This window comes from Triticum urartu, chromosome 2A (genome assembly GCF_056163025.1).
Source record: "Triticum urartu cultivar PI428250 chromosome 2A, HENAU_Tu73, whole genome shotgun sequence".
NCBI classification, from domain to species: domain Eukaryota; kingdom Viridiplantae; phylum Streptophyta; class Magnoliopsida; order Poales; family Poaceae; genus Triticum; species Triticum urartu.
Genome location: NC_141874.1, coordinates 57,334,146 through 57,399,627, shown reverse-complemented (window position 1 = coordinate 57,399,627; position 65,482 = coordinate 57,334,146). Strand labels below are relative to the sequence as shown.

Sequence of the window (65,482 nt, the reverse complement as noted above, 5' to 3'; positions counted from 1 at the left end):
AAAACAATGAAATGTCAGCACACACATGAACACCTGCACCTGTGTCGACCCATCAATCGGTGGGCGGCCAAACTGAAAATACAGCAAATAAATTACCGTACCCAGATGCACCACCCTCATTGTTGCTCACAATCATATTGACAGACTTGGAGTCCTGCCCTTGCTTCTTATACTTGTTTGGGCACTTGTTGGCCCAACGTTCAATTGAACCACAAGTAAAGCAGCCCTCATCCTTCTTGTTCTTCTTGAAGGTCTTCTTACCCTTCTTCTTAAAGTCGGCACTCTGTTGGACACCATTCTTTCTCTTGAGCTTGTGGGAATTGGAGTTCTTCTGATGCACCATGTTGGCCACAGAAATTCCTTCGACCCCTTTTCCGTGCGAGTCCTTTGCCCTTGAATTCTGCTCAACACTCAGATGGCCAATGACATCCTCCACAGAGAATTCACGCCTCTGATGTTTCAGAGTGGTGGCAAAGTTCCTCCAGGAATTGGGAAGCTTAGCGATTATGCAGCCCGCGACAAACTTGCCCGGTAACTCGCACTTAAGAAGCTCAAACTCCTTAACAATACATATTATCTCATGAGCCTGCTCCAATATAGGACGGTTTTCAACCATCTTGTAATCATGGAACTGCTCTATAATATACATCTCGCTCCCTGCATCGGCAGCCCCGAACTTAGATTCGAGCGCCTCCCACAAGTCCTTGGCAGACCGCACATGCAAATATGTGTCAACCAGCTTATCTCCAATCACGCTCAGAACTGCCCCGAGGAACACGACAGTGGCCTCCTTAAACGCCTTCTCCTGATCAGGAGCGATCGTTCCTGTGGGAGTCACACCGGCGACCCAAAACACGTTCATGGTAGTGAGCCATAAGGTGGTTTTAGTCTGCCAACGCTTAAAGTACGTCCCCATAAACGACGACGGTTTCAGTGCAGCAGCAAAACCAGAATTCGAAAAACTCCTACACATATTAGGTTTTTGGATTGATAAGAAAATAGGCAGTTTTCTGATTAAATTAATCCATGAATAAATCATGAGCATGACATTGACAGCATTGATAACACACTGGTTATGATCTAACAGAGCATGTACTACGCATATAGTAGAAACATCTACGCATATCGCTAGTACTGCTACAACAGAAAGAAACATGAGAGGGATAAACGATGTATACCCTCCAATCGGCCATGCGGCGGCGGTGGCGGCAGCAGTAGCCGCGGCATCCTCGGCGGCCTTCTTGTCGGCCTTGGCCTTCTCAGCGGCGGCACGGTCGGCGTCGGTCGACATGGTGATGACGAAGGTGATGTGGACGTAGATGAACAGAAGCGAGCAGTCGCGTAGTCGCTACCCAAAAACCTAATCGCTCCTCTCCCGTACAGGATCCGGAGAGGCGGTGTTTCGGAGGCCTGCTCTCCCGTCAACCGTGTACGCGGTGAACGGGACGGAGTCGCCGGCGGCAGCAGCAGCAGAGGAGCGACGCGGGCGTGGAGGCGGAGATGCGTTCTGTTTCGTGGCGGTTAGGGTTGGCAGCGCCCCACATATATATGTGCGGCTGCGCGTGGAGAAACGTGGGGTGAACCCACGTCCAAGTCGTTAGCCCACGATCCGACGTCTTAGATCGTGGCCCCACCTGTCAAAGACTCTCTGTTCCAGACCGGCAAAAAGAAGCGCATAGGAGTGAGCTCGGCTCGGCTCAATCCCGCGGCGCGGCGTGGCGAGGCGAGCGGAGGAGGAGGAGTGCGCGAGGGCCTCATCTCTTCTCAAGCTCCAATAGCATGAGGAAGAGAATCCCTTATAAACCACTCCAAATCTCCTTCCACTTTCGAGGTGAGACTAAACTTCCCACCACCTTGTCATGCCACCTACATGGGCCCTTAGAGATCAAATATGAAATTGTCATATGGGCTCTAGGCCCATCTCATATTTCAACAGTCTCCTACCGCCAAAACCCTGACGATAGGCTGTTAGACCCTACCGTCATGGACTCTGGCGATAGCAAAAGGGTCAGATCTCGATTTTTTTTCAACTTAGGGTTAGATCTCGAATAGGTTTTGAAAAAGGGTCAAAACACGAAATTTTGCCACGTCTATGAGCCGTCGTCGCCCCCGTCATGATCGCCCACATGGGCAGGTATATCGCCGACGTTGACCAGCATCTTATCTATACCAATATAAAAAGACTCAAATGGGTAGATCCAAACCATCTCGACCCTCAAACCATGTTATCTAGTGGTTCAAATCGCTCCAATGTTGAGCACCAAACACGTTTAACGCTCTAATTACCCACCACTGCCATTGGTTATAAACACGTTTTGACTCAACGCTATCCCTTGAAATCTGCCATGTAATTAATATCCTACCATTCCCGCGAAAAAGTAATTGATATCTTACTAAATACCAACATGCAAAAGATATATTTTACCTAATATAACGTGCAACTAATATTCTATCTAATATAAACATGCATTGCACGTACATTATTACTAGTTATCTAAAATAAAACAGTGACACGAACGACAGTTTTTTTTTACGTATGACACCGACGACAGTTATTGCATGCTATATATACTCCTACGTTGACTTATATAACTTACGGACACCCGGTCGGTTTCATTGATTGCACGGAACGGGCCATCTGGTGTATGTACTCCGTCTTGCTGGCTCGGCATGAACAGACCGACCGACGCACGGACTGACGACGCGCATGGCCGCCCTAGCTAGCAAGCTGGGTAGGCACAGTAGCTTTGCTGCTAGTGTGCGTGCCGGTTCTGACGGAAGAGGCCGTGCATGTTCCCCCGCATACGTGGCGGGCTGTAGCTGTGCCCAGTGCCCTCGTCCCTTTGCCGCCTATCGCAGCGTCCTATCCGTAACTGCGTCCACCGTTACGTTAGCGTGCGTGCACCAAACGGCCTATTTAACCTACGATCCCTTTTGTTTGTCAATGCCACGTACCCCTGTTTCGAGAATTTGGAACCGGCCACGTAGTGCTATCTTTGGACAAATACGTACGTAGTGGAGTGGTAAACTAGCGATGACTACGTGCGTTCCATGTCGTGCAGGGTTTATATTAGAGTAATTACTGTTCATGCTGCACACCGAGTCGTGAAGAATACTTCGATCGACCAGGGTAGCATAGCATGCATATGCATGCAGCTCAGGGCAGGGCACAGCACATTCAGCCCCCAGAAAATTTATGTCCACTATAAAGTTTCCACCGGCGGCGGCCGGCGACCACCGCGCTGCTGGCCACCCCGCCTCACCGGCACACACGTACACGACTGGAAGTTCAGTCTAATCAATTTGCAGAGCGCCATGCACAGGCGTGGAACAATGCGATTCGTCAAACCGTGCGCTGCTCCCTACGAGGCACGGCACAAGCGGCAACGATGAGCTGACAAGCGTCGTTGGCCGCCGGACGGGGGCGGTCCGTCCAGCAAATGCGACCTGCTTCGAGAAGCCTGATCTGACTAGCTAGCTGGGCGATGGAGAGAATAACCGGCTAAAGTTGCATGCACGCACGCGTGTGCATGCATGATTCGGTGAGTGCAAAGGAAAAGTCGTTCCTGGCCGCACTAGCACCGCTCGTCTGGCACGCGCTCGGCGGGACGCTACTGGTTCTTTCCGCGCGCTGGGCGGCCAGCCGTCGTGGTTTACCCCCGGCAGGCCCGGAGCACCAGACGAAGCATCGGCCGGTTGCGTCCACGCGCGTACGTTCCCAGCGAAGCAACTTGTTGCGGCACGTAGGATGCGGGCCTCATCTATGCTGCCTCCTATTTCTTCAACCTCTGCTTTTCAGCGTGCCCGCGGCTATTCGGCTTCTTCCCTGTCCCCTCTCTGCTGATCCTCGTTGCTCCCCGGCGCGCCCGCGGCTATTCCGCTTCTCCCCCTTCCCCCCTCTTTGCTGATCCCCGCACGTGTTGCTGGTGCGGTCATGGCGGAGACCATGAACGACGACGAGGAAGGCACAGCGGCATACTTTCGTCTATGTCCTCGTTTCCTTCCCTGCAGTCAAGTGCTGCGACCGGCTAGACCTGGAGCTGCAACCACACTCGATTTTTTGCTGGAACCGGTGACCGCGGCAAAGTGTCGGGTCAAGGCGGCAATTTTGACTGGTGGACCGGGGGTGCTGCAACCGCGACCTGTTTTGCTGGAACCGACTGGGAGGCTTGCTGGAACCAGCACCTAAAAATGCTACTACTAGAGTTCGTCCTACTGGACCAGCGACACCTTTGTTACAACCACATCCTATTTTTGCTATCACCGGTGACTTTTTTTTTGCTACATGCATGCACATCGGCGTTGGTTGACGGGGGCGATGCCTTTTGTTTTGCTACAACCATCTAAGAGTTTTGCTGGAACCGGTGTACAAATTTGCTGAAACGAGCTTTTTCTTTTATTTGACGGTGACCATGGTGACCATGGCGACCACGGAGGTTGAGCTGATTTGCTGCAACCGGCAAACAAAAAGCTACCACCGTTGAGCTGATTTGCTACGATAGGGAACGATGGAGTGCTCAGTGTACACCCGTGCAGGGAGCTTCAATGGTGAGGACGACGGGACGATGCACCTGAATGCTGCAACCACATGTTGGCAAGCTGCAACCACTATCGGGCCGAGGTACACATCTGGGTGTGTGTGTGTGTGTGTGGGGGGGGGGGTGGCAAATTAGCGATGGAGATGGACTGTCGGTAGCGACAGGGAGACGGATGGCGGGGGCAGCGGCGCTCGGGGTGAGCCGGCAAGCTAGGCGGCGCCCTCTCCTACAGCCCCACACAAATCCGGTGCACGTCAGGGAATGGGGTAGCGCTCTGTGGATGATTGGGGGTGGGGTGGTAGTGTTGACCAAGAGGAGAAAGCGCCAGATCTGAAAGTTTTGGCGGGTGCGCCGGCGCAGAGTACTGGCCTTTACCCCCATGGTATGGGCCCTTCCACATTTTTCTTATTTCTTGCGGGTTTTCATTCATAGTAGAACTTATTTTTAATCGCTGCAGGTGTTTTCGGAACATCTACACAACCTTAAAGCATGGAAAACACTACCCTTCAACCGGCGGATGCAAGCATAGCGTCCGCTGCTTCCTTAGCCGTCGGATCAATCTTGATCGACCACTCATGCTGGCCACAAGTCAGTCCCGCAACCAGTTTTTCCCTCTGATAAGTGTCTTGTTCCAATAGATTTCTGCAACACAGGACTAGTTTCTGAAAGAAAAAATGATTTGCTGGTGAAGATTTTGTTCCTGCAATAAGGGTCTTGTTTCAAAAGGTTTCTGTAATAGACGTCTTGTTTCAGAAAAAATAAAAATGGTTCGAAGGTGAAGGTTCTTTTTCCGCAACAGGGGTCTTGTTTCAAAAGGTTTTTGCGATAGACATCTTGTTTCAGAAAGATTAAAAAGGGTATGGCGGTGAAGGTTTTTGTTTCCGAGGGTCTTGTTTTAGAAACATAGTCCGAGTTGCAGAAAGCGTTGAAGGAGCGCCCGACATTAGAGAGTGAGTGATTAGACTTTGCAACATGACGCATGTTTTAGAAACATAGCTCCAGTTGCAGAAAATGCTAAAGGAACACCCGACGTGAGAGGTCGTCACCGTCGTGCTGGAGTGAAGCTGGTAGCTGCTCACGAGGCTGAGGCGGAGGAGCAGCAGCAACTCCGGTGAGCAGCGGCGCTCCATGGCAGAGACACTCAGTCCACGGTGGCGCGGTAGCTACGCTCTAGCCTAGGTGTGTGGTGTGCTGTGTCAGCGGACCTTTGGAACAAGGTGCTTGTTGCAAACCCCCTAAACATAACAACATAGATGTTACAAAGGCCCTTGACTGGCTAGGGTGGTAGATCAAATGGCTATTTCGGACGGCATTTGACAGTTACTGAGCCGACCGATCTAAATGATTTATCATCGGGGAGACGCATAGCACTGCCAGGTTGAGAAGTTGTAGTGGGCGATGTGGGTATGTTCTTGTAGCTAGTGGAGGCTGAGAATATAGTTGGCAATAAATCGCCGTTCCTGGTTTTCTTGTGGTTTGACCATTTTCGCGGATTTAATATAAACTGCTATGGGTGGAAACGAGTGTCCGATTTTGATTGGAGGATGTTTTTTCTCCTTGTTTGATTTTGCGGAAATAAAACTAATAGCAGTGTGATCGATTGGTCGAATGGTCTCACGATTTTGTAAAATGTGGAATTGATATATGTTGGTCTTGTCTCGGGTTGGTGTTGTCGTAAAATTTGGAATTGGATTGTATTATATTTTCGGTCAATGTCAGGAACAGATGATTGGATTGGTTGAATGATGTGTGCTGTAAACAAAAGTAAAAAATGGAATCAAAAAACAAACAAAAACTTGAAAAAACAGAAAAGAAAAGGAGGCAGTGTACTACCGCAAATTGGGCCGGCCCATATGCTCGCGCGCAAGCTTCTCGACTCGCTGAACGCGAGATATAGACGCTCCCCACGTGGAATCCCGGCCTCCAACTTCCTCTTCCCCTTCTCACACCTGTGCGCCGTCAGGTTGGCCAACTGACACCACCTTACATGGCCGCCGGTCAGCTCAGGCGAGCTGCAAGCATCGTCGGAGCTTCCCGCCGCCATTGAGGGTTTACCCGAAAATTTGGGTCGGGTAATTGGGGCAATAAAAGGAGCGAAGTTCGGGTTTGTCTGGCTGTGAAGTCAGGTTCACTACCAATGATTTACATGCGGTCGGAGAGTTCCAGCCAGCCAAAGTCTCCCTGTTGTAGATGAATAGCCCGCCAGATTGCAGAAACGGTGAGCATGGGATGATTGAGTTGACGAGGTATCCAAATAAAATCAGGTAGGTTTAAAAAGACAGGTATCAACAACATGATAACCAAACAAAGCTAACGGGTCTAGGTGGACGGTGAATTGCTGATTTCACTGGTCTGCCGACGTTAATCAGAAGAAATCATCCACAAAACAGGCAGGCATCATGATGTAGGAACAACCGAACATCAGCAAAGGCTTAAGGTCCATAGCTCCATAGACAAATTAAATTATTCAAATGTTTTAAAGCATCATCCATGATATGATAACATACGGTGGTAGCGGGTATGCGGACATGGCTGCACAACATCGAGATGCAAAAACATGCACTTTGTTGACATTCCAGGACATCAACCATGACATTCCACCTAGTCGTGATGTGCAAGAGGTGAAAATGACTTCATGTCATGGTAGAGCCAAGGGAGTCTTCACTGGCATTAGAGGCATCAAAGGAGCGACGCCGTTGTCGGCTTACACATTTCACTTGATGGCACTGAGGAATACATAAGCAGAATGCGTAAGTCGTATTAATCTAAAATAAATAAAACTAAAATCATGTTATTTATTTAATGCACAGAGTGGTTTCATCAAGAGAAGATAGTGCAACAGATGGAAACGATTCCACACCCTAGAAAAATGTTGGAAACATTTTTACTTTAATCTTTTTTGTTCTGATCCAATCATCCAACAGCAAATCTAACGCAATACTGCATATGAATTCCGAAACTCAAGCACCCAACAACTTAGTGTCACATCAACTAGTTAAAGTAAACAAGCTCGGCTCAGAAAGGTCAAAAGTTCAATATATCACACAAAGATCGAGCCACTCACCCAAAGAAACCAAGATTCCCATCATCAGCCCCCATATAATATTTTCACAAATAAAATTTTAAAATCATCAGCTAGTATCATGACCACAGCTAGGTTTGCACTCAACTTTACTGCACTGGCTAATTTGCAATTGCTAGGTTGTATTCTCCAAATTCAAGATATATTTTCCCTTTTGGGAGAAAGGCTGACACAAAACTTCGATAAGTTCTGCTTATAAGTTGAATGAAACTTTGGGAGTCTTAAAAGATGTTTATTAGCTCACGCAACGGTTTCACTTGCTTATTTGGCACATTAATGCCTGGTTCTTTTGTCGGCTTCTAAAATAAGCTGACCCCTCACGAATGAGGATTTGTGGCTCTGAGGTGGCTGCCCCCTCCCCCCCTGATATCATCAGCATTGGTTACTATAGGCAGATCTTCACATTAATTGTTATAAATCATCTTTATGCTCACATGGCGGCTGAATTGTTAGATACGCGGTGAGATGGGGCCATTAATAAATGTTAGTTGTACATTTAGTACAGTCTCCTTTTCGAAAAAAAACATTTAGTACAGTCTAGGACAGGACATTTATTTCGTGTCGCTCGATTTCAGTTGAGACCACTCCTCGTATCACTTTATGTCCGCATAGAGATTCTCTTCTTCCCCCCAAAATATCCTGTTCATCTTCTCCTTCGAAGCACAACCAGATGGATCCAGACAAGAGAAGTGAAGTTGCTGTGTAGTCGGGCTAATGAGAGACACTGCTGCGTATCAGAATAGGTATTTGTTTTCGAACTAATCTCTACTGGTATTTGTTTTCGAACTCATCGTGTCAGTTTAGATTTGGACAGACTTGGTAATAATCTCTCCATGATTTGAACGAAGCAGTAATCTTCAAGACTGCGATTTGTTCAGATAAATTGTTCCTATGGACAGATCTATTGTTGTTGGGTCTTTGGAGAGGACTCCTCTGCGTACTGTGCATGAGGAAGAAGATGTGCTGCATGAAGATGGTGATGCGGTATCGTCTAACAACAGCACTAGATTAGATTTAGAAAACCATGATATCAATTCGGACGCTCATGGCACTAGGAGGCCAATCTCATGGATGTAGAAAGAGAGAAAAACGGTTGGGCGCGAAGGTAATAATACTTGTTCCAATTATTAATAAATCATTTGTTGTTGCTGTATTTCTAGTGGCATATTAACAAGATTGTTGTAACTAGTAAAAGCTAGGAATTACATAAAGCTATCATGTTGTTTAATGTGTAAGACCAAACTTTAACACGCAAAGGCATGGAGCAAAGCTGGATGAAAGGCCAGCGAGTGCTGAACGGATCACTGCCTTAGAGAGTGCTTTTCGTGGATTTGCTGAAAGGAAAACTGAAGCTGTTGTGGCTCCTGCAATTGAACTTACATAGTTACATTTCATTCAACTTTGTAAGCTTATAAATTTCTACAATCTGTACTCCTGGGAGTGTGGTTTGGTATCAGGTATGGTAAGAGCAGGAACAATGCATATAAGCTTCCAAAATTGAATGAAATGTAAGTCCAATTGCAGGAGCAACAATATTAAGGGTGCAAAATCCTTGCTCCTCCCTCTCCTCGCCGCCGCTCCGGCGTGCTGGCGGGCAAAGCCCGGCCAGCTCGGGCGGCGGCGGGGCCATCTAGGTTGGGCGGCGGCGGCGGCTGGCGATGGGGGCGCAGCCTGCAGGTGGCGGCGTGGAGTGACTGGTGCGGGCTGGGGGCGTGCTCTACTCCCGGTGGTGGCAGCTTTGGGTGCGGCCCAGATCTGCCGCAGCGGCGGCTCGAGTGGCCTGGGCCCTTGTGGTGGCGGGGCTCAGGCTCGCCGCAGGTGGTGGCTTGCTCCGATGCACCCCCCCCTCTGCTGCGGCGCTCCCTGGTGGTGGCGGGCCTGCCGGCCCTTGGCAGTTCTGGCGATGGTAGGTGTCGCGGGCTGTGCTCGGCGTGGATGTCGGCTGCCTGGCGTGGTGGTGGCTCATGGCGATGGTCGGGATCGTCCCATGGCGGCGGCTGGACTTCTTCGACGTTGGCCCGTCGATGAGCGACCTGTGTAGGCCTTCGACCCCTCTTCTCGGTGCCCGGGCGCAATCTTCGTCGGAGGGCTGGCCCACTCCCAGCTATGGTCCATCGCTCGTCTCGTGCCCAGTGTTGCAGGACCGATCTCTTCTCGTGCCCGGCAGCAGGACCAAGCTCGTCTCGCGCCTGGCGGCAGGACCGAGCTCGTCTCGCACACGGTGCCGCAGGACGAGTCGGTGGAGGCCAGACGCTGGGGGGCGCTCAGTCTTTTTGGTTGGGGTAGCGACGGGTCTCGGGTGAGGTGGTGTTTAGGCCTTGGATGCCGGGGCGGCGGCCCTGGTGGTGGTTGCGCGGTGCTCATGGGCAGAGCCCGTGGCTCGGTGCTACCGGTGACTATGGCCGTGGAGGCAGTGTAGTTGTCGGGTGGCAGTGAGGGTTGGACGGGCTGAAAACCCGCTCTTTCTTCGGACGGACCGGCGGCGACGAAGCTCGTTCCCTTCCTAAAGGCGTCGTCGCGGCTCTCATTGCCCGTCGTGTTGCTCCAGGGGAAACTCTGACCCTCGGGTCGGGCAGTGGCGGCGTTCTGGTGTCGTTTCCTTCCTGAAGGCGCCGCCTTGGAGCTTACGGTTCGTCGTGTGTGGCTTCATCTCTTCGCGGTAACATGTTCACAGCGGCATGGTTTTTGAGTCGCTGTATAGTCGCCGACTAATCGCCAAGTCATTTTCCAAAAAACAGGGCAACTCGCGACTATACAGCGACTTTCGTCGACTATACGCCGAGCCGCAGGGCTCGTGGCGACTCGCCAAGTCGCGACTTAAAAACCTTGCATGGCGGAGGACCCCGGTGGCTATTGTAGTGCTAGGGAAGGTGTTGTTGGGTTCAGCATCTATGTATCCTGCCTTGGGTGTGTAAGTGTGTTGTGGTGGCGTGCGTTTGTACCGAGTTGCTGTGGATCGTGGCTTTATATATAAAGCGGGGCGGAAGGCTTTTTCAGTAAATCAATGCAGGAATTCCTATGCAACTGCGTTGTGAGTACATTTTGTCTCACATTTCTCCTCGTTTCAATATATATTTTTTCTAATGACGGAGTTGTATATATTGTTTCAATATTTTGAGACAATTTCCTTTTTCATTTTATCAGGGTAAGCCAATTAAACAAAACACATCATCTATTCATACAGAGTGCCCTTCAATGATTTAGACTACTAAGAATGGATGATAACGGTTGGTTTGTATGTTAAGAGGAAGGAGATGGAGTGACTTGAAATGAGGAGGAGCAGCACGGTGTAGTTAAATACATGGGTGTGGGGCTTGCAGGTGGCAGATGGTGCAGAGAGTGGTGTCCCTGGAATTCGGGCACGTTGTGTTCAACATTCATTTATGGGAGTGGACTGGAAAGGAAAACAACACAACTCAATTTTGGAGAGCACTTATGATTTGAGACGAGAAAACTTGGGAGCATAATTCAGTGGGAAAAGCAAGTTGGATGCAAGTTGTAGTTAAAACAAAAGTTGGTTGCAAGATTGCAGAGAACAAAACATAATGGAGAACAAAATGTAGGTAAGATGTGAAATAAGCTGAAGATTACCAGGTGGCGATGATAACATTTAGCAGGATTAATGTATGTCCAAAATCCTAGGCACATGACAGTTAGCAGACAGGATGACAGGAGTATTAATTTGAGCACATGGGAGCATGGATAACTGTCCAGAGAAGTTGGGCGCACAAATTTGAATGAAATTTCACTTTTTCTAACAAGAACATAACATGTGAGCTGGCAGATAAGATAACAATCCAGTGAAAAACATAGGAACATCAAATATCACAATCAACAAGCACATATATATTTAATGCACAGATCAGTACTTCGGTGCTACCTTGAACGCTAACCTCACATCAGATTAACAGTTAACTATGTATTAAGCCGAGAAGATCTGGGTGAGAGCTCAAGATGGGGAGCGGAAGAGGAGAGTGAACATGAAAGAGAAGTGCAGGGTGGGTGGGGTGGGCTGACCAGAGCTAGGTGAGTTAATCGCGAACAGAAGCTTCTCTGCACAGAACAGCTTCTATCCCAGTGGTGGGACCGACGCTGCAAAAAGGACATGCATATATGTGGTGATATATTTGCTACAATTAAGTGATACGGAGAACTATACACAGCACGTCGTACTATACATTTCGAATCTAAATGCAGGTGCATGGTGAAGATGTAGGGGGGTGCAGCACCTAGGATCCCCTATGCAATTCCCGACACCTCACAAGCTTATTTTATAAGCCGCCCCCAATACTCACTGAAGCCGCTGAACAAATTAATCCTTACGTCGCAACGAATATGGGGAATGGTTTCTAAATAATCTAGGAAGGGGGCAGCTTATGCCATAAGCCGCCAAAAGAACTAAGCCTCAGTACAGGATGCAGTGTGCAAATAATATCCCTGTTGATAATGTTGCGAGTTGTTAACAGGGGAGGAACTTGAATATGGTCTGTGAAGTACAAATAATGATTAATTAATTATCCAATTCAGTTCCGTTAAATATAAAACCTCACAAACAGATGCAAGAACATAAAGTTCAACCGACATTTTCTTCCTAACATCAGGTGTCATATACAGCAAGAAAGGAAACACGGTGACCCAAATCTATCACACATTATTTGGAATCATGATATCAAATGTTAATGTTCAATCATTTCTAACATTTTAGAGTTAAATATGTGAGTCAAGAAGAACTAGGATACAAGAACAGCACCATATTACCTAATCGAGTTGAAGTTGAAGACGGCATGGGCTGCCCAGTTTGTGTCAAACTGGATGGCTGCTGCACGCTATAACCATTGTTAAGGAAATCGTTAACTGGTAGCTGCTCGGTCAGCTGGTGAGTAGGGGATTAATAGGCTAATCGGCAAGTTAATCGGACATTTAATTAATTAATCGAACGATTTATCTGGTAATCAGCTACTCGGGACCCTATGAATAGGGATTAATCGACAAGTTAACTGGTTAATCGGATGAATTCTTGAACAGGGGCTATAACCATATTCACTCCAACCCCCATTGCAGCCACTCTCATTCCACATGTTTAGCTGGGGTTGCTGTAGAAGGGTTAACATATATCTTATTGAGGAGATGGCAAAATGGACACATCTCTAATAGTAGCAAGATGATTAGAGGATGACTACCACACTGTTTGGAACAGTATCCCTCGATGAAAGATGATCATGCAGCACATCATTCTGAGCAGACTCAGCTGCAGCTTCCTCATTACACGGCCTAAAGCAAATTAAGAGGCAAAATGTCAAGTGCCATGTGATAAAATAAGTGAAGAACTGGTTTAACAAATCTTTTTTACTTGAGTGTATGAAGGTCAACAGAAGCAGAGCAAAAGATAAACATGCCTTGAACTTGGAGCGGTATTCAGATATTTTGAGAATGCACAGGAAATGACATCAAAAGAAGTGGATCTCCCGCCACAAGATGGTTCGATGACTTCCTGCTTCCTTCCAATTTTAAAACGAACAACCGGAATGGGACCAAGAGAAATGGATCTCCCACAGCCATATGCTTTGATGGATTCCAGCTTCATTTTTCAAATATCAACACCAACAAGTAATGCATCATTATCCCGAGACTCCGCCTTAGACACGAGATAGACAACATCACCGCCGTAAAAACCAAAGGTCCGGAAGCTTGTACACTTCAGTTTTCCCAATGTCCATTTCTTGTCTGTATCATTCCATAGATGAGATTGCAGCACAGAGGGTTCAGGTGGGGAGGCTGATATTTCGTCAACATGAAGAATGTGACTACTTTCCCAATAGTCCCAATCAATGCTCCTAAACATTGTCCGGATCTTCCAGCCAGCAGGTACAGGCTGCACAGGTTTGTCATCTGTAACGTCGTCCATATCATCAAGACTGAGGAGCTCTGCATCATCGATGGTATCTGCAACATCAAAAATCATGGCCGTCTTCAAATTGTTCTTTCTGACAACGGGGAACCATCTGAGACGGTGTTCGATCTCGATGAAGTTGATGTAACCATCGGTGAAGCCAATGACGTCCCGCACTTGCCGTGCTTGGCTTTTCCGGTGCAGGTCGAATTCGGCCTTGGGCAGCGGGATGAAACGGGTTACAGGCTCCTTTTAAAGCAAATTGCAGACGACAATGCCGCGCCAGAGGTCGACCCATCCTACCGTGCTCCTTCCGAGCAAGATCACCTTGTCAGTTAGGATTGGCAGCTCCAGTGGCAGGACATCCGGGTGGGTCTGCAGCTGCACGTGCTTGGTGCTCCACTCGTTTGTCTCCGACAAGAAGATGTGCAGGTTGTAGCGCCTGTTTAGTTGTCACGTTACGTTTGTATCCATGTGATGTATATTTGGTCATTGTTGTAACTAGTAGTCCTAGTCTTCAGGAGGTTTCCTAGTCTAGCGCCACCTCCTGTGATCGTGCCCTGCATGTAGGGCTGCTTCCTTGTATATGTAACTGGTCTGCCGATGGCATTGCAACACGAGATCCATATTCCAGTTTGGTATCAGAGCGATGGTTACTCCTCCCTCCTCTCCGCGTGAGGCTGACGCTGATCAAGCCGCTGCTGCCGCAGCGCAGGCCGCCGCCGATGCCGCAGCCGCCGCCGCTGCCACTCTCCCCGCCGTTGATCTGCGCCCCCGCGCTCCGGCCACCATCGACGCCTCCGGCTCCGTCGGCCTTCCTCTTTCCACCCTCCCACCCAACACTGTGAGCCTGCCTTCCTCCTCCAACCCCACACCACCCCTTCCTACCAGCGTCGCGGGCGTCATCGACTTCAAGCTCGCCCTCGACGGGGCCAACTTTGCCCGCTGGCGCAACTACATCACCCTTCTGCTCAAGCGCTACCACGCGGAGGACCACGTCCGATCCGGCTCGGCCGGTCGTCTGGCCGATCCCGACTAGCGCGACGACGACAACACTATCGTTCTCTGCTTCTTCTCCACCATTGAGGGGGACCTTCTCGACGTTGTCGCGCCGGCTGGCTCCACTGCCTTCACTATCTGGTCTCGGCTCCATGAATACTTTCTGGACAACGAGGCCGAGCAGGCCATGCACCTCGGCCAGGAGTTCCGCGTGACCACCCGCGGCGATCTCAGCGTCAATGACTACTGCCGCCGTCTTCAGGGTCTCGCCGCCGCACTCGCCGACGTCCGGGAGCCGGTCACTGACCGCACCCTGACTCTGCAGATGCTCGACGGCCTCGGTCCCAAGTTCGCGATGCAGGCCGCCATCATCCAATCCACCGTGCCCCTTCCGACGTTCAACCAGGCGCGCTCTCGGCTCGTCCTCGCCGAGCTCTCCATCGACAAGCGCGCGCGGGCCGAGGAGGCCCAGGTCCTTGCCGTTCAGCATGAGGACCGCGGTGAGCGCGACGGTGCTTGTGGCGGCGGTGGCGACCGTGGTGACCATGGCGGCAACCGCAGCCCCAACGGCGGCGGCGGGCGCGGCGGCCAACTTGGCGTCGGCCGTAACCAGCATGGCGGTCGAGGGCGTGGGCGCGGCCGCGGGCGCGGCGATGCTCCCGCCGGACGCGGCGCCGGCGCCTAGCCGTGGCTTGGGTACTTCGCGCCGATGGGGCTGCCCTTCCCTCCGCCGCGCTCGCCTTGGATCCCTCCGAACTCTGCCAGTGTCCTCGGGCCCCGTCCTGGCGTTCCGCATCAGGCGTACCCGCTGCTATTGAGCCATGCGTCGGCGCCGCCAGCGCCCTCTGGTCCCTCCGCCTATGGTGCTGCTCCCCCCGGCTGGGATGCGGCCTCCATGTACCACGCCGCCCCCAGCTACGGCTCCGCCTTCCCCGCCCACGCCGAATGGATCATGGATACCGGCGCCGCCTCCCATGTCACTGGGGACCCAGGTACCTTGACCTCTTGTCATTCCCTTTCAGCTCCTTATACTCGTCACCTCATTGTTGGCAATGGCTCTCGCCTTCCTGTTCTTGCGATCGGTAACACACACCTCCCTCCCAAGCCTTTTTATTTGCGTCATATATTACTGTCTCCTAACATTGTTAGAAATCTCATATCTGTTCGTAAGTTCACCCGTGATAATTTATGCTCGGTGGAATTTGACCCCCTTGGTTTCTCCGTGAAGGACCTAGCCACCAAGGTGCTGCTCCTGAGGGTCAACAGTGACGGCGATCTCTATCCCTTCTCCGCAAATAAAGGCGCTACCACCTCCACCGCCCTCACTATCTCCGTATCTGATTTATGGCATAGGCGGCTTGGGCACCCTAGCTCCTCCTCATTTTCTCGTTTTTCCTTAGATTTCCTTTCTGCCTGTAATAAGGATGATCGCTCCCCGCACTTGTGTGATGCATGTCAGTTAGGCAAACATACTCGGAAGCCTTTTCCCGCATCTACATCTTATACTTGTGCACCGTTTCATTTAATTCATTGTGATTTATGGACATCTCCCATTGTTAGTCATTCGGGCTACAAGTACTATCTCGTGATTGTGGATGATTACACGCATTACTCATGGACTTTTCCTCTACGTGTGAAAGATCGTGGATGTCGCCTAGAGGGGGGGGGTGAATAGGCGCTTTAAAAATAATTACGGTTTAGGCTTGAACAAATGCGGAATAAACCTAGTGGTTAATTTGTCAAGCACAAAACCTACAACAACTAGGCTCACCTATGTGCACCAACAACTTATGCTAAGCAAGATAAACTACTAGGTGATAGCAAGATATATGACAAGAAACAATATGGCTATCACAAGGTAAAGCACATAAGTAAAGAGCTCGGGTAAAAGATAACCGAGGCACGCGGAGACGATGATGTATCCCGAAGTTCACACCCTTGCGGATGCTAATCTCCGTTTGGAGCGGTGTGGAGGCACAATTGTTGGGTAACGTAGCAATAATTCAAAATTTTCTACGAACCACCAAGATCAATCTATGGAGTCATCTAGCAACGAGGGAGGAGTGGATCTACATACCCTTGTAGATCGCGCGCGGAAGCGTTCAAGAGAACGGGGTTGATGGAGTCGTACTCGTCGTGATCCAAATCACCGATGATCCTAGCGCCGAACGGACGGCACCTCCGCGTTCAACACACGTACGGAGCAGCGACGTCTCCTCCTTCTTGATCCAGCAAGGGGGGAGGAGAGGTTGATGGAGATCCAGTAGCACGACGGCATGGTGGTGGAAGTAGCGGGATTCCAACAGGGCTTCGCCAAGCGCTGCGGGAGGAGGGAGATGTGTCATGGGAGGGAGAGGGAGGCGCCAGGGCTTAGGTGTTGCTGCCCTCCCTTCCCCCCACTATATATAGGGCCAATGGAGAGGGGGGGGGCGCAGCCTTGGCCCTTCCTCCAAGGAAGGGTGCGGCCAGGGAGGAGTCCATCCTCCCCAAGGCACCTCGGAGGTGCCTTCCCCCTTTAGGACTCTTCCTTTCCCTTATCTCTTGGCGCATGGGCCTCTTGGGGCTGGTGCCCTTGGCCCATACAGGCCAAGGCGCACCCCCTACAGCCCATGTGGCCCCCCGGGGTAGGTGACCCCACCCGGTGGACACCCGGGACCCTTCCGGTGGTCCCGGTACAATACCGGTGACCCCGTAACTTGTCCCGATAGCCGAAATAGCACTTCCTATATATAATTCTTTACCTCCGGACCATTCCGGAACTCATCGTGACGTCCGGGATCTCATCCGGGACTCCGAACAACTTTTGGGTTACCGCATACTAATATCTCTATAACCCTAGCGTCACCGAACCTTAAGTGTGTAGACCCTACGGGTTCGGGAGACATGCAGACATGACCGAGATGACTCTCCGGTCAATAACCATCAGCGGGATCTAGATACCCATGTTGGCTCCCACATGTTCCACGATGATCTCATCGGATGAACCACGATGTCGAGGATTCGATCAATCCCGTATGCAATGCCCTTTGTCTATCGGTACGATACTTGCCCGAGATTCGATCGTTGGTATCCCGATACCTTGTTCAATCTCGTTACCGGCAAGTCTCTTTACTCGTTCCGTAACACATCATCCCGTGATCAACTCCTTGATCACATTGTGCACATTATGATGATGTCCTACCGAGTGGGCCTAGAGATACCTCTCCGTTTACACGGAGTGACAAATCCCAGTCTCGATTCATGCCAACCCAACAGACACTTTCAGAGATACCTGTAGTGTACCTTTATAGCCACCCAGTTACGTTGTGACGTTTGGCACACCCAAAGCACTCCTACGGTATCCGGGAGTTGCACAATCTCATGGTCTAAGGAAATGATACTTGACATTAGAAAAGCTTTAGCATACGAACTACATGATCTTGTGCTAGGCTTAGGATTGGGTCTTGTCCATCACATCATTCTCCTAATGATGTGATCCCGTTATCAACAACATCCAATGTCCATGGTCAGGAAACCGTGACCATCTATTGATCAACGAGCTAGTCAACTAGAGGCTTACTAGGGACATGGTGTTGTCTATGTATCCACACATGTATCTGAGTTTCCTATCAATACAATTCTAGCATGGATAATAAACGATTATCATGATCAAGGAAATATAATAATAACCAATTTATTATTGCCTCTAGGGCATATTTCCAACAACAATGCTCCCCAAGAATTTTGATCTATCCTTATAGATCTTGATGCTCAATGTTCAAGTAGCTTAATCCAGGCTTTCCATTGAAAAATACTTTCCAAATAACCCTATATGCTTTCCAGAAATTCTACGTCATTTCTGATCAACAATATGTCAACATATATTTATCAGAAATTCTATAGTGCTCCCACTCACTTCTTTGGAAATACAAGTTTCTCATAAACTTTGTATAAACCCAAAATCTTTGATCATCTCATCAAAGCGTACATTCCAACTCCGAGATGCTTACTCCAGTCCTTAGAAGGATTGCTGGAGCTTTGCATACTTATTAGCATCTTTCAGGATTGACAAAACCTTCCGGTTGTATCACATACAACCTTTCCTCAAGAAAATCGTCGAGGAAACAATGTTTTGACATCCTATCTGCAAGATTTCATAAATAATGCAGTAATCGCTAATATAATTCCAACAGACTTTTAGCATCGCTACGTGTGAGAAAGTCTCATCGTAGTCAACTCCTTGAACTTGTCGGGAAACATCTTAACGACAAGTCGAGCTTTCTCAATGGTGACACTTACTATCATTGTCTGTCTTCCTTTTAAAATCCATATGTACCTAACAGCCTTACGACCATCAAGTAGCTCTTCCAAAGTCTACACTTTGTTTTCATACATGGATCCTCTCTCGGATTATATGGCCTCGAGCCATTTTGGAATCCAGGCCCACCATCGCTTCTCCATAGCTCGTAGGTTCATTGTTGTCTAGCAACATGACTTCCAAGACAGGATTACGTACCACTCTGAAGTAGTACGCATCCTTGTCATCCCACGAGGTTTGGTAGTGACTTGATCTGAAGTTTCATGATCACTATCATAAGCTTCCACTTCAATTGGTGTAGGTGCCATAGGAACAACTTCCTGTGCCCTGCCACACACTAGTTGAAGAGACGGTTCAATAACCTCATCAAGTCTCCACCACCCTCCCACTCAATTCTTTCGAGAGAAACTTTTCCTCGAGAAAGGACCCGATTCGAGAAACAATCCCTTATTGCTTTCGGATCTGAGACAGGAGGTATACCCAACTGTTTTGGGTGTCCTATGAAGATGCATTTATCCGCTTTGGGTTCAAGCTTATCAGCCTGAAACTTTTTCACATAAGCGTCGCAGCCCCAAACTTTTAAGAAATGACAGCTTAGGTTTCTCTAAACCATAGTTCATACGGTGTCATCTCATCAGAATTACGTGGTGCCCTATTTAAAGTGAATGTGGTTGTCTCTAATGCCTAACCCATAAACCATCGTGGTAATTCGATAAGAGACATCATGATATGCATCATATCCAATAGGGTGCAGTTATGATGTTCGGACACACCATCACACTATGGTGTTCCAGGCTGTATTAGTTTTGAAACAATTTCCACAATGTGTTAATTCTATGCCAAACTCGTAATTCAGATATTCATCTCTATGATCATATCACAGATATTTCATCCTTTTGTCACGACGATCTTTCAACTTCACCCTAAAATTACTTGAACCTTTCAATAATTCAGACTCGTGATTCATCAAGTAAATATACTCAACATCTACTCAAATCATCTGTGAAGTAAGAACATAACGATATCCATTACACGCCTCAGCAGTCATTGGACTGCACACATCAAAATGTATTACTTCCAACAATTTGCTTTCTAGTTCCATTTTACTGAAAACGAGGCTTTCAGTCATCTTGCCCATGTGGTATGATTTGCATGTCTCAAGTGATTCAAAATAAAGTGAGTCAAAATGGTCCATTTGCGTGGAGTTTCTTCATGCATATACACCAATAGACATGGTTCGCATGTCTCAAACTTTTCAAAAATGAGTGAGTCCAAAGATCCATCGACATGGAGCTTCTTCATGCATTTTATACCGATATGACTTAAGTGGCAGTGCCACAAGTAGGTGGTACTATCAGTACTATCTTTTGGCATGAACATGTGTATCACTACGATCGAGATTCAATAAACCATTCATTTTAGGTGCAAGACCATTGAAGGTATTATTCAAATAAACAGAGTAACTATTATTCTCTTTAAATGAATAACCGCATTGCGTTAGACATAACCCAATCATGTCTATGCTCAACGCAAACACCAAATAACAATTATTTAGGTTTAACACCAATCTCGATGGTAGAGGGAGCGTGCGATGCTTGATCATATCAACATTGGAAACACTTCCAACACATATCGTCAGCTCACCTTTAGCTAGTCTCCGTTTATTCCGTAGCTTTTATTTCGAGTTACTAACACTTAGCAACCGAACCGGTATCTAATACCCTGGTGCTACTAGGAGTACTAGTAAAGTACACATCAACACAATTTATATCCAATATACTTCTATCGACCTTGCCAGCCTTCTCATCTACCAAGTATCTAGGGTAATTCTGCTCAAGTGGCTATTCCCCTTATTACAGAAGCACTTAGTCTCGGGTTTGGGTTCAACCTTGGGTTTCTTCACTAGAGCAGCAGCTGAATTACCGTTTCATGAAGTATCCCTTCGTGCCCTTGCCCTTCTTGAAACTAGTGGTTTCACCAACCATCAACAATTGATGCTCCTTGATTTCTACTTTTGTGGTGTCAAACATCGCGAATATCTCAAGGATCATCATATATGTCCCTGATATATTATAGTTCATCACGAAGCTCTAGCAGCTTGGTGGTAATGACTTCGGAGAACTACCACTATTTCATTCGGAAGATCATCTCCCACTTGATTTAAGCGATTATTGTACTCAGACAATCTGAGCACAAGCTCAACAATTGAGCTTTTCTCCCTTAGTTTGCAGGCTAAGAAAATCGTCGGAGGTCTTATACCTCTTCACGTGGGCACGAGCCTGAAATCCCAATTTCAGCCCTCGAAACATCTCATATGTTTCGCGACGTTTCAAAACGGTCTTCGGTGCCTCAACTCTAAACCGTTTAATTGAACTATCATGTAGTTATCAAAATGTGTATGTCAGATGTTCGCAACATCCACAGACAACGTTCGAGGTTCAGCACACCGAGCGGTGCATTAAGGACATAAGCCTTCTATGAAGCAATGAGGACAATGCTCAGTTTACGGACCTAGTCCGCATAATTGCTACTATCAACTTTCAACTAAATTTTCTCTAGGAACATAACTAAACAGTAGAACTGAAGCGCGAGCTACGACATAATTTGCGAAGACCTTTTGACTATGTTCAGGATAATTAAGTTCATCTTATGAACTCCCACTCAGATAGACATCCCTCCAGTCATCTAAGTGATTACATGATCCGAGTCAACTAGGCCGTGTCCGATCATCACGTGAGACGGACTAGTCAACATCGGTGAACATCTTCATGTTGATCGTATCTACCATACGACTCATGCTCGACCTTTCGGTCTCTTGTGTTCCGAGGCCATGTCTGTACATGCTAGGCTCGTCAAGTTAACCTAAGTGTTTTGCATGTGTTCCGAGGCCATGTCTGTACATGCTAGGCTCGTCAACACCCGTTGTATTCGAAGGTAAGAATCTATCACACCCGATCATCACGTGGTGCTTCGAAACGACGAACTTTCGCAACGGTGCACAGTTAGGGGGAACACCTTCTTGAAATTTTAGTGAGGGATCATCTTATTTACTACCGTCGTTCTAAGCAAATAAGATGCAAAAACATGATAAACATCACATGCAATCAAATAGTGACATGATATGGCCAATATCATATTGCTCCTTTTGATCTCCATCTTCGGGGCTCCATGATCATTATCGTCACCGGCATGACACCATGATCTCCATCATCATGATCTCCATCATCGTGTCTTCATGAAGTTGTCTCGCCAACTATTATTTCTACTACTACAGCTAACGGTTAGCAATAAAGTAAAGTAATTACATGGCGTTGTTCAATGACACGCAGGTCATATAATAAATAAAGACAACTCCTATGGCTCCTGCCGGTTGTCATACTCATCGACATGCAAGTCGTGATTCCTATTACAAGAACATGATCAATCTCATACATCACATATCATTCATCACATTCTTCTTGGCCATATCACATCACATAGCATACCCTGCAAAAACAAGTTAGACGTCCTCTAATTGTTATTTGCATGTTTTACGTGGCTGCTATGGGTTTCTAGCAAGAACGTTTCTTACCTACGCAAAGACCACAACGTGATATGCCAATTGCTATTTACCCTTCATAAGGACCCTTTTCATCGAATCCGATCCGACTAAAGTGGGAGAGACAGACACCCGCTAGCCACCTTATGCAACTAGTGCATGTCAGTCGGTGGAACCAGTCTCACGTAAGAGTACGTGTAAGGTCGGTCCGGGCCGCTTCATCCCACAATGCCACCGAATCAAGATTGGACTAGTAACGGTAAGCATATTGAACAAAATCAACGCCCACAACTACTTTGTGTTCTACTCGTGCATAGTAACTACGCATAGACCTAGCTCATGATGCCACTGTTGGGTAACGTAGCAATAATTCAAAATTTTCTACGAACCACCAAGATCAATCTATGGAGTCATCTAGCAACGAGGGAGGAGTGGATCTACATACCCTTGTAGATCGCACGCGGAAGCGTTCAAGAGAACGGGGTTGATGGAGTCGTACTCGTCGTGATCCAAATCACCGATGATCCTAGCGCCGAACGGACGGCACCTCCGCATTCAACACACGTACGGAGCAGCGACGTCTCCTCCTTCTTGATCCAGCAAGGGGGAGGAGAGGTTGATGAAGATCCAGCAGCACGACGGCGTGGTGGTGGAAGTAGCGGGATTCCAACAGGGCTTCGCCAAGCGCTGCGGGAGGAGGGAGATGTGTCATGGGAGGGAGAGGGAGGCGCCAGGGCTTAGGTGTTGCCGCCCTCCCTTCCCCCCACTATATATAGGGCCAAGGGAGAGGGGGGGGGGGCAGCCTTGGCCCTTCCTCCAAGGAAGGGTGCGGCCAGGGAGGAGTCCATCCTCCCCAAGGCACCTCGGAGGTGCCTTCCCCCTTTAGGACTCTTCCTTTCCCTTATCTCTTGGCGCATGGGCCTCTTGGGGCTGGTGCCCTTGGCCCATACAGGCCAAGGCGCACCCCCTACAGCCCATGTGGCCCCACGGGGTAGGTGGCCCCACCCGGTGGACCCCCGGGACCCTTCCGGTGGTCCCGGTACAATACCGGTGACCCCGTAACTTGTCCCGATAGCCGAAATAGCACCTCCTATATATAATTCTTTACCTTCGGACCATTCCGGAACTCCTCATGACGTCCGGGATCTCATCCGGGACTCCGAACAACTTTCGGGTTACTGCATACTAATATCTCTATAACCCTAGCGTCACCGAACCTTAAGTGTGTAGACCCTACGGGTTCGGGAGACATGCAGACATGACCGAGATGACTCTCCGGTCAATAACCATCAGCGGGATCTGGATACCATGTTGGCTCCCACATGTTCCACGATGATCTCATCGGATGAACCACAATGTCGAGGATTCGATCAATCCCGTATGCAATTCCCTTTGTCTATCGGGACGATACTTGCCCGAGATTCGATCGTTGGTATCCCGATACCTTGTTCAATCTCGTTACCGGCAAGTCTCTTTACTCGTTCCGTAACACATCATCCCGTGATCAACTCCTTGATCACATTGTGCACATTATGATGATGTCCTACCGAGTGGGCCCAGAGATACCTCTCCGTTTACACGGAGTGACAAATCCCAGTCTCGATTCGTGCCAACCCAATAGACACTTTCAGAGATACCTGTAGTGTACCTTTATAGCCACCCAGTTACGTTGTGATGTTTGGCACACCCAAAGCACTCCTATGGTATCCGGGAGTTGCACAATCTCATGGTCTAAGGAAATGATACTTGACATTAGAAAAGCTTTAGCATACGAACTACATGACCTTGTGCTAGGCTTAGGATTGGGTCTTGTCCATCACATCATTCTCCTAATGATGTGATCCCGTTATCAACGACATCCAATGTCCATGGTCAGGAAACCGTGACCATCTATTGATCAATGAGCTAGTCAACTAGAGGCTTACTAGGGACATGGTGTTGTCTATGTATCCACACATGTATCTGAGTTTCCTATCAATACAATTCTAGCATGGATAATAAACGATTATCATGAACAAGGAAATATAATAATAACCAATTTATTATTGCCTCTAGGGCATATTTCCAACAACAATGCTCCCCAAGAAGCCACTAGGGCCACCGTAATCTCCTCACGCCCTCGCACAATGCAAGATGCCGTGATTTCACTAAGGGACCCTTGAGGGCGGTCACCGAACCCGTACAAATGGCAACCCTTAGGGGCGGTCACCGAACCCGTACACTTTGGCAACCCTTGGGGGTGGTCACCGGTACCCGTCAAATTGCTCGGGGCGATCTCCACAACCTAATTGCAGACCCCGACGCTTGCCTGGAGCTTTACACCACAATGATTGAGCTCCGAACACCACCAACCGTCTAGGGTGCCAAGGCACCCAAGAGGAACAAGCTCTAGGGTGCCCAAACACCCAAGAGTAATACGCTTCTCAAACTTCACTTCCACGTATCACCGTGGAGAACTCAAACTGATGCACCAAATGCAATGGTAAGGGCACACAGAGTGCCCAAGTCCTTCTCTCCCAATCCCACCAAAGCAACTAATGCTAGGGAAGAAAATGAGAGGAAAAACGAAAGAAGAACACGAAGAACTCCAAGATCTAGATCCAAGGGGTTCCCCTCACTTAGAGGAGAAAGTGATTGGTGGAAACGTGGATCTAGATCTCCTCTCTTTTTTCCCTCGAGAACTAGCAAGAATCATTGGAGGCATTGAGAGTTAGCAAGCTCGAAGAAGGTCAACAATGGGGGAAGAACACGAGCTAAAAAGGATTAGGTTCATTGGGGAAGAAGACCCCCTTTTATAGGTGGGGAAAAATCCAACCGTTATGCTCACAGCCCGCACAGAGCGGTACTACCGCTCCAAGGAGCGGTACTACCGCTAGGGCGGAAGTACCCCTTTGAAAAACAACAGCGAGGAGGCAAAAGGCCAGAAGAACCGCCGGAGCGGTACTACCGCTCGTCCTCACGGTACTACCGCAAATGGTAGCAGTACTACTGCTTGCGAGCGGTACTAAAAAAATACATCCGGGCCTACCACCGCAAGACTTGGGACGAGTTTTTGGTCCGGAGCGGTACTACCGCTGTAGGAGCCGCGGTAGTACTGCTTTGGAGCGGTAGTAAAAAATTACATCCGCTCCAATTCGCGGTAGTACCGCTGCAGCCTTCTCAGAACACCAAAACTGCCACAACTTTTGCAAACGGACTCCGAATTCGATGAAACCAAGTTTGTTGGAAAGCTAACAACAAGGGCTAACACAATCTTGAAAGAACTATCAATAAGAAGCAAATTAGAAAAGGCCCATAATAAAATGGTGAGGACCCTTCCTCGAATAAGACCGGTAAAACCTACAACACCGAAAACATCATAGAAGACGCATGCGAACTCCGTTTTCGATGAAACCAAGTTTGTTGGAAAGCTAGCGACAAGGGCTAACAAAATCTTGAAAGAAATAACAATAAGAAGAAAATTAGAAAAGGCCCATAAGAAAATGGTGAGTACCCTTCCTCGGATAAGACCGGTAAAACCTACAACACCGAAAACATCATAGAAGACGCATGCGAACTCCGTTTTCGATGAACTCAAGCTTGTCATCAAGATGACCATAAGCTCTAAGACTCACAAAGAGAACCAAACAAGAACCAAGAAACATGATGCAAGGATGCAATGGTTTGAGCTCTCGACGAACGATACGATCAAGCTACTCACTTGAGAGCCCCCCTTGATAGTACGGCTATCGATCCTATAACCCGGTCTCCCAACTACCACCATGAGACCGGTAAAATAGAAAACCTATCAAGGGCAAACCTTTGCCTTGCACATGATCCACTTGAGTTAGATGAAGACGATCTTGTCCTCCTCAAGATGGACCACCTTTCTTGATTGCGTTGGGTCGATGAAGACTAGATGATTGCTCCCCCATACTCCACTATGGGTGAGCCACTCTTCGGCACATCTTCACAAGTCCATTGACACCACAATGGATGGCAGCTTCAAGCACTTGATCTCTTCGTGATTCTCCACTTGAAATTGCACACGGCAATCTTGATGACGATCACCACTTGATGTCATCCTTCCCATGGGTTGTATGATATCATCCTCTTGACGCAAGCCCATGGACACGTACCTAACCCCATATAGACTCTCACATAGACCATGGGTTAGTACACAAAGTGCAATGGACAATGCTTACCATACCATGGGATCACTTGATCCGTCTCGGTACATCATCTACACCTTGTGAGTTGATCAACTTGATTCACTCTTGACTTAGTCTTGATCAACCTTGAATCTTTCCAACTCTCTTCGTTTGGATGATGTCTTGAAGGTAAACATGAATGATCACACAATCTTCTTCTTCAAGACATGCTTGCAATAAGCTCAACTCTCAAATGACCAATCTTTGGATAATTCCTTGAATAGCACCTTGGTCGACACAAACTCTCCTTGAAACCAACACATGTACTCCAAGAAAAGCCTATGGACAAAACCTTCAAATATAACTCAAGGAAACCATTAGTCCATAAAGATTGTCATCAATTACGAAAACCAAACATGGGGGCACCGCATGTTCTTTCAATCTCCCCCATTTTGGTAATTGATGACAATCACTTTCACGAGAGTTTATACAAGGAATTATGCATCACCAAGCAATGCAACAACCAATAATGCATGTGTATGAGATGCAAATGCTTAGGAACAAAACCAAAGCAAGGAGAAAACTCTGAAGACTTCTCCACAAAACTCTCTGAAACTTCTCCCCCATTGGCATCGATTGCCAAAATGGGCGAAAATCATAGAAGGCCAATATAAATTGTGTTCCTCCATAAATTGTGTATTTCTCAACAAGAGAGTGGAATGCAATACACATATCCAACGGTAATACTTGGAGGAAGACCAACTATATTGAGGCACCAAAATTGCTAAAGGAATGATATGCCACAAGGACGTAACAAAGAGAGAAACAAGGAATCAAGCAATCAAAAGATACCAATTGAAGCAAGCTATCAAAAGATACCAATTGAACCAACTAGGCCAAAGATCCTACGAGCTACATGAATAAAGGATATTATGATAAGAGCAAAGGAGTGTTCTAGAGAAACTAGAGAAGCTCCCCATGATTTGTGCACACATAAGAATTTTTGTATTTGGATACAAAGTGCACAAAATAGGATCATAGCTCCCCCAAAATCAATAGAAACTTACAACAAGTGCAAGTGAGCATATAGGAAACTAAGCCTAGTACATGTAACAAACACATGGTTGAGCAATAAGTGAAAAAGGCAACTTAAGAATGGGCTCAACCAAAATGATGTGTGTGAGTCAAGGCAATGCACTTGAGAAGACTAATGTACGGATGAGCATTAAGCATCAATAAAGTCTTGAAAAAATGAGGCAACACAGTGCAAGGCCTATCATTCCCACATACAACTAGCAAATGGGTTCACAAGCTAACTAATAAGCATATAAAGAACCTATGCTTGTGACAACCCGTGGCGAAGATAGAAGATGAAAGCCTCATCAAGACGAGGGATACCAATTAAGATGGAAAAATCCTCGTAGAGATAAGCATGAGGAAAATAATCTTCACCACACAAGAGTGCATCAAGATGCAACGAGATACGATACGCACTCAAGGCAAAAGCTTTCATGGAGCCACCAAAGAAATAACATAAGAAAGGCAAGGTGGGCGTGAAAGAAAGGATATCATCTAGAGATGTAATTTCTCTCAAGTGTATAAGGTTCTAGGTAGACGAAATCATGATGATATATATCTACAAAGAAGGATGTACACCCGAAATAGTTACAACATGAAGGAACAAGATATCCAAACGGAAGTCATACATATACCAATAAGATATTTGCTTGAGAGCATAGCACAAGGCTAGATATGGTCTTATTGCATATAAATGAATTCCAACCACACGAACATCAAAGACATCACAACTAGCAACAAGACATCATTGTTGGGATGCTTTGAGAAAGGAAACAAGTATCAAAAGAGAGAATGGATAACATGCCATGATACAACCTACGAAAGGTTGATGCAAGAAATGTGTGCATGAAGTAGATGATGATACTTGTTACCGAGATACCATTGGATGGATGTAGTAGATGCCAATTAAAGGTAGATAGTAGTTCATTAATCATCCTAGCATGACTCCAATAAGCACATGGTGACACCACCTTCCTTGTGAGTGAGCCGAGCATCCAATGCATCTCCACTTGTTCCTAGAACAGCAACACAAACAAAATGGTACCCAAACTCATTGGACCAAAGAGTTAGAGAACCAACAACACATAGGACAAACTCCACATAAATATGTGCATATAGATATGAAAATGAATTTCATGCACATCTCATCCAATTTGAGACTTGGTGGAGTTCCCCCTATATATTGGGTCAAAGAAAGAAAACATGCCAAAGAAACTACAAGAAGTAAATATGCATGCTCAAGACTTTCAAGAACCGAGACCAAAAGACAAAGAAATACCAAGCGAAGAAAAGATACCAAATGAATAAATCATCACTTGGAGGATATCCATAAAAGGTACATCAAGGAATGAGATATCCATTGATACACTCAAAAAGAAAGATGTCAAACTCCCAAAAGAGAGGATGGTTCCAAACAAACCGAGCTCTCTACAAAGTTTCACGATGGCACAAGGTACCCCAAAGAAATGACTTGCCTTTCACCGACACACATTTGATAAGGATCACAAGATGAGTGTTTTAGAGAAAATAGGATAGCTCCCCCAAGACTAGTGCATTATAGAGAAATTGCATTTGAATACAAAATGCACAAGGTGGGATCACCACTTTCACTATATCTAGAAAACACTAGACAAGATCAAGAAATAAACAAGATCCACAAGTGGTATGGAAGACAAAGGGAGTTGACACAAACTAGGCAAGAGATAAAGCAAATAAAAGCAAAGGCCAATGTAAAGATGATCAATAATTTCTACCACACATACGTGAGTACCAATTGTCAAAAGACAAGAAGTATTTGGAAATAATTCCCGGTGGTAGATAACAAGGATATACGACATCATCTTCACACCAAACAAAAATAAAATTGTAACTTGTAGAGCTAACATGCCACCTAGGAACAAGATAATTTACAATATCAACTCTAGGTGACAATATCTCAAATGTACACATTTTCTAGGCTAGTAATATATACATAGCATATTACTCCCCCATAATGTGATACCAATTAAGGATAAACAAGAGGCAATTAAAGGATCCAACAAGAGATAATTAATGGACTATTTAGAATTTGAATTTCTCATGAGAAGACATACCACATAGCGACTAGATAAGCTTGCAATATAAATTCTAAGTGGTATTCCCCATGTACCCACCTTTATAGGATTGTGAAGTGCACAAAGCACATCACTCCCCCATAATGGGATATTCCATTAATCTCTCACAAGAGCCAACTAAGAAATAAACAAGATGCAAAAGGCTCAACGCATGACACACACGTACATGATGTGCAAACCAACACACACATACTTGATTGCTCAAGATAATCAAGTTGGAAGCACAACATATACAAACACATGCAAGGAACAAAGCCAAACATGCAAAGGGGCAAGTAACTTTCAATGTAAACAATTTAAGCACGAGTTACCGCAAAGAGGAACATTGGATATAAGATAGAAACTTGATAATCCAAATGACTTGGCTTGAGACAATAAGAATGATGAAGTCCCCTTAATTCTTCATAATGTAGCCAAGTCTCCAATGACCTCCAACATCACCTATTGATCAAGTTTGAGCTTGTTGGTCCCCAACAAAGTTGGGTCCTAAGAGGTTAGTCACAATAGGCTTGGCTACCCAAATGGTTCTTTGCTTCAAATCACTTTGAGTACCAACAAACTTGGCAACCACATTGCCAACCTTATCCTTCCCAAAAGAATAGACATCATCAATAATAATTGGGTTGGATAAGTTACCACTAGTGCATGAAGAAGCGAGGTGACCTTTCTCGCGACATAGGTAGCAACGTCTACTCTTCACTTTCTTCTCACTTGATTTCTCAACTTGAGAAGCATAAGCTTGAGTCTTCCTGGGAAGAGGCTTTTCTTCAACTTGAGGTTGAGAATGAGAGTGAACTTGTGGCCGCTTCCCTTGTTGCTTGTCACTAATGGGCTTCTTCTTCAATGGGCAAGATCTAACATGATGCCCTTCTACTTTGCACTTGAAGCAAACAATCTTGGCCGAATTCTTGACTTGTTCTTGGCCCTTCTTTTTGTTCACCTTGGACTTCTTATTCTTGTTGGAGTTGAATCCAAGTCCACCTTTGTTATTGGGGGATTTTTGCACAGTCAAGATATTGTTGAGTGTGAATTTCCCTTCATGACTCTTTTCCAAGTCTTTCTTCAAAGAAGTGACTTGGGCCTTGAGCTCTTTGATTTCCTCTACATGGTTAGTCTCAACACAAGTACTAGAGGAAGTATAAGCTTCATCGTTAGAGCAACAAGGCAAGGAAAGCAATTCATCACAAGATGTACCAACATTATGCATGGATGAATCGCGAGGACTAGCACAAGGCAATATAGCATTTTGAATAAAAGTAGTGCTAGTATCCACATGAGGCTCACTAGATGTTACCTTAGCAAGCATGGCCTCATGAGCTAACTTTAGCACATTATGGGATACTAGAAGATCATCATGAGAGCTTGTGAGCTTTACATGATTTTCTTCCAACGTCCCATAATTGCTAGATAGCAACTCAAGTTGAGCCCTTAGCTCAACATTCTCCTTCAAAATGGATGCTTCACAAGAGATAGAGTTAGTACCACAAGCATCATCATTAACAACAAGAGGAGAGGACACCTTGGAAAGCTCTTTTGAATACGGAGCTTTAAGTTGAGCATGAGACTCGGTGAGTTTGATGAGCTCACTCTTAATGACCCTTGAGCCATTTTCGAGGTGCTCAAAGTCCCCAAGGAGTTTAGTATGTGAAACTTCAAGCTCCTCATTTTTAATTTCAAAATCATTGGCCACCTCAAGAGCTCTATCACGAGATTCCCTCACTCTAGATAATTCTAGAGCAAAAGTCTCCTCAAGAGATTCCTTGGTGGTTTGTTCAAGTTCGAGAGCTTGGGAGAGGTCCGTGATCTCATTAGCGTAATCACGCTCATGACCTTCCATTTTATCAATGGTGACCTCATGCTCCTCAAGACAAGATTCCAACTCATCAATATATTTCTTGCCCTCAATGGCAATGGACATGATTTCCATGAAGTTGGAACGAGCAATTTTATTTTTATTAAGAGCTTTAAAAACCATTTCCCCCTTAATTTTTAAGGAGGCAACATTATCATTCTCTTCATCATTATCCTTATCATCATTAGCATCAACATCATCATCAAGAGACATATTGGGTTTCAAAGTAGGAGATACCTTTGAAGCCTTAGCCATAAGGCAAAAAGCAATAGATGATGATGTAGGATCCCTTGAAGCACCACTTAAAACCACATCTTGTTCCATTGAGTGTTGGGTTTCCTCTACATTGTTAGCACCACAACTCGAGGAAATACAAGCATTTTTATCATAGCAACAAGATATAGCAAGCATATCATCATGAGATTTAGTCAAACAATTTCTACAAGATATGCACGGACTATCAACACAAGCATGTGAAACATGTATGGTGCTCGAAGTGTTAAAGTCCAAAGAAGAAGCATTGCAATAAGATAGTGATGAAGGATCATCCACAATAAGCATACTATCATCATTGCAATGACCAACACTACTCACCATATCATTACCTTGTGGCAAACCACATGTAGGTGAAGTAGAAGAAGTTGAGAAGACTATACGGCCGGATGTGGAGGGAGAACAATCATCCCCACAAAACTTGGACACGCCATATTTATCTTGAAGCTTTGTCCACAACTCATGAGCATCCCGGAACGGCATGAGTTGAAATATAACTACATTGCTCAAAGCATCGAAAAGCACATTAGAAGCTTGAGCATTGAGATAAGAGTTTTTCTCATCCTCTAAAGATAATCTTAGGGGATCCTTTGGAGGAGAAAAACCCATATCTACAATTCGCTCTAAATTTGGGTCCATGACCCTAAAGAGATTAAGCATGCGAATTACCCAAACATCAAAATTTGTGCCATCGAAACTAAGAGTGTCAGAGAATCCTAATCCCCTAGTCGACATCTTTACTCTCTAGGCGGTAAAGCCTAATAAAGAGAGACGAGGCTCTGATACCAATTGAAAGATCGTGGATGTCACTTAGAGGGGGGGTGAATAGGCGCTTTAAAAATAATTACGGTTTAGGCTTGAACAAATGCGGAATAAACCTAGCGGTTAATTTGTCAAGCACAAAACCTACAACAACTAGGCTCACCTATGTGCACCAACAACTTATGCTAAGCAAGATAAACTACCAGGTGATAGCAAGATATATGACAAGAAACAATATGGCTATCACAAGGTAAAGCGCATAAGTAAAGAGCTCGGGTAAGAGATAACCGAGGCACGCGGAGACGATGATGTATCCCGAAGTTCACACCCTTGCGGATGCTAATCTCCGTTTGGAGCGGTGTGGAGGCACAATGCTCCCCAAGAAGCCACTAGGGCCACCGTAATCTCCTCACGCCCTTGCACAATGCAAGATGCCGTGATTTCACTAAGGGACGCTTGAGGGCGGTCACCGAACCCGTACAAATGGCAACCCTTGGGGGCGGTCACCGAACCCGTACACTTTGGCAACCCTTGGGGGCGGTCACCGGCACCCATCAAATTGCTCGGGGCGATCTCCACAACCTAATTGCAGACCCCGACGCTTGCCTGGAGCTTTACACCACAATGATTGAGCTCCGAACACCACCAACCGTCTAGGCCGCCAAGGCACCCAAGAGGAACAAGCTCTAGGGTGCCCAAACACCCAAGAGTAATACGCTTCTCAAACTTCACTTCCCCGTATCACCATGGAGAACTCAAACCGATGCACCAAATGCAATGTCAAGGGCACACGGAGTGCCCAAGTCCTTCTCTCCCAATCCCACCAAAGCAACTAATGCTAGGGAATAAAATGAGAGGAAGAACGAAAGAAGAACACGAAGAACTCCAAGATCTAGATCCAAGGGGTTCCCCTCACTTAGAGGAGAAAGTGATTGGTGGAAACGTGGATCTAGATCTCCTCTCTCTTTTCCCCCGAGAACTAGCAAGAATCATTGGAGGCATTGAGAGTTAGCAAGATCGAAGAAGGTCAACAATGGGGGAAGAACACGAGCTAAAAAGGATTAGGTTCATTGGGGAAGAAGACCCCCTTTTATAGGTGGGGAAAAATCCAACCGTTATGTTCACACCCCGCACAGAGCGGTACTACCGCTAGGGCGGAAGTACCCCTTTGAAAAACAACAGCGAGGAGGCAAAAGGCCAGAAGAACCGCCGGAGCGGTACTACCGCTCGTCCTCACGGTACTACCGCTCGACCTCACGGTACTACCGCAAATGGTAGCAGTACTAAAAAAATACATCCGGGCCTACCACCGCAAGACTTGGGACGAGTTTTTGGTCCGGAGCGGTACTACCGCTGTAGGAGCCGCGGTAGTACTGCTCTGGAGCGGTAGTAAAAAATTACATCCGCTCCAATTCGCGGTAGTACCGCTGCAGCCTTTTCAGAACACCAAGACTGCCACAACTTTTGCAAACGGACTCCGAATTCGATGAAACCAAGTTTGTTGGAAAGCTAGCGACAAGGGCTAACACAATCTTGAAAGAAGTATCAATAAGAAGCAAATTAGAAAAGGCCCATAAGAAAATGGGTGAGGACCCTTCCTCGGATAACACCGGTAAAACCTACAACACCGAAAACATCATAGAAGACCCATGCGAACTCCGGTTTCGATGAAACCAAGTTTGTTGGAAAGCTAGCGACAAGGGCTAACACAATCTTGAAAGAAATAACAATAAGAAGCAAATTAGAAAAGGCCCATAAGAAAATGGTGAGTACCCTTCCTCGGATAAGACCGGTAAAACCTACAACACCGAAGACATCATAGAAGACGGATGCGAACTCCGTTTCCGATGAACTCAAGCTTGTCATCAAGATGACCATAAGCTCTAAGACTCACAAAGAGAACCAAAAAAGAACCAAGAAACATGATGCAAGGATGCAATGGTTTGAGCTCTCGACGAACGATACGATCAAGCTACTCACTTGAGAGCCCCCCTTGATAGTACGGCTATCGATCCTATAACCCGGTCTCCCAACTACCACCATGAGACCGGTAAAATAGAAAACCTATCAAGGGCAAACCTTTGCCTTGCACATGATCCACTTGAGTTAGATGAAGACGATCTTGTCCTCCTCAAGATGGACCACCTTTCTTGATTGCGTTGGGTCGATGAAGACTAGATGATTGCTCCCCCATACTCCACTATGGGTGAGCCACTCTTCGGCACATCTTCACAAGTCCATTGACACCACAATGGATGGCAGCTTCAAGCACTTGATCTCTTCGTGATTCTCCACTTGAAATTGCACACGGCAATCTTGATGACGATCACCACTTGATGTCATCCTTCCCATGGGTTGTATGATATCATCCTCTTGACGCAAGCCCATGGACACGTACCTAACCCCATATAGACTCTCACATAGACCATGGGTTAGTACACAAAGTGCAATGGACAATGCTTACCATACCATGGGATCACTTGATCCGTCTCGGTACATCATCTACACCTTGTGAGTTGATCAACTTGATTCACTCTTGACTTAGTCTTGATCAACCTTGAATCTTTCCAACTCTCTTCGTTTGGATGATGTCTTGAAGGTAAACATGAATGATCACACAATCTTCTTCTTCAAGACATGCTTGCAATAAGCTCAACTCTCAAATGACCAATCTTTGGATAATTCCTTGAATAGCACCTTGGTCGACACAAACTCTCCTTGAAACCAACACATGTACTCCAAGAAAAGCCTATGGACAAAACCTTCAAATATAACTCAAGGAAACCATTAGTCCATAAAGATTGTCATCAATTACCAAAACCAAACATGGGGGCACCGCATGTTCTTTCAATCTCCCCCATTTTGGTAATTGATGACAATCACTTTCACGAGAGTTTATACAAGGAATTATGCATCACCAAGCAATGCAACAACCAATAATGCATGTGTATGAGATGCAAATGCTTAGGAACAAAACCAAAGCAAGGAGAAAACTCTGAAGACTTCTCCACAAAACTCTCTGAAACTTCTCCCCCATTGGCATCGATTGCCAAAATGGGCGAAAATCATAGAAGGCCAATATAAATTGTGTTCCTCCATAAATTGTGTATTTCTCAACAAGAGAGTGGAATGCAATACACATATCCAACGGTAATACTTGGAGGAAGACCAACTATATTGAGGCACCAAAATTGCTAAAGGAATGATATGCCACAAGGACGTAACAAAGAGAGAAACAAGGAATCAAGCAATCAAAAGATACCAATTGAAGCAAGCTATCAAAAGATACCAATTGAACCAACTAGGCCAAAGATCCTACGAGCTACATGAATAAAGGATATTATGATAAGAGCAAAGGAGTGTTCTAGAGAAACTAGAGAAGCTCCCCATGATTTGTGCACACATAAGAATTTTTGTATTTGGATACAAAGTGCACAAAATAGGATCATAGCTCCCCCAAAATCAATAGAAACTTACAACAAGTGCAAGTGAGCATATAGGAAACTAAGCCTAGTACATGTAACAAACACATGGTTGAGCAATAAGTGAAAAAGGCAACTTAAGAATGGGCTCAACCAAAATGATGTGTGTGAGTCAAGGCAATGCACTTGAGAAGACTAATGTACGGATGAGCATTAAGCATCAATAAAGTCTTGAAAAAATGAGGCAACACAGTGCAAGGCCTATCATTCCCACATACAACTAGCAAATGGGTTCACAAGCTAACTAATAAGCATATAAAGAACCTATGCTTGTGACAACCCGTGGCGAAGATAGAAGATGAAAGCCTCATCAAGACGAGGGATACCAATTAAGATGGAAAAATCCTCGTAGAGATAAGCATGAGGAAAATAATCTTCACCACACAAGAGTGCATCAAGATGCAACGAGATACGATACGCACTCAAGGCAAAAGCTTTCATGGAGCCACCAAAGAAATAACATAAGAAAGGCAAGGTGGGCGTGAAAGAAAGGATATCATCTAGAGATGTAATTTCTCTCAAGTGTATAAGGTTCTAGGTAGACGAAATCATGATGATATATATCTACAAAGAAGGATGTACACCCGAAATAGTTACAACATGAAGGAACAAGATATCCAAACGGAAGTCATACATATACCAATAAGATATTTGCTTGAGAGCATAGCACAAGGCTAGATATGGTCTTATTGCATATAAATGAATTCCAACCACACGAACATCAAAGACATCACAACTAGCAACAAGACATCATTGTTGGGATGCTTTGAGAAAGGAAACAAGTATCAAAAGAGAGAATGGATAACATGCCATGATACAACCTACGAAAGGTTGATGCAAGAAATGTGTGCATGAAGTAGATGATGATACTTGTTACCGAGATACCATTGGATGGATGTAGTAGATGCCAATTAAAGGTAGATAGTAGTTCATTAATCATCCTAGCATGACTCCAATAAGCACATGGTGACACCACCTTCCTTGTGAGTGAGCCGAGCATCCAATGCATCTCCACTTGTTCCTAGAACAGCAACACAAACAAAATGGTACCCAAACTCATTGGACCAAAGAGTTAGAGAACCAACAACACATAGGACAAACTCCACATAAATATGTGCATATAGATATGAAAATGAATTTCATGCACATCTCATCCAATTTGAGACTTGGTGGATTTCCCCCTATATATTGGGTCAAAGAAAGAAAACATGCCAAAGAAACTACAAGAAGTAAATATGCATGCTCAAGACTTTCAAGAACCGAGACCAAAAGACAAAGAAATACCAAGCGAAGAAAAGATACCAAATGAATAAATCATCACTTGGAGGATATCCATAAAAGATACATCAAGGAATGAGATATCCATTGATACACTCAAAAAGAAAGATGTCAAACTCCCAAAAGAGAGGATGGTTCCAAACAAACCGAGCTCTCTACAAAGTTTCACGATGGCACAAGGTACCCCAAAGAAATGACTTGCCTTTCACCGACACACATTTGATAAGGATCACAAGATGAGTGTTTTAGAGAAAATAGGATAGCTCCCCCAAGACTAGTGCATTATAGAGAAATTGCATTTGAATACAAAATGCACAAGGTGGGATCACCACTTTCACTATATCTAGAAAACACTAGACAAGATCAAGAAATAAACAAGATCCACAAGTGGTATGGAAGACAAAGGGAGTTGACACAAACTAGGCAAGAGATAAAGCAAATAAAAGCAAAGGCCAATGTAAAGATGATCAATAATTTCTACCACACATACGTGAGTACCAATTGTCAAAAGACAAGAAGTATTTGGAAATAATTCCCGGTGGTAGATAACAAGGATATACGACATCATCTTCACACCAAACAAAAATAAAATTGTAACTTGTAGAGCTAACATGCCACCTAGGAACAAGATAATTTACAATATCAACTCTAGGTGACAATATCTCAAATGTACACATTTTCTAGGCTAGTAATATATACATAGCATATTACTCCCCCATAATGTGATACCAATTAAGGATAAACAAGAGGCAATTAAAGGATCCAACAAGAGATAATTAATGGACTATTTAGAATTTGAATTTCTCATGAGAAGACATACCACATAGCGACTAGATAAGCTTGCAATATAAATTCTAAGTGGTATTCCCCATGTACCCACCTTTATAGGATTGTGAAGTGCACAAAGCACATCACTCCCCCATAATGGGATATTCCATTAATCTCTCACAAGAGCCAACTAAGAAATAAACAAGATGCAAAAGGCTCAACGCATGACACACACGTACATGATGTGCAAACCAACACACACATACTTGATTGCTCAAGATAATCAAGTTGGAAGCACAACATATACAAACACATGCAAGGAACAAAGCCAAACATGCAAAGGGGCAAGTAACTTTCAATGTAAACAATTTAAGCACGAGTTACCGCAAAGAGGAACATTGGATATAAGATAGAAACTTGATAATCCAAATGACTTGGCTTGAGACAATAAGAATGATGAAGTCCCCTTAATTCTTCATAATGTAGCCAAGTCTCCAATGACCTCCAACATCACCTATTGATCAAGTTTGAGCTTGTTGGTCCCCAACAAAGTTGGGTCCTAAGAGGTTAGTCACAATAGGCTTGGCTACCCAAATGGTTCTTTGCTTCAAATCACTTTGAGTACCAAGAAACTTGGCAACCACATTGCCAACCTTATCCTTCCCAAAAGAATAGACATCATCAATAATAATTGGGTTGGATAAGTTACCACTAGTGCATGAAGAAGCGAGGTGACCTTTCTCGCGACATAGGTAGCAACGTCTACTCTTCACTTTCTTCTCACTTGATTTCTCAACTTGAGAAGCATAAGCTTGAGTCTTCCTGGGAAGAGGCTTTTCTTCAACTTGAGGTTGAGAATGAGAGTGAACTTGTGGCCGCTTCCCTTGTTGCTTGTCACTAATGGGCTTCTTCTTCAATGGGCAAGATCTAACATGATGCCCTTCTACTTTGCACTTGAAGCAAACAATCTTGGCCGAATTCTTGACTTGTTCTTGGCCCTTCTTTTTGTTCACCTTGGACTTCTTATTCTTGTTGGAGTTGAATCCAAGTCCACCTTTGTTATTGGGGGATTTTTGCACAGTCAAGATATTGTTGAGTGTGAATTTCCCTTCATGACTCTTTTCCAAGTCTTTCTTCAAAGAAGTGACTTGGGCCTTGAGCTCTTTGATTTCCTCTACATGGTTAGTCTCAACACAAGTACTAGAGGAAGTATAAGCTTCATCGTTAGAGCAACAAGGCAAGGAAAGCAATTCATCACAAGATGTACCAACATTATGCATGGATGAATCGCGAGGACTAGCACAAGGCAATATAGCATTTTGAATAAAAGTAGTGCTAGTATCCACATGAGGCTCACTAGATGTTACCTTAGCAAGCATGGCCTCATGAGCTAACTTTAGCACATTATGGGATACTAGAAGATCATCATGAGAGCTTGTGAGCTTTACATGATTTTCTTCCAACGTCCCATAATTGCTAGATAGCAACTCAAGTTGAGCCCTTAGCTCAACATTCTCCTTCAAAATGGATGCTTCACAAGAGATAGAGTTAGTACCACAAGCATCATCATTAACAACAAGAGGAGAGGACACCTTGGAAAGCTCTTTTGAATACGGAGCTTTAAGTTGAGCATGAGACTCGGTGAGTTTGATGAGCTCACTCTTAATGACCCTTGAGCCATTTTCGAGGTGCTCAAAGTCCCCAAGGAGTTTAGTATGTGAAACTTCAAGCTCCTCATTTTTAATTTCAAAATCATTGGCCACCTCAAGAGCTCTATCACGAGATTCCCTCACTCTAGATAATTCTAGAGCAAAAGTCTCCTCAAGAGATTCCTTGGTGGTTTGTTCAAGTTCGAGAGCTTGGGAGAGGTCCGTGATCTCATTAGCGTAATCACGCTCATGACCTTCCATTTTATCAATGGTGACCTCATGCTCCTCAAGACAAGATTCCAACTCATCAATATATTTCTTGCCCTCAATGGCAATGGACATGATTTCCATGAAGTTGGAACGAGCAATTTTATTTTTATTAAGAGCTTTAAAAACCATTTCCCCCTTAATTTTTAAGGAGGCAACATTATCATTCTCTTCATCATTATCCTTATCATCATTAGCATCAACATCATCATCAAGAGACATATTGGGTTTCAAAGTAGGAGATACCTTTGAAGCCTTAGCCATAAGGCAAAAAGCAATAGATGATGATGTAGGATCCCTTGAAGCACCACTTAAAACCACATCTTGTTCCATTGAGTGTTGGGTTTCCTCTACATTGTTAGCACCACAACTCGAGGAAATACAAGCATTTTTATCATAGCAACAAGATATAGCAAGCATATCATCATGAGATTTAGTCAAACAATTTCTACAAGATATGCACGGACTATCAACACAAGCATGTGAAACATGTATGGTGCTCGAAGTGTTAAAGTCCAAAGAAGAAGCATTGCAATAAGATAGTGATGAAGGATCATCCACAATAAGCATACTATCATCATTGCAATGACCAACACTACTCACCATATCATTACCTTGTGGCAAACCACATGTAGGTGAAGTAGAAGAAGTTGAGAAGACTATACGGCCGGATGTGGAGGGAGAACAATCATCCCCACAAAACTTGGACACGCCATATTTATCTTGAAGCTTTGTCCACAACTCATGAGCATCCCGGAACGGCATGAGTTGAAATATAACTACATTGCTCAAAGCATCGAAAAGCACATTAGAAGCTTGAGCATTGAGATAAGAGTTTTTCTCATCCTCTAAAGATAATCTTAGGGGATCCTTTGGAGGAGAAAAACCCATATCTACAATTCGCTCTAAATTTGGGTCCATGACCCTAAAGAGATTAAGCATGCGAATTACCCAAACATCAAAATTTGTGCCATCGAAACTAAGAGTGTCAGAGAATCCTAATCCCCTAGTCGACATCTTTACTCTCTAGGCGGTAAAGCCTAATAAAGAGAGACGAGGCTCTGATACCAATTGAAAGATCGTGGATGTCGCTTAGAGGGGGGGTGAATAGGCGCTTTAAAAATAATTACGGTTTAGGCTTGAACAAATGCGGAATAAACCTAGCGGTTAATTTGTCAAGCACAAAACCTACAACAACTAGGCTCACCTATGTGCACCAACAACTTATGCTAAGCAAGATAAACTACCAGGTGATAGCAAGATATATGACAAGAAACAATATGGCTATCACAAGGTAAAGCGCATAAGTAAAGAGCTCGGGTAAGAGATAACCGAGGCACGCGGAGACGATGATGTATCCCGAAGTTCACACCCTTGCGGATGCTAATCTCCGTTTGGAGCGGTGTGGAGGCACAATGCTCCCCAAGAAGCCACTAGGGCCACCGTAATCTCCTCACGCCCTCGCACAATGCAAGATGCCGTGATTTCACTAAGGGACGCTTGAGGGCGGTCACCGAACCCGTACAAATGGCAACCCTTGGGGGCGGTCACCGAACCCGTACACTTTGGCAACCCTTGGGGGCGGTCACCGGCACCCATCAAATTGCTCGGGGCGATCTCCACAACCTAATTGCAGACCCCGACGCTTGCCTGGAGCTTTACACCACAATGATTGAGCTCCGAACACCACCAACCGTCTAGGCCGCCAAGGCACCCAAGAGGAACAAGCTCTAGGGTGCCCAAACACCCAAGAGTAATACGCTTCTCAAACTTCACTTCCCCGTATCACCATGGAGAACTCAAACCGATGCACCAAATGCAATGTCAAGGGCACACGGAGTGCCCAAGTCCTTCTCTCCCAATCCCACCAAAGCAACTAATGCTAGGGAATAAAATGAGAGGAAGAACGAAAGAAGAACACGAAGAACTCCAAGATCTAGATCCAAGGGGTTCCCCTCACTTAGAGGAGAAAGTGATTGGTGGAAACGTGGATCTAGATCTCCTCTCTCTTTTCCCCCGAGAACTAGCAAGAATCATTGGAGGCATTGAGAGTTAGCAAGATCGAAGAAGGTCAACAATGGGGGAAGAACACGAGCTAAAAAGGATTAGGTTCATTGGGGAAGAAGACCCCCTTTTATAGGTGGGGAAAAATCCAACCGTTATGTTCACACCCCGCACAGAGCGGTACTACCGCTAGGGCGGAAGTACCCCTTTGAAAAACAACAGCGAGGAGGCAAAAGGCCAGAAGAACCGCCGGAGCGGTACTACCGCTCGTCCTCACGGTACTACCGCTCGACCTCACGGTACTACCGCAAATGGTAGCAGTACTAAAAAAATACATCCGGGCCTACCACCGCAAGACTTGGGACGAGTTTTTGGTCCGGAGCGGTACTACCGCTGTAGGAGCCGCGGTAGTACTGCTCTGGAGCGGTAGTAAAAAATTACATCCGCTCCAATTCGCGGTAGTACCGCTGCAGCCTTTTCAGAACACCAAGACTGCCACAACTTTTGCAAACGGACTCCGAATTCGATGAAACCAAGTTTGTTGGAAAGCTAGCGACAAGGGCTAACACAATCTTGAAAGAAGTATCAATAAGAAGCAAATTAGAAAAGGCCCATAAGAAAATGGGTGAGGACCCTTCCTCGGATAACACCGGTAAAACCTACAACACCGAAAACATCATAGAAGACCCATGCGAACTCCGGTTTCGATGAAACCAAGTTTGTTGGAAAGCTAGCGACAAGGGCTAACACAATCTTGAAAGAAATAACAATAAGAAGCAAATTAGAAAAGGCCCATAAGAAAATGGTGAGTACCCTTCCTCGGATAAGACCGGTAAAACCTACAACACCGAAGACATCATAGAAGACGGATGCGAACTCCGTTTCCGATGAACTCAAGCTTGTCATCAAGATGACCATAAGCTCTAAGACTCACAAAGAGAACCAAAAAAGAACCAAGAAACATGATGCAAGGATGCAATGGTTTGAGCTCTCGACGAACGATACGATCAAGCTACTCACTTGAGAGCCCCCCTTGATAGTACGGCTATCGATCCTATAACCCGGTCTCCCAACTACCACCTTGAGACCGGTAAAATAGAAAACCTATCAAGGGCAAACCTTTGCCTTGCACATGATCCACTTGAGTTAGATGAAGACGATCTTGTCCTCCTCAAGATGGACCACCTTTCTTGATTGCGTTGGGTCGATGAAGACTAGATGATTGCTCCCCCATACTCCACTATGGGTGAGCCACTCTTCGGCACATCTTCACAAGTCCATTGACACCACAATGGATGGCAGCTTCAAGCACTTGATCTCTTCGTGATTCTCCACTTGAAATTGCACACGGCAATCTTGATGACGATCACCACTTGATGTCATCCTTCCCATGGGTTGTATGATATCATCCTCTTGACGCAAGCCCATGGACACGTACCTAACCCCACATAGACTCTCACATAGACCATGGGTTAGTACACAAAGTGCAATGGACAATGCTTACCATACCATGGGATCACTTGATCCGTCTCGGTACATCATCTACACCTTGTGAGTTGATCAACTTGATTCACTCTTGACTTAGTCTTGATCAACCTTGAATCTTTCCAACTCTCTTCGTTTGGATGATGTCTTGAAGGTAAACATGAATGATCACACAATCTTCTTCTTCAAGACATGCTTGCAATAAGCTCAACTCTCAAATGACCAATCTTTGGATAATTCCTTGAATAGCACCTTGGTCGACACAAACTCTCCTTGAAACCAACACATGTACTCCAAGAAAAGCCTATGGACAAAACCTTCAAATATAACTCAAGGAGACCATTAGTCCATAAAGATTGTCATCAATTACCAAAACCAAACATGGGGGCACCGCATGTTCTTTCAATCTCCCCCATTTTGGTAATTGATGACAATCACTTTCACGAGAGTTTATACAAGGAATTATGCATCACCAAGCAATGCAACAACCAATAATGCATGTGTATGAGATGCAAATGCTTAGGAACAAAACCAAAGCAAGGAGAAAACTCTGAAGACTTCTCCACAAAACTCTCTGAAACTTCTCCCCCATTGGCATCGATTGCCAAAATGGGCGAAAATCATAGAAGGCCAATATAAATTGTGTTCCTCCATAAATTGTGTATTTCTCAACAAGAGAGTGGAATGCAATACACATATCCAACGGTAATACTTGGAGGAAGACCAACTATATTGAGGCACCAAAATTGCTAAAGGAATGATATGCCACAAGGACGTAACAAAGAGAGAAACAAGGAATCAAGCAATCAAAAGATACCAATTGAAGCAAGCTATCAAAAGATACCAATTGAACCAACTAGGCCAAAGATCCTACGAGCTACATGAATAAAGGATATTATGATAAGAGCAAAGGAGTGTTCTAGAGAAACTAGAGAAGCTCCCCATGATTTGTGCACACATAAGAATTTTTGTATTTGGATACAAAGTGCACAAAATAGGATCATAGCTCCCCCAAAATCAATAGAAACTTACAACAAGTGCAAGTGAGCATATAGGAAACTAAGCCTAGTACATGTAACAAACACATGGTTGAGCAATAAGTGAAAAAGGCAACTTAAGAATGGGCTCAACCAAAATGATGTGTGTGAGTCAAGGCAATGCACTTGAGAAGACTAATGTACGGATGAGCATTAAGCATCAATAAAGTCTTGAAAAAATGAGGCAACACAGTGCAAGGCCTATCATTCCCACATACAACTAGCAAATGGGTTCACAAGCTAACTAATAAGCATATAAAGAACCTATGCTTGTGACAACCCGTGGCGAAGATAGAAGATGAAAGCCTCATCAAGACGAGGGATACCAATTAAGATGGAAAAATCCTCGTAGAGATAAGCATGAGGAAAATAATCTTCACCACACAAGAGTGCATCAAGATGCAACGAGATACGATACGCACTCAAGGCAAAAGCTTTCATGGAGCCACCAAAGAAATAACATAAGAAAGGCAAGGTGGGCGTGAAAGAAAGGATATCATCTAGAGATGTAATTTCTCTCAAGTGTATAAGGTTCTAGGTAGACGAAATCATGATGATATATATCTACAAAGAAGGATGTACACCCGAAATAGTTACAACATGAAGGAACAAGATATCCAAACGGAAGTCATACATATACCAATAAGATATTTGCTTGAGAGCATAGCACAAGGCTAGATATGGTCTTATTGCATATAAATGAATTCCAACCACACGAACATCAAAGACATCACAACTAGCAACAAGACATCATTGTTGGGATGCTTTGAGAAAGGAAACAAGTATCAAAAGAGAGAATGGATAACATGCCATGATACAACCTACGAAAGGTTGATGCAAGAAATGTGTGCATGAAGTAGATGATGATACTTGTTACCGAGATACCATTGGATGGATGTAGTAGATGCCAATTAAAGGTAGATAGTAGTTCATTAATCATCCTAGCATGACTCCAATAAGCACATGGTGACACCACCTTCCTTGTGAGTGAGCCGAGCATCCAATGCATCTCCACTTGTTCCTAGAACAGCAACACAAACAAAATGGTACCCAAACTCATTGGACCAAAGAGTTAGAGAACCAACAACACATAGGACAAACTCCACATAAATATGTGCATATAGATATGAAAATGAATTTCATGCACATCTCATCCAATTTGAGACTTGGTGGAGTTCCCCCTATATATTGGGTCAAAGAAAGAAAACATGCCAAAGAAACTACAAGAAGTAAATATGCATGCTCAAGACTTTCAAGAACCGAGACCAAAAGACAAAGAAATACCAAGCGAAGAAAAGATACCAAATGAATAAATCATCACTTGGAGGATATCCATAAAAGATACATCAAGGAATGAGATATCCATTGATACACTCAAAAAGAAAGATGTCAAACTCCCAAAAGAGAGGATGGTTCCAAACAAACCGAGCTCTCTACAAAGTTTCACGATGGCACAAGGTACCCCAAAGAAATGACTTGCCTTTCACCGACACACATTTGATAAGGATCACAAGATGAGTGTTTTAGAGAAAATAGGATAGCTCCCCCAAGACTAGTGCATTATAGAGAAATTGCATTTGAATACAAAATGCACAAGGTGGGATCACCACTTTCACTATATCTAGAAAACACTAGACAAGATCAAGAAATAAACAAGATCCACAAGTGGTATGGAAGACAAAGGGAGTTGACACAAACTAGGCAAGAGATAAAGCAAATAAAAGCAAAGGCCAATGTAAAGATGATCAATAATTTCTACCACACATACGTGAGTACCAATTGTCAAAAGACAAGAAGTATTTGGAAATAATTCCCGGTGGTAGATAACAAGGATATACGACATCATCTTCACACCAAACAAAAATAAAATTGTAACTTGTAGAGCTAACATGCCACCTAGGAACAAGATAATTTACAATATCAACTCTAGGTGACAATATCTCAAATGTACACATTTTCTAGGCTAGTAATATATACATAGCATATTACTCCCCCATAATGTGATACCAATTAAGGATAAACAAGAGGCAATTAAAGGATCCAACAAGAGATAATTAATGGACTATTTAGAATTTGAATTTCTCATGAGAAGACATACCACATAGCGACTAGATAAGCTTGCAATATAAATTCTAAGTGGTATTCCCCATGTACCCACCTTTATAGGATTGTGAAGTGCACAAAGCACATCACTCCCCCATAATGGGATATTCCATTAATCTCTCACAAGAGCCAACTAAGAAATAAACAAGATGCAAAAGGCTCAACGCATGACACACACGTACATGATGTGCAAACCAACACACACATACTTGATTGCTCAAGATAATCAAGTTGGAAGCACAACATATACAAACACATGCAAGGAACAAAGCCAAACATGCAAAGGGGCAAGTAACTTTCAATGTAAACAATTTAAGCACGAGTTACCGCAAAGAGGAACATTGGATATAAGATAGAAACTTGATAATCCAAATGACTTGGCTTGAGACAATAAGAATGATGAAGTCCCCTTAATTCTTCATAATGTAGCCAAGTCTCCAATGACCTCCAACATCACCTATTGATCAAGTTTGAGCTTGTTGGTCCCCAACAAAGTTGGGTCCTAAGAGGTTAGTCACAATAGGCTTGGCTACCCAAATGGTTCTTTGCTTCAAATCACTTTGAGTACCAAGAAACTTGGCAACCACATTGCCAACCTTATCCTTCCCAAAAGAATAGACATCATCAATAATAATTGGGTTGGATAAGTTACCACTAGTGCATGAAGAAGCGAGGTGACCTTTCTCGCGACATAGGTAGCAACGTCTACTCTTCACTTTCTTCTCACTTGATTTCTCAACTTGAGAAGCATAAGCTTGAGTCTTCCTGGGAAGAGGCTTTTCTTCAACTTGAGGTTGAGAATGAGAGTGAACTTGTGGCCGCTTCCCTTGTTGCTTGTCACTAATGGGCTTCTTCTTCAATGGGCAAGATCTAACATGATGCCCTTCTACTTTGCACTTGAAGCAAACAATCTTGGCCGAATTCTTGACTTGTTCTTGGCCCTTCTTTTTGTTCACCTTGGACTTCTTATTCTTGTTGGAGTTGAATCCAAGTCCACCTTTGTTATTGGGGGATTTTTGCACAGTCAAGATATTGTTGAGTGTGAATTTCCCTTCATGACTCTTTTCCAAGTCTTTCTTCAAAGAAGTGACTTGGGCCTTGAGCTCTTTGATTTCCTCTACATGGTTAGTCTCAACACAAGTACTAGAGGAAGTATAAGCTTCATCGTTAGAGCAACAAGGCAAGGAAAGCAATTCATCACAAGATGTACCAACATTATGCATGGATGAATCGCGAGGACTAGCACAAGGCAATATAGCATTTTGAATAAAAGTAGTGCTAGTATCCACATGAGGCTCACTAGATGTTACCTTAGCAAGCATGGCCTCATGAGCTAACTTTAGCACATTATGGGATACTAGAAGATCATCATGAGAGCTTGTGAGCTTTACATGATTTTCTTCCAACGTCCCATAATTGCTAGATAGCAACTCAAGTTGAGCCCTTAGCTCAACATTCTCCTTCAAAATGGATGCTTCACAAGAGATAGAGTTAGTACCACAAGCATCATCATTAACAACAAGAGGAGAGGACACCTTGGAAAGCTCTTTTGAATACGGAGCTTTAAGTTGAGCATGAGACTCGGTGAGTTTGATGAGCTCACTCTTAATGACCCTTGAGCCATTTTCGAGGTGCTCAAAGTCCCCAAGGAGTTTAGTATGTGAAACTTCAAGCTCCTCATTTTTAATTTCAAAATCATTGGCCACCTCAAGAGCTCTATCACGAGATTCCCTCACTCTAGATAATTCTAGAGCAAAAGTCTCCTCAAGAGATTCCTTGGTGGTTTGTTCAAGTTCGAGAGCTTGGGAGAGGTCCGTGATCTCATTAGCGTAATCACGCTCATGACCTTCCATTTTATCAATGGTGACCTCATGCTCCTCAAGACAAGATTCCAACTCATCAATATATTTCTTGCCCTCAATGGCAATGGACATGATTTCCATGAAGTTGGAACGAGCAATTTTATTTTTATTAAGAGCTTTAAAAACCATTTCCCCCTTAATTTTTAAGGAGGCAACATTATCATTCTCTTCATCATTATCCTTATCATCATTAGCATCAACATCATCATCAAGAGACATATTGGGTTTCAAAGTAGGAGATACCTTTGAAGCCTTAGCCATAAGGCAAAAAGCAATAGATGATGATGTAGGATCCCTTGAAGCACCACTTAAAACCACATCTTGTTCCATTGAGTGTTGGGTTTCCTCTACATTGTTAGCACCACAACTCGAGGAAATACAAGCATTTTTATCATAGCAACAAGATATAGCAAGCATATCATCATGAGATTTAGTCAAACAATTTCTACAAGATATGCACGGACTATCAACACAAGCATGTGAAACATGTATGGTGCTCGAAGTGTTAAAGTCCAAAGAAGAAGCATTGCAATAAGATAGTGATGAAGGATCATCCACAATAAGCATACTATCATCATTGCAATGACCAACACTACTCACCATATCATTACCTTGTGGCAAACCACATGTAGGTGAAGTAGAAGAAGTTGAGAAGACTATACGGCCGGATGTGGAGGGAGAACAATCATCCCCACAAAACTTGGACACGCCATATTTATCTTGAAGCTTTGTCCACAACTCATGAGCATCCCGGAACGGCATGAGTTGAAATATAACTACATTGCTCAAAGCATCGAAAAGCACATTAGAAGCTTGAGCATTGAGATAAGAGTTTTTCTCATCCTCTAAAGATAATCTTAGGGGATCCTTTGGAGGAGAAAAACCCATATCTACAATTCGCTCTAAATTTGGGTCCATGACCCTAAAGAGATTAAGCATGCGAATTACCCAAACATCAAAATTTGTGCCATCGAAACTAAGAGTGTCAGAGAATCCTAATCCCCTAGTCGACATCTTTACTCTCTAGGCGGTAAAGCCTAATAAAGAGAGACGAGGCTCTGATACCAATTGAAAGATCGTGGATGTCGCTTAGAGGGGGGGTGAATAGGCGCTTTAAAAATAATTACGGTTTAGGCTTGAACAAATGCGGAATAAACCTAGCGGTTAATTTGTCAAGCACAAAACCTACAACAACTAGGCTCACCTATGTGCACCAACAACTTATGCTAAGCAAGATAAACTACCAGGTGATAGCAAGATATATGACAAGAAACAATATGGCTATCACAAGGTAAAGCGCATAAGTAAAGAGCTCGGGTAAGAGATAACCGAGGCACGCGGAGACGATGATGTATCCCGAAGTTCACACCCTTGCGGATGCTAATCTCCGTTTGGAGCGGTGTGGAGGCACAATGCTCCCCAAGAAGCCACTAGGGCCACCGTAATCTCCTCACGCCCTCGCACAATGCAAGATGCCGTGATTTCACTAAGGGACGCTTGAGGGCGGTCACCGAACCCGTACAAATGGCAACCCTTGGGGGCGGTCACCGAACCCGTACACTTTGGCAACCCTTGGGGGCGGTCACCGGCACCCATCAAATTGCTCGGGGCGATCTCCACAACCTAATTGCAGACCCCGACGCTTGCCTGGAGCTTTACACCACAATGATTGAGCTCCGAACACCACCAACCGTCTAGGCCGCCAAGGCACCCAAGAGGAACAAGCTCTAGGGTGCCCAAACACCCAAGAGTAATACGCTTCTCAAACTTCACTTCCCCGTATCACCATGGAGAACTCAAACCGATGCACCAAATGCAATGTCAAGGGCACACGGAGTGCCCAAGTCCTTCTCTCCCAATCCCACCAAAGCAACTAATGCTAGGGAATAAAATGAGAGGAAGAACGAAAGAAGAACACGAAGAACTCCAAGATCTAGATCCAAGGGGTTCCCCTCACTTAGAGGAGAAAGTGATTGGTGGAAACGTGGATCTAGATCTCCTCTCTCTTTTCCCCCGAGAACTAGCAAGAATCATTGGAGGCATTGAGAGTTAGCAAGATCGAAGAAGGTCAACAATGGGGGAAGAACACGAGCTAAAAAGGATTAGGTTCATTGGGGAAGAAGACCCCCTTTTATAGGTGGGGAAAAATCCAACCGTTATGTTCACACCCCGCACAGAGCGGTACTACCGCTAGGGCGGAAGTACCCCTTTGAAAAACAACAGCGAGGAGGCAAAAGGCCAGAAGAACCGCCGGAGCGGTACTACCGCTCGTCCTCACGGTACTACCGCTCGACCTCACGGTACTACCGCAAATGGTAGCAGTACTAAAAAAATACATCCGGGCCTACCACCGCAAGACTTGGGACGAGTTTTTGGTCCGGAGCGGTACTACCGCTGTAGGAGCCGCGGTAGTACTGCTCTGGAGCGGTAGTAAAAAATTACATCCGCTCCAATTCGCGGTAGTACCGCTGCAGCCTTTTCAGAACACCAAGACTGCCACAACTTTTGCAAACGGACTCCGAATTCGATGAAACCAAGTTTGTTGGAAAGCTAGCGACAAGGGCTAACACAATCTTGAAAGAAGTATCAATAAGAAGCAAATTAGAAAAGGCCCATAAGAAAATGGTGAGGACCCTTCCTCGGATAAGACTGGTAAAACCTACAACACCGAAAACATCATAGAAGACCCATGCGAACTCCGGTTTCGATGAAACCAAGTTTGTTGGAAAGCTAGCGACAAGGGCTAACACAATCTTGAAAGAAATAACAATAAGAATCAAATTAGAAAAGGCCCATAAGAAAATGGTGAGTACTCTTCCTCGGATAAGACCGGTAAAACCTACAACACCGAAAACATCATAGAAGACGCATGCGAACTCCGTTTTCGATGAACTCAAGCTTGTCATCAAGATGACCATAAGCTCTAAGACTCATAAAGAGAATCAAAAAAGAACCAAGAAACATGATGCAAGGATGCAATGGTTTGAGCTCTCGACGAACGATACGATCAAGCTACTCACTTGAGAGCCCCCCTTGATAGTACGGCTATCGATCCTATAACCCGGTCTCCCAACTACCACCTTGAGACCGGTAAAATAGAAAACCTATCAAGGGCAAACCTTTGCCTTGCACATGATCCACTTGAGTTAGATGAAGACGATCTTGTCCTCCTCAAGATGGACCACCTTTCTTGATTGCGTTGGGTCGATGAAGACTAGATGATTGCTCCCCCATACTCCACTATGGGTGAGCCACTCTTCGGCACATCTTCACAAGTCCATTGACACCACAATGGATGGCAGCTTCAAGCACTTGATCTCTTCGTGATTCTCCACTTGAAATTGCACACGGCAATCTTGATGACGATCACCACTTGATGTCATCCTTCCCATGGGTTGTATGATATCATCCTCTTGACGCAAGCCCATGGACACGTACCTAACCCCACATAGACTCTCACATAGACCATGCGTTAGTACACAAAGTGCAATGGACAATGCTTACCATACCATGGGATCACTTGATCCGTCTCGGTACATCATCTACACTTTGTGAGTTGATCAACTTGATTCACTCTTGACTTAGTCTTGATCAACCTTGAATCTTTCCAACTCTCTTCGTTTGGATGATGTCTTGAAGGTAAACATGAATGATCACACAATCTTCTTCTTCAAGACATGCTTGCAATAAGCTCAACTCTCAAATGACCAATCTTTGGATAATTCCTTGAATAGCACCTTGGTCGACACAAACTCTCCTTGAAACCAACACATGTACTCCAAGAAAAGCCTATGGACAAAACCTTCAAATATAACTCAAGGAGACCATTAGTCCATAAAGATTGTCATCAATTACCAAAACCAAACATGGGGGCACCGCATGTTCTTTCAACGTGCCAAGTCTGACACATGCAACACCCTCCTTCGTTTCTTCCAATTTATTTTCACTCAGTTTGGTGTGCTTGTTCGGTGTGTGCAGTGTGACAATGGTGGCGAATTCCTCACCACGTCTCTCCGCGACTACTTCTCCTCCAACGGCGTTTCCTTCCGTCTCACCTGCCCTCACACCTCTCCCCAAAATGGGAAGGCCGAGCGTCACATACGCACCACCAACGACGTTGTTCGAACCTTGCTCATCCAAGCCGCCCTCCGTCCTCCCTTTTGGGTCGAGGCTCTCCATACCGCCACCACACTCCTCAACATTCGTCCCTCGCGTGCTATTCATCACTTCACCCCGCACTTCCTTTTATATGACCATCTTCGGACATTTGGCTGTCTTTGCTACCCAAACATCTCCGCCACAACCACCCACAAACTCTCTCCACGCTCCACGCGCTGCGTCTTCCTCGGCTATCCCCGCGAACAGAAAGGGTATAGATGTTTTGATCTCGCCACACGCAAAGTCATTATTTCCCGGCATGTCACGTTTGACGAATCCGTCTTTCCCTTCTCTCTTCCCACAGTTTCTGCTGCCACAAACAATCCCCCCACTGCCATAGCTGCTGCTCCGCTGCACCACGTCCCGCACCTACCACCCCCCACTCCCCCGTCGCCAGCTGGACGTCCTGCCAACAACCCTGCGCACCCACCGCGCGATCCCACGCCCATTCCCAGCCATGCACCCAATCCTCCTCCAGCTGCGGGCTGCTCCGCTGCGGGGCCCGACCGCCATGCAGCCAATCCCGCTCGCCCCAGCCATGCAGCCACTCCCGTGCCCGTAGGCCATGCAGCCACTCCCCGCGCGCGCCTCCCTGCTCCGGATCCCGCGCCCACTTCCCCCAGCCTCGCGCCTCGTACCGCATCTCCCTCGGGATCGCCCCCAGGTGGCTCCTGTTCCCCACGCTTGCCTCTCTTCCCTAGTCCCGACCCACCACGTCGCCCGCTATCCCCCCAACGCCCGCTGCCAAAACGTGCTGTTCCCATTCCACCCGTCGCCAATCCCCATCCCATGCAGACTCGTGGCAAGACCGGCTATGCCATGCCTAAGGATATTTTTGACTTACATGTCAACACCGCCACTTCTCCCATTCCCTCCTCATACCGTTCCGCTCTTCAGGACCCACATTGGCGTGCCGCGATGGTCGACGAGTATAACGCGCTAATTCGGAATGACACTTGGTCTTTGGTTCCTTGTCCTGCAGGTGTCAATGTGGTGACCGGCAAGTGGATCTTTGGCCACAAACTCCATCCTGACGGCTCTTTGGCGCGGTACAAGGCAAGATGGGTGGTGTGCGGCTTCACACAGTAGCAGGGTGTGGACTATGGGGAGACGTTTAGCCCCGTGGTCAAGCCGGCTACGATTCGGGTGGTTCTCAGCATTGCGACAGTGCACTCTTGGCCCATTCGTCAAATGGATGTCAAGAATACTTTCCTCCACGGTGATCTTTCTGAGGTGGTCTACTGCCAGCAGCCCTCCAGCTTCGCCGATCCCACTCTTCCCACGCACGTCTGTCGTCTCAACAAGTCCCTATATGGACTCAAGCAGGCACCCCACACTTGGTTCCTTCGGTTCACCAACTTTCTTCACTCCCTTGGGTTTGTCTCTTCCAAGTGCGACACCTCACTCTTCATCTTACGCCGTGGAGACTCTATCGCGTATCTGCTCCTGTACGTCGATGATATTATTCTCACTGCTAGCACCACCCCTCTGCTTCAGTCGCTCGTTCGCGCCCTCACCAGTGAGTTCTCTATGAGTGATCTCGGTGACCTTCACCACTTCCTCGGGATAAACGTTCATCGCTCCACCACCGGCCTCTTTCTTTCTCAGGAACAATATGCTCTTGAGATTCTCGATCGTGCCAAGATGCTCAACTGCAAGCCCATATCTACTCCTGTCGACACTTGCAGTAAGCTTTCTGGTGCTGCTGGTGTTCCTTATAGTGATCCGACTCACTACCGTCGCCTCGCTGGTGCGCTGCAGTATCTCACACTCACCCGCCCCGACCTCTCCTATGCCGTTCAGCAGCTTTGTCTTGTCATGCACGCTCCGATGGAGGGGCACTACTAGCTGCTCAAGCGTGTGCTACGCTACCTCCGCGGCACCACTCACTACGGGCTCCAGCTCTACCGCTCCTCTTCGCATGATCTTCTTGCTTACAGTGATGCTGATTGGGCCGGCTGCCCTGACACCCGTCGCTCCACCTCGGGGTTTTATGTGTTCCTCGGATCTAACCTCGTCTCTTGGTCCTCCAAGCGACAACACACCGTGTCTCGGTCCAGCGCCGAGGCCGAGTACCGCGCAGTTGCTAACTGTGTGGCCGAGTCCTATTGGCTTCGCCAACTTCTCACGGAGCTCCATCGCCCTCCTCGCCGGGCTACTCTTGTATACTGTGATAATGTGAGTGTAGTGTATCTCTCGTCCAACCCTGTTCAGCATCAGCGCACCAAGCACGTGGATATTGATTTGCATTTTGTCCGCAATCGTGTGGCTCTCGGCGAGGTCAAAGTGCTGCATGTCCCGACCGGATCCCAGTTCGCTGATGTCTTCACCAAGGGCTTGCCGTCGCCGCTCTTTCGTGACTTTCGCTCCAGTCTGAACGTCTTCCCTGGCGCCGTTCGGACTGCGGGCAGGGGGGGGGGGGTTGAGTTGTCACGTTACGTGTGTACCCATGTGATGTATATCTGGTCATTGTTGTAACTAGTAGTCCTAGTCTTCAGTAGGTTTCCTAGTCTAGCGCCACCTCCTGTGATCGTGCCCTGCATGTAGGGCTGCTTCCTTGTATATGTAACTGGTCTGCCCGATGGCATTGCAACACGAGATCCATATTCTAGTTGCGCCCAGGGTCCCCATTCGGGGAAAGATCAGTGACCAAGAAATCGTCGGCCTTGCCGGGCACGATGGCGGCGTGCCATGAGTGCACGTAGGCTCGAGGGGGACACGGAACAGATCGGATGGTGGGCTTGCCGCTGGAGGCAGCCTTGTAGACGAAGTACTCGAGATGGGAGTCTTTTTCTGTGCTCCGTGGGTCGGAGCTGAAGGCGAAGCAGAGGAGGACGAGGTCACTAGCGGAGGAGACGACGCGGGGCTCCGTGGCGTAACAAGCTTCGGGGCAGTGGACGCACAAGTAGGAGACGGCGGGCGGGTCGGCGAGACAAAAGGTGACCTTGAATTCATGGCCCGTGCTCGCCGTGGCCTTCGCGGTGGTGGCGTTGACGCGGTCGGCGAAGTAGGCTCTGCTGTCGAGGAGGACCCAGGAGGGGTAGCGGGATGGTTTGGCGCCGGCGGGGTCGACTGCGGGGGGGGGGGGGGGGGGGGTCTCAATCAGTGCACAATTTCGACTGAGGACCAAAATCAAAGTCGTACTAGTACATAGTCATACCTTTTCAATGGTATCTCACTTGCACGATTTGGATCAGCGGAGTAACATCTTAACCTATGGAAGACTCTGTCGGGCAGTCTTTTACCCCAAACAAAACTATGCCCAATGGTCTTTGAATGACCACTGTCAGCTGTATTGGATACTGATTTTTCAGAATTAAACTGTGTACTGTATACTCAATGCTCCCCATATCTAGTGCATGTGATAACAGCGCAAATTTAGTTCAGTTCAAGTCTTAAGATTTGGTGAGGGTGCCATTTAGATCATTTTTGCTATGGGCAATAGCTGCCATTTAGTTCAGTTCAAGTTCAGGTTTTGGTGCCATTTAGTTCAACTCAGTTTGGAGCATCAATTGGCAAGCAATTCAGTTTAGATATTTGCATATGTACTCTTGTTCAATTCGGTTTGGAGCAACAGCTGACATTCAGTTCAATCCAGATTTTTAGCATATGCACAATGTTTATCTCAACAATCGTTGAACACTCATTTATTCATAACATTCGAGCATACGCATAAATCCTTTACAATCTGTTCAGTTCTACACATGTACAGGCAGTGTTGAGCATATGTGTTATGTGTTGTGTTGAACTCGCCTCCTAGTTCTTTATATAGTTGAGGTTCGTAGCCCACCTTTGTACGTCATATATACGTGCCTATGCACGAAGAGCAATATATCGTGCAATCATAATCTCACACATGGTATCAGTTTCCTATGTATTTTTCTCGCTTCTGCCGTCGCCGTCGCCGTGCGCCTCATCACGTCGCCGCCACCGCCACCACGCCGCCGCCGCTCGTGCGCCCCTCCTGCGCCGGTTGCCGCCGCCGCCGCCGTCTTCCTCTTACCGCCGCCCGCGCAAGCCGCCGCCCCTCCGCATCGCTCGATGCCCCGCGTCGCGTCGCTCCCTCCGATCGATCCCCGCGTCGTGTCGCTCCAAGCCAGCCCAATCCCGTGATCGATCTCGCTGCGCGACGCACCTAGCCGCGCGAGCCCGACACCCGCCCGTCGTGATCCCGCCCGCTAGCCGCGATCCTACCCGCTTGCCACCAGCCTCGCGCCGCGTACCCGCCAGCCGCCAGCCCCGCACCGCATCGCCAGCCACCAGCCTCGCGTCACATCGCCACCCGGCAGCAGCTCGCGTCGCCAAATCACTGGTCGCTGCCTGCCAGCCGAATTGCTGTTGCCTTTGCTGCAAAAAAAATCTCGCGCCGTCCCAAGCCACCGCCGCCGCCAGCCGAGCCATTCGAGGTGCTGCTCCCCCCCGAGCCATTCGAGCCACCCGCGCCGTCCCGAGCCGCCGCCTGCTTGCTTCTGCCATCCCGCAACACCGCATCGCTCGCGCACTACCCACGATGGCGTCCACCGACCCGCCGCCGGCGCCCTCTGACGTGGCCTATGGGGCGGCTCCGCCGCCGATGCCCTATGGCGCGGCCCCGCCGCCGTATGGGGAGGCCGCTACCTACGGCGTGTCCGGTGTCGCCCCGCTGGCCCGTCCTGACTTGCCGCCCGGCTCGGCTCCGCTGCCCCCGCTGGCGTACGTCGCCGCCCCACCACCGGCACTCTCCGGCCAGTCCATCGTCGCCCCGCCGCTGGCACCGACTTTCCCCGTCAACCCCTTGCTGTTGCGCGGGGTGTTTGACGCGCCCGTGTACGGGGCTCCTGGGGACTGGTGGGGGTCGTCAGCAAGCCATAAGATAGAGGATCACACATGTCATGCCTGTCGTGTCGGCAAACATGTTCGCCTCCCATTTAATAACTCCACCACCATTGCTTTTTTTTCCTTTTCAGTTGATTCATAGCGATGTGTGGATCTCTCTGGTTCCTAGTAATTTGGGCTATTTATATTATCTGGTTATCCTTGATGATTATTCTCATTATGTGTGGACTTTTTCTTTAGACAGAAAGTCGGATGCACTCTTCACTTTGACGCCTTTTTACTCCTATGTCAGCACGCAGTTTGGGTGTCCCATCCTTGCTCTTCAGACTGACAATGGAAAAGAGTTCGACAACCTTGCTTTCCGCACTTTTCTGTCGCACCACGGCACAGTTTTTCGTCTCACATGCCCGTATACTTCCCAGCAGAACGGTCGAGCTGAACGCGTCCTTCGCACTCTGAACGACTGCGTTCGCACACTCCTATTCCATGCTAATGTGCTGCCTCGTTTCTGGACGGACGCACTCGACACTGCTTCTCTTCTCCTTAACCTTCGCCCTTGCCGCCCACGGTGGAACTATGCACCTCACCATTTTCTCTTCGGTATGCCCCCATCTTATGATGGCTTGCATATTTTCGGGTGCCTTTGCTATCCTAGCACTGCCGACTCCGCTCCTCACAAATTCGCACCTTGTTTTGTCGCTTGGAATTTCATCGGCTACCCCTCCAACTCCAAGGGATATCGGTTCTACGATCCCGTCTCCCACCGTGTGTTCACTTCCCAACACGTTTACTTTGATGAGTCGGGGGTACTTTGGGACGCGGGCTCCTCGACGCCTCTCCCAAGGCGCTCACGCGCCTCTCTTGGCCCGCCCCTGGCTTTGAGGTGCGCCCCCCGCATGCGGCGCCTCCTACAGCCGCGGCGCTGGCGCCCCCGGCGTTCCCGACGTTGGCGCCCGCGGCCCCCGCGCCCCCGGTGCCCGCGGCTCCTTGCGCGACCCCCTCGGTGACCGTGGCCTTGGCGGCTCCCTCGGCCCCGGCGCCCCCCCGATGCCCCCGGTGCCCGCGGCGCCCCTAGCGCCCCCGGCGCCTGTGGCCGGTCCGGTCACCCGCGCCAGTATGGGCGTTTTTTGCCCGAGCTCGCGCTACGCCTCGGGTGACTACGTTCATGCGGCGTCCACCTCTGAGCCGTCGCCGTTGCCATCATCCGTTCGTGCCGCTCTTCATGACCCGCTCTGGATGGCTGCGATGTAAGAGGAGCTTGATGCCCTGTTGCGCAACCGGACATGGCAGCTTGTTCCCCGTCCCCGGCACGCCAACGTGATTACCAGGAAGTGGGTCTTTAAACACAAGCTCCGTCCTGATGGTACCCTTGATCGCTATAAAGCACATTGGGTCGTTCGTGGCTTCTGACAGCGTGCTGGCATCGACTTCATCGAAACCTTCACTCCGGTCATCAAGCCCGACACGATACGCACGGTTCTCCACTTTGCGGTCTCCCGTGCTTGGCCGGTACACCAGGTGGACGTCTCCAACGCCTTCCTCCATGGTCACCTCGAGGAGCAGGTCTTCTACCAGCAGCCTACCGGGTTTGTTGACCCGGCGCTTCCCGACCATGTGTGCCTGCTTTCGCGGTCCTTGTACGGACTCAATTAGGCTCCACGGTGTTTCTCCACCAGCTTGGGTTCCGCTCTACCCGCTCGGATGCCTCGCTCTTCGTCTATCATCAGGGCTCTGACATGGCCTACTTGCTGCTCTATGTAGACGACATCATCCTGACGGCATGTACGGCTGGTCTCCTCAGTCAGCTTACGGCTCGTCTTCGCGCTGAGTTCTCCATCAAGGACTTGGGTCCTTTGCACTACTTCCTCGGTGTCGAGGTGGTGCGCCGTCCGGATGGCTTCTTCCTTCATCAGCGGAAGTACGCTCACGAGCTCCTGGAACGCGCCGACATGCTTAACTGCAAGCCCGCCGCCACGCCTGTTGATACGAAGGCCAAGCTTTCTGCCACGGATGGTTCTCCTGCTTCGGATGCTACTTTCATTGGTCTATCGTTGGTGCTCTCTAGTACATCACTCTGACTCGACCGGAGATCCAGTATGTCGTGCACCAGGTGTGTCTTCATATGCATGCTCCTCGAGACGTTCACTGGGCTGCCGTCAAGCGGATTCTCCGCTATATCCGTGGAACTATGGATCTTGGCATCACGCTTCACGGCTCCACCGACACCGCCCTCACCGCCTACTCCGATGCAGACTGGGCGGGCTGCCCTGACACTCGTCGCTCCACTTCGGGCTATTGTGTCTACCTTGGACCCTCACTTATCTCGTAGTCGTCCAAGCGGCAGCCTAGGGTCTCTCGTTCCAGTGCTGAGGCTGAGTATCGTGCGGTGGCCAACGCCGTCGCCGAGTGTTCGTGGCTTCGCCAGCTGCTTCAGGAGCTCTCTTGCCCTCTTGACCGTGCCATGGTGGTCTACTGATACGTCTCCGTCGTATCTATAATTTTTGATTGTTCCATGCCAATATTCTACAACTTTCATATACTTTTGGCAACTTTTTATACTATTTTTGGGACTAACATATTGATCTAGTGCCCAGTGCCAGTTCTTGTTTGTTGCATGTTTTTTGTTTCGCAGTAAATCCATATCAAACGGAGTCCAAACGGGATAAAAACTGACGGAGATTTTTTTGGAATATATGTGATTTTTGGGAAGAAAAATCCACGCGAGACGATGCCCGAGGGGGCCACGAGGCAGGGGGGCACGCCCTAGGGGGGCAGGCGCGCCCCTGACCCTCGTGGCCACCCCGTAAGGCGGTTGATGCCCTTCTTTCGCCGCAAGAAAGCTAATATACGGATAGAGATCGTGTTAAAATTTCAGCCCAATCGGAGTTACGGATCTCCGGGAATATAAGAAACGGTGAAAGGACAGAATCTGAGAACGCAGAAACGGGGAGAGACAGAGAGACAGATCCAATCTCGGAGGGGCTCTCACCCCTCCCATGCCATGGAGGACATGGACCAGAGGGTAAACCCTTCTCCCATCTAGGGAGGAGGTCAAGGAAGAAGAAGAAGGAGGGGGGCTCTCTCCCCCTCGCTTCCGGTGGCGCCGGAGTGCCATCGGGGGCCATCATCATCACCGCAATCTTCACCAACAACTTCACCGCCATCATCACCAACTCTTCCCCCCTCTATGCAGCGGTGTAACCCCTCTTTTACCCGCTGTAATCTCTACTTAAACATGGTGCTCAACGCTATATATTATTTCCCAATGATGTATGGCTATCCTATGATGTTTGAGTAGATTCGTTTTGTCCTATGGGTTATTTGATGATCATGATTGGTTTGAGTTGCATATTTTATTATTTGTGATGTCCTATGGTGCTCCCCGTGTCGCGCAAGCGTGAGGGATCCCCGCTGTAGGGTTTGTAATATGTTCATGATTTGCTTATGGTGGGTGATGTCTACTACACAACCTTCTTCTTGTAGACGTTGTTGGGCCTCCAAGTGTAGAGGTTTGTAGGACAGTAGCAAATTTCCCTCAAGTGGATGACCTAAGGTTTATCAATCCGTAGGAGGCGTAGGATGAAGATGGTCTCTCTCAAGCAACCCTGCAACCAAATAACAAAGAGTCTCTTGTGTCCCCAACACACCCAATACAATGGTAAATTGTATAGGTGCACTAGTTCGGCGAAGAGATGGTGATACAAGTGGTATATGGATAGTAGATAAAGGTTTTTGTAATCTGAAAATATAAAAACAGCAAGGTAACTAATGATAAAAATGAGTGTAAACGGTATTGCAATGCTAGGAAACAAGGCCTAGGGTTCATACTTTCACTAGTGCAAGTTCTCTCAATAATAATAACATAATTGGATCACATAACTATCCCTCAACATGCAACAAAGAGTCACTCCAAAGTCACTAATAGTGGAGAAGAAATGAAGAGATTATGGTAGGGTACGAAACCACCTCAAAGTTATTCTTTCCAATCAATCCGTTGGGCTATTCCTATAAGTGTCACAAACAGCCATAGAGTTCGTACTAGAATAACACCTTAAGACACAAATCAACCAAAACCCTAATGTCACCTAGATACTCCAATGTCACCTCAAGTATCCGTGGGTATGGTTATACGATATGCATCACACAATCTCATATTCATCTATTCAAACCAACACAAAGTACTTGAAAGAGCGCCCCAAAGATTCTACCTGAGAATCACGACGAAAACGTGTGCCAAACCCTATGCATAGGTTCATGGGCGGAACCCGCAAGTTAATCACCAAAACATACATCAAGTGAATCACGTGATATCCCATTGTCACCACAGATACGCACGGCAAGACATACATTAAGTGTTCTCAAATCTTTAAAGACTCAATCCGATAAGATAACTTCAAAGGGGAAACTCAATCCATTACAAGAGAGTAGAGGGGGAGAAACATCATAGGATCCAAATATAATAGCAAAGATCGCAATACATCAAGATCGTATCACCTCAAGAACACGAGAGAAAGAGAGAGAGATGAAACACATAGCTACTAGTACATACCCTCAGCCCCGAGGGAGAACTACTCCCTCCTCGTCATGGAGAGCACCGGGATGATGAAGATGGCCACCGGAGAGGGATTCCCCCTCCGGCAGGGTGCCGGAACGGGTCTAGATTGGTTTTCGGTGGCTACGGAAGCTTCTTGTGGCGGAACTCCCGATCTACTGTGTTCCCCGATCGTTTTAGGGTATATGAAGATATATAGGCGGAAGACGTACGTCAGGGGAGCCATGAGGGGCCTACGAGGGTGTAGGGCGCGCCCAGGGGGTGGGGGCACCCCCTGCCTCGTGGCTTCCTCGTTGCTTCCCTTACATAGATTCCAAGTCTCCCGTGTTGCTTTCCTTCCAAAAATAAGTTCCGTGAAGTTTCAGGTCAATTGGACTCCGTTTGATTTTCCTTTTCTGCGAAACACTGAAACAAGGGAAAAAACAGGAACTGGCACTGGGCTCTGCGTCAATAGGTTAGTCCCAAAATTAATATAAAAGTGGATAATAAAGCCCAATAATGTCCAAAACAGTAGATAATATAGCATGGAGCAATCAAAAATTATAGATACGTTGGAGACATATCAAGCATCCCCAAGCTTAATTCCTGCTCGTCCTCGAGTAGGTAAATGATAAAAACAGAATTTTTGATGCGGAGTGCTACTTGGCATAATTTAAATGTAATTCTTCTTAATTGTGGCATGAATATTCAGATCTGAAAGATTCAAGATAAAAGTTCATATTGACATAAAAATAATAATACTTCAAGCATACTATCTAAGCAATTATGTCTTCTCAAAATAAGATGGCCAAAGAAAGTTCATCCCTACAAAATCATATAGTTTAGTCATGCTCCATTTTCGTCACACAAGAATGCTCTCATCATGCACAACCCTGATGACAAGCCAAGCAATTGTTTCATACTTTAGTAATCTCAAACTCATAAATCTTCACGCAATACATGAGCGCGATCCATGGACATAGCACTATGGGTGGAATAGAATATGATGATGGGGGTTATGTGGAGAAGACAAAAAGGAGAAAGTCTCACATCAACGAGGCTAATCAATGGGCTATGGAGATGCCCACCGATTGATGTTAATGCAAGGAGTAGGGATTGCCATGCAACGGATGCACTAGAGCTATAAATATATGAAAGCTCAACAAAAGAAACTAAGTGGGTGTGCATCCAACTTGCTTGCTCACGAAGACCTAGGGCACTTGAGGAGGCCCATTGTTGGAATATACAAGCCAAGTTCTATAATGAAAATTCCAACTAGTATATGAAAGTGACAAAACAAGAGACTCTCTATCATGAAGATCATAGTGCTACTTTGAAGCACAAGTGTGGCAAAGGATAGTAACATTGTCCCTTCTCTCTTTTTCTCTCATTTTTTGGGCCTTCTCTTTTTATGGCCTTTCTCTTTTTTTTCTTTTTTGGGCCTTCTCCTTTTTTCTATGGCCTTTTTTCCCTGACTTGGGACAATGCTCTAGAAAATGATGATCATCACACTTCTATTTATTTACAACTCAATGGTTACAACTTGATACTAGAACAAAGTATGACTCTATATGAATGCCTCCGGTGGTGTACCGGGATTGCGATGAATCAAGAGCGACATGTATGAAAAATTATGAACGGTGGCTTTGCCACAAATACTATGTCAACTACATGATCATGCTAAGAAATATGACAATAATGAATGTGTCATGATAAATGGAATGGTGGAAAGTTGCATGGCAATATATCTTGGAATGGTTATGGAAATGCCATAATAGGTAGGTATGGTGGTTGTTTTGAGGAAGATATGAGGAGGTTTATGTGTGAAAGAGCGTATCATATCATGGGGTTTGGATGCACCGGCGAAGTTTGCACCAACTCTCAATGTGAGAAAGGGCAATGCACGGTACCGAAGAGGCTAGCAAGGATGGAAGGGTGAGAGTGCGTATAATCCATGGACTCAACATTAGTCATAAAGAACTCACATACTTATTGCAAAAATCTACAAGTCATAAAAAACCAAGCACTACACGCATGCTCCTAGGGGGATAGATTGGTAGGAAAATACCATCGCTCGTCCCCGACCGCCACTCATAAGGAGGACAATCAAAGAACACCTCATGTTTCAAATTTGTTACATAACGTTTACCATACGTGCATGCTACGGGACTTGCAAACTTCAACACAAGCATTTCTCAAATTCACAACTACTCAACTAGCACGACTTTGATATTATTACCTCCATATCTCAAAACAATCATCAAGTATCAAACTTCTCTTAGTATTCAATGCACTTATATGAAAGTTTTTATTATATCCCTCTTGGATACCCATCATATTAGGAATAATTTCATAACCAAAGCAAATTACCATGCTGTTCTAAAGACTCTCAAAATAATATAAGTGAAGCATGAGATTTCACCTATTTCTACAAAATAAAACCACCACCGTGCTCTAAAAAGATATAAGTGAAGCACTAGAGCAAATGAGGAACTTCTTCGAAAGATATAAGTGAAGATCAATGAGTAGTCGAACAATTATGCAACTATATGAAGACTCTCTAACCTTTAATAATTTCAGATCTTGGTATTTTATTCAAACAGCAAGCAAAACAAAAGAAAATAAAATGACGCTCCAAGCAAAACACATATCATGTGGCGAATAAAAATATAGCTCGAAGTAAAGTTACCGATGAACGAAGACGAAAGAGGGGATGCCTTCCGGGGCATCCCCAAGCTTAGGCTCTTGGTTTTCCTTGAATATTACCTTGGGGTGTCTTGGGCATCCCCAAGCTTAGTCTCTTGCCACTCCTCATTCCATAGTCCATCGAATCTTTACCCAAAACTTGAAAACTTCCCAACACAAAACTTAACAGAAAACTCGTAAGCTCCGTTAGTATAAGAAAATAAATCACCACTTAGGTACTGTTGTGAACTCATTCTAAATTAATATTGGTGTAATATCTACTTTATTCCAACTTATCTATGGTTCATACCCTCCGATACTACTCATAGATTCATCAAAATAGGCAAACAACACATCGAAAACAGAATCTGTCAAAAACAAGACAGTTTGTAGTAATCTGTATCAAACGTATACTTATGGAACTCATAAAATTCTCAAATAAATTGGTGTAACTGAGTAATTTGTCTATTAATCATCTGAAAAAATAATTAACTAAATAGCACTCTCCAACAAAAAATGGCAGCAATTCTCGTGAGCGCTGAAGTTTCTGTTTTTTACAGCAAGATCAACAAGACTTTCCCCAAGTCTTCCCAACGGTTCTACTTGGCACAAAAACTAATTAAAACATAAAAACTCAATCATAACAGAGGATAGATAAATTATTTATTACTAAACAGGAACAAAAATCAAAAAATAAAATTGGGTTGCCTCCCAACAAGCGCTGTCGTTTAACGCCCCTAGCTAGGCATGATGATTTCAATGATGCTCACATAAAAGATAAGAATTGAAACATAAAGAGAGCATCA

The 65,482-nt window shown here is 46.1% G+C and overlaps 1 pseudogene; it reads left to right on the top strand.

Moving 5' to 3' along the window:
• The first annotated feature begins 14,159 nt into the window (after positions 1-14,159).
• LOC147983704 (uncharacterized) lies at positions 14,160-53,734 on the top strand (annotated as a pseudogene).
• Positions 53,735-65,482: the final 11,748 nt, after the last annotated feature.